Genomic DNA, 72089 nt, shown 5'->3' on the forward strand with positions numbered 1-72089 from the left:
TGCCAACGCCTCCAGGCTGTGTTATTTATCCAATATATGGTTTACTGATGCTTCAGCCACATCCAGGCTGTGCCATTCATCCAATAAATGGTTTACTGATGCTTTAGCTCTCTCCAGTCTGTGTCATTCAGCATCTACATGGTTTAGCAATGCTGCTGGGCCTAGGACATTACCTATATATGTTTATGGTAGCACGAGTTACCATACATCTTCAATGGAAATTTCAAAATTCATCTTTTATTCTTAGAAATTGTGAGGCCCTATTGTCTCCTCCTCTGCCGCCAACTCCTGGCTGTGCCCTTCAGACACTATATGGTCTCCTCATATAGTGTCTCCACTATATGAGTACCTGTGTACTCATGCTGCTTCCAGCTCTAGTCTGTGTCATTCAGCAACTACATGCTTTAGTGCTGCTGCTGGGCCTAGGACATTACCTATATATGTTTATGGTAGCACTAGATACCATAATCTTCAATGGAAATTTCAAAATTCATCTTTTATTCTTAGAAATTGTGAGGCCTTATTGTCTCCTCCTCTGCCGCCAACTCCTGGCTGTGCCCTTCAGACACTATATGGTCTCCTCATGCTTCAGCTAGCTCCAGGCTATGCCATTCAGCCACTATATGGTCTCCTCATGCTTTAGCTACCTTCAGGCTGTGCCAATGAGACACTATATGGTCTCCTCATGCTTCAGCCAACTCCAGACTGTGTCATTCAGCCACTATATGGTCTCCTCATGCTTTAGCCACCTCCAGGCTGTGTCATTCAAACTGATGCTGCTGGGCCTGGGACTAAAAATATTTAATGGTAGCACTAGCTACCATAAATCTTCAATTTAAATTTCAAAATTCATCTTTTAATCTTAGGGATTGTGAAGCCCTAGTGTCTACTCATGCTGCTGCCAGCTCCAGGCTGTGTCATTCAGCAACTATATGGTTTCCTCATACTGATGCCACCTCCAGGTTCTGTCATTGTGCTGCCTTCTGACATGTGACTCCTGGTTAGATTTTGTCCTTTGTATCCACACACTGGGGCCCGGGACACTAAAACTTGAGAGTTAAAATTTCAATTTCAAAATCTTAAATTTCAATTTCAAAATATTCAATTGCAAACTCCTGGCTGTGCCATTCAGACACTATATGGTCTCCTCATGCTTCAGTCAACTCGAGGCTGTGTCATTCAGCAAATATATGGTTTACTGATGCTGCTGGGCCTGGGCCTAAAATTTTTTATGGTAGCACTAGCTACCATAAATCTTCAATTTAAATTTCAAAATTCATCTTTTAATCTTAGGGATTGTGAAGCCCTAGTGTCTACTCATGCTGCTGCCAACTTCAGGCTGTGTCATTCAGCAACTATATGGTCTCCTCATGCTGCCAACACCTCCACGCTGTGTCATTCACCACTATATGCTCTCCTCATGCTTCTGCCACATCCAAGCTGTGTCATTCAGCCACTACATGGTCTCCTCATGCTGCCAACACCTCCACGCTGTTTCATTTAGGCACAATATGGTCTCCTCATGTTCAGCCAACACCTCATCGCTGTGTCATTCAGTCACTATATGGTCTCCTCATAACGATGCCACCTCCAGACTATCATTGTGCTGCTCTGCGGCAGTCATACCATAAGCGAATAACAGTATTATTGCACTACCCCAGCACACTCCATATGTGTGTTAGAACAGTGCAAAGTGTTCTACACCCCTATTGAGGCTATCTGTAGTCCAGAAATAGCAGTTTTTAATGTAGATTCACAGCGAATAAATTCGGATTGAAACACATTTTTTCAAAAAATTTGGCGAATCGGCTTACTCAAACTTCTCAAAAGTTCGCTCATCTCTAATGTGTGATTATGTGGTGATTGTGTACATAAGTATGTCCATGTGTCATGAACGTTCATATATGTGTCTATGTAAGTGGCCCAAGTACATAATGAATGCATGTAAGTTGGTATGGCTGTAACTAAGGTGTGGCGAGTTAGGCACTGGCCTCAGATGCAGCTGTGAAGAGGTGCAACTAGAATTTAACTGGCTTCCTAACATTGTAAAATGAGATAACAAACACATTCTTCTGCATTGTATTCACATTAAATGAAATGCCAGTTTAAATACAGCGGATTAAAAGAGCAGGATAAGGTAAACTCCCCAGTCGATGTCACCGATTTAACCCAGGAAGAAGTACAGTGACGTCTAAAAAACGCCAAATTGACAAATCACCAGGTCCAGATGGCATTCATCCCCACATTTCAAGGGAGTTATGTAATGCAATAGGCAGACTTCTACTTCTAATATTTAAAGGGGTACTCCGGTGAAAACCCTTTTTCTTTTAAATCAACTGGTGGCAGAAAGTTAAACATATTTGTAAATTACTTCTATTAAAAATCTTTATCCTTCCAGTACTCATTAGTTGCTGAATGCTATAGAGGAAATTCGTTTCTTTTTGGAACACTGATGACATCACAAGCACAGTGCTCTCTGCCGGCATCTCTGTCCATTTTAGCAACCATGCATAGCAGATGTATGCTAAGGGCAGCATGATGGCTTGTAGTGCTGGGGACTTAGGTTCAAATCCCACTAAGGACAACAATAAATAAATAAAGCAATATTATTATTATTATAGTAACGTCAGCAGAGAGAACTGTGCTTGTGATGTCATCAGAGAGCCTTCCAAAAAGAAAAGAATTCCCTCTGTAGTATTCAGAAGCTAATAAGTACAGGAAGGATTAAGATTTTTTAATAGAAGTAATTTACAAATATTTATGTGGTAGAAACAGAGTCCGGCACTGCTATGGTGGAAGCTGGCTGATTGTAGGCGCAGGTGTGGAAGCAAACCAAACAATACCGGGGGTGCTCAATCTAAGTAGCACTTCTTATTGGTCTGAAGAAATGTGGAAGCACCACACAGCTGTTGCCATCACGCTATGAGCTCCAGCGTTACTGCCGCTAACACCTGCTCGACACTGCACCTCCCTGCACAAATTTACGGATGAATTGAAATAAAGAAACCGTTAGCACAACATACCTGGGTGAGTGCCGTCTTCATTTCTATACCTATTATTTACAAATATGTTTAACCAGTTGATTTAAATGAAAAAAGGTTTTCACCGGAGTGACCCTTTAAGAACTATATAGTGACAGGGTCTGTTCTCCAGGACTGCTGAATGGCAAATGAGGTGCCAATATTCAAAAAGGGTCAGAAAAGTGACACTAGGAATTAGAGACCTGTTTGTTTAACCATTGCTGCAGCTTACACTGACAGGCAACTTTCACCTGTATGCACGTGTGGGCATGCAGGTAACAGCATTGCTCGTTCGCCTCGGGATCCAGTGTCCTGGATTCCCATTAGCGAGCAAGCCTAGGCCAGACCCTCGGCAATGTGTGTCAGAAACTAGGCTATAGCCTTCTAAGCCCATCCCTAGCGACGCAACTGATGTCAAGTAATTAAAATAAAAGTATGACTTTATATGAGCTTGGGTTTATGAGGGTTCCATCCTGTCAATCAAACCTGATCAACTTTTATTAGGAGGTAAGCTCATGACTGCACCGGGGTGAATCCCTAGTTCTGGGTTGGACTCCTTTTTGCCATTAGAACTGCCTTCATTCTTTGTAGCATTCTTCCTACAAGGAATATAGAAATAAGAGTAAGTAGCTTCATCTTGAGATCCATCTGCATGAAGATGGCTGCTGATTTTTTTTTTTCCATAATTTCCTCCATAATTTAGCTATATACAGCACATCGTTGAATAACTCCAGGGCCGGATTAAGAGCATCATGGGCCTGGTGCTGAGAATTATGGGCCTTTTTATGAAATGTATCACTCCTATCCTTATATAGTGATCCAGACACTGATGGTGGAACGGTATAACTCATATCCTTATATAGTAGCTCCCAACATTAGGTGCAGTACAGTTCCCCCACATTAGGTGCAGTATAGCTCTCCACATTAGGTGCAGTACAGTTCCCCCACATTAGGTGCAGTATAGCTCTCCACATTAGGTGCAGTATAGTTCCCCCACATTAGGTGCAGTATAGCTCCCCACATTAGGTGAAGTATAGCTCCCCACATTAGTTGCAGAATGGCTCCCCACATTAGGTGCAGTATAGCTCCCCTAATTATGTGCAAAATTGTTCCCCCACATTAGGTACAGTATAGTTCCCCCCATTAGGTGCAGTATAGCTCCCCACATTAGGTGCAGTATAGTCCCCCACATTAGGTGCAGTATACTTCCCCTGACATTAGGTGCAGTATAGTTCCCCACATTAGGTGCAGTATAGTTCCCCACATTAGGTGCAGTATAGTTCTCCACATTAGGTGCAGTATAGTTCTCCACATTAGGTGCAGTATAGTTCCCCCACATTAGGTGCAGTATAGTTCCCCCACATTAGGTGCAGTATAGTTCCCCCATATTAGGTGTGTATAGTTCCTCCATATTAGGTGCAGTATAGCTCCCACATTTGGTCCAGTATAGTCCCCCACATTAGGTGCAGTATAGCTCCCCACATTAGTTGCAGTATAGCTCCCACATTATGTGCAGTATAGCTCCCCACATTAGGTGCAGTAAAGTCCCCCACATTAGGTACAGTATAGCTCCCCACATTAGGTGCAGTATATTCCCCCACATTTGGTGCAGTATAGCTCCCCACATTAGGTTAAGTATAGCTCCCCACATTAGGTGCAGTATAGCTCCCCACATTAGGTTCAGAATAGCTCCCCACATTAGGTGCAGTATAGTCCCCCACATTAGGTGCAGTATAGCTCCTCACATTAGGTGCAGTATAGCTCCTCACATTAGGTGCAGTATTGTCTCCCACATTAGGTGCAGTATTGTCCTCCACATTAGGTGCAGTATAGCTCTCCACATTAGGTTCAGAATAGCTCCCCACTTTAGGTGCAGTATAGTCCCCCACATTAGGTGCAGTATAGCTCCTCACATTAGGTTCAGAATAGCTCCCCAATTAGGTGCAGTGTAGTCCCCCACATTAGGTGCAGTATAGCTCCCCACATTAGGTGCAGTATAGTTCCCCCACATTAGGTGCAGTATAGCTCCCCACATTAGGTGCAGTATAGCTCCCCACATTAGGTGCAGTATAGTTCCCCTTCATTCTTTGTAGCATTCTTCCTACAAGGAATATAGAAATAAGAGTAAGTAGCTTCATCTTGAGATCCATCTGCATGAAGATGGCTGCTGATTTTTTTTTTTCCATAATTTCCTCCATAATTTAGCTGCTCTCAATGCAAAAATTTTATAGCAAAAAATTAACTATATACAGCACATCGTTGAATAACTCCAGGGCCGGATTAAGAGCATCATGGGCCTGGTGCTGAGAATTATGGGCCTTTTTATGAAATGTATCACTCCTATCCTTATATAGTGATCCAGACACTGATGGTGGAACGGTATAACTCATATCCTTATATAGTAGCTCCCAACATTAGGTGCAGTATAGTTCCCCCACATTAGGTGCAGTATAGCTCTCCACATTAGGTGCAGTACAGTTCCCCCACATTAGGTGCAGTATAGCTCTCCACATTAGGTGCAGTATAGCTCCCCACATTAGGTGAAGTATAGCTCCCCACATTAGTTGCAGAATGGCTCCCCACATTAGGTGCAGTATAGCTCCCCTAATTATGTGCAAAATTGTTCCCCCACATTAGGTACAGTATAGTTCCCCCCATTAGGTGCAGTATAGCTCCCCACATTAGGTGCAGTATAGTCCCCCACATTAGGTGCAGTATACTTCCCCTGACATTAGGTGAAGTATAGTTCCCCACATTAGGTGCAGTATAGTTCCCCACATTAGGTGCAGTATAGTTCCCCACATTAGGTGCAGTATAGTTCTCCACATTAGGTGCAGTATAGTTCTCCACATTAGGTGCAGTATAGTTCCCCCACATTAGGTGCAGTATAGTTCCCCTACATTAGGTGCAGTATAGTTCCCCCATATTAGGTGTGTATAGTTCCTCCATATTAGGTGCAGTATAGCTCCCACATTAGGTCCAGTATAGTCCCCCACATTAGGTGCAGTATAGCTCCCCACATTAGTTGCAGTATAGCTCCCCACATTATGTGCAGTATAGCTCCCCACATTAGGTGCAGTAAAGTCCCCCACATTAGGTACAGTATAGCTCCCCACATTAGGTGCAGTATATTCCCCCACATTTGGTGCAGTATAGCTCCCCACATTAGGTTAAGTATAGCTCCCCACATTAGGTGCAGTATAGCTCCCCACATTAGGTTCAGAATAGCTCCCCACATTAGGTGCAGTATAGTCCCCCACATTAGGTGCAGTATAGCTCCTCACATTAGGTGCAGTATAGCTCCTCACATTAGGTGCAGTATTGTCTCCCACATTAGGTGCAGTATTGTCCTCCACATTAGGTGCAGTATAGCTCTCCACATTAGGTTCAGAATAGCTCCCCACTTTAGGTGCAGTATAGTCCCCCACATTAGGTGCAGTATAGCTCCTCACATTAGGTTCAGAATAGCTCCCCAATTAGGTGCAGTATAGTCCCCCACATTAGGTGCAGTATAGCTCCCCACATCAGGTGCAGTATAGTTCCCCCACATTAGGTGCAGTATAGCTCCCCACATTAGGTGCAGTATAGCTCCCCACATTAGGTGCAGTATAGTTACCCCACATTAGGTGCAGTATAGCTTCCCACATTAGGTGCAGTATTGTCCCCCACATTAGGTGCAGTATAGCTCCCCACATTAGGTTCAGAATAGCTCCCCACATAAGGTGCATTATAGTCCCCCACATTAGGTGCAGTATAACTACCAACATTAGGTGCAGTATAGCTCCCCACATTAGGTGCAGTATAGTTCCCCACATTAGGTGCAGTATAGTCCTCCACATCAGTTGCAGCATAGTCCCCCACATTACGTGCATTATAGCTCCCCACATTAGGTGCAGTACAGTTCCCCCACATTAGGTGCAGCATAGTTCCCCATATTAGGTGCAGTACATTTCCCCCACATTAGGTGCAGTATAGCTCCCCACATTAGATGCAGTATAGCTCCCCACATTAGGCGCAGTATAGTTCTTCACATTAGGTGCAGTATAGTTCCCCACATTAGGTGCAGTATAGTTCTCAACATTAGGTGCAGTATAGTTCCCCCATATTAGGTGCAGTATAGTTCTCCACATTAGGTGCAGTATAGTTCCCCACATTAGGTCCAGTATAGTTTCCCCCACATTAGGTGCAGTATAGTTCCCCCACATTAGGTGCAGTACAGTTTCTCCACATTAGGTGCAGTATAACTCCCCACATTAGGTGCAGTATAGCTCCCCACATAAGTTGCAGTATAGTCCCCCACATTAGGTGCAGTATAGCTCCCCACATTAGGTGCAGTATAGCTCTCCACATTAGGTTCAGTATAGCTCCCCACATTAGGTGCAGTAAAGTCCCCCCTATTAGGTGCAGTATTTCTCCCCACATTAGGTGCAGTATAGTCCCCCACATTAGTTGCAGTATAGCTCCCCACATAATGTGCAGTATAGCTCCCCACATTAGGTGCAGTATAGCTCCCCACTTTAGGTGCAGTATAGTCCCTCACATTAGGTGCAGTATAGCTCCCCACATTAGGTGCAGTATAGTTCCCCCACATTAGGTACAGTATAGCTCCCCACATTAGGTGCAGTATAGTCCCCCCACATTAGGTGCAGTATAGTTCTCCACATTAGGTGCAGTATAGCTCCCCACATTAGGTGCAGTATTGTCCCCCACATTAGGTGCAGTATAGCTCCCCATATTAGGTGCAGAATAGCTCCCCACATTAGGTGCAGTATTGCTCCCCACATTAGGTGCAGTATAGTTCCCCACATTAGGTGCAGTATAGTTCCCCCACATTAGGTGCAGTATAGCTTCCCCACATTAGGTGCAGTATAGCTCCCCCACATTAGATGCAGTATAGCTTCCCCACATTAGGTGCAATATAGTCACCCACATTAGATGCAGCATAGTCCCCCACATTAGGTGCAGTATAACTCCCCACATTAGGTGCAGTGCAGTTCCCCCACATTAGGTGCAGTATTTCTCCCCACATTAGGTGCAGCATAGTCCCCCACATTAGGTGCAGTATAGCTCCCTACATTAGGTGCAGTACAGTTCCCAGTATTAGGTGCAGTATTTCTCCCCACATTAGGTGCAGCATAGTCCCCCACATTAGGTGCAGTATAGCTCCCCACATTAGGTGCAGTACAGTTCCCCCACATTAGGTGCAATATAGCTTCCCCACATTAGGTGCAGTATAGTCACCTACATTAGTTGCAGCATAGTCCCCCACATTAGGTGCAGTATAACTCCCCACATTAGGTGCAGTACAGTTCCCCCACATTAGGTGCAGTATAGCTTCCCCACATTAGGTGCAGTATAGCTCCCCCACATTAGATGCAGTATAGTTCTCCACATTAGGAGCAGTATAGTTCCCCACATTAGGTGCAGTACAGTTCCCCCACATTAGGTGCAGTATAGCTTCCCACATTAGGTGCAGTATAGCTCCCCACATTAGGCGCAGTATAGTCCCCCACATTAGGTGCAGTATAGCTCACCACATTAGGTGCAGCACAGTTCCCCCACATTAGGTGCAGTATAGTCCTCCACATTAGGTGCAATATAGTTACCCCACATTAGGTGCAGTATAGCTCCCATCTTTAGGTGCAGTATAGTTCCCCACATTAGGAGCAGTACAGTTCCCCCTTAGACATACAGCCTCCAGCCATATACAGTGTATGGCTGGAGGCTGTATGCCTGTGTACTGACCCACTTAAGTGTTCCGACTACCACTCCTCTGTTCTGGGGTCACAATCTACTGCTATGGCCTACAGGCCATAGCAGTAGGTCGTGGGATCGGAAGAGTGGTGTTCAGAACACTAAAGATGGCGTACAACATAGAGATAACTTACCATGCACGCACGCGTCCTCCTCCTTACTGCTCTGCTCCACTCTGCTGTTGCCATGGGCGCACGCACGGGATGTCAGTGATGTCCCTGTGTGCGCTACCTCCCGGCAGTTCCTGCATTTTTTAAGTTAACGCGGGGGCCATCGTAGAGAGGTAACCGCCGAGACATCCTCGTGTCCCGAAAAGATCTTTTGGGCAACAGGGATGTCCACAATGTGACAGGGGCCCCCTGCGGTGGTCAGGGTCAGAGCAAGGCCCCAACCAAAGCGAGGATTGGTAGAGCCGCCTCTGGCTCCGACTGTCGGCTGCCGCGGCCCGTGAGAGTACAGAGTTGCGAGAGTAGAGAGGATTTAAACTCTGTTCTCTCACGGTCTTGCAGCACGGGCTGCACCGCTCCTCTGCGGCCTTTTTGGCGACCGGCTGGGCCTATTTTACTGTAAGGGCCGGAAGCTGCAGCTTCATCAGCCCCTATGTAAATCCAACCCTGAATAACTCTATAAATGTATTGCATTTCTTGACTTAAAGGGGTTACCCAGGAAAAAAAAAATGTATATATCAACTGGCTCCAGAAAGTGAACAGATTTGTAAATTACTTCTATTAAAAAATCTTAATCCTTTCAGTACTTAGCAGCTGCTGAAGTTGAGTTGTTCTTTTCTGTCTAAGTGCTCTCTGATGACACTTGTCTCGGGAACTGTCTAGAGTAGAAGCAAATCCCCATAGCAAACCTCTTCTACTCTGTGCAGTTCCCAAGACAAGCAGAAATGTCAGCAGAGAGCACTGTTGCCAGAAAGAAGAGTAATTTACAAATCTGTTTAACTATCTGGAGCTAGTTGATAATCTTACTTGAAAATAATTGATTTGTAGATATCCTTTCATTGTATTTCTTTCTTTAACGGACTAAGCATCAGGAAAACCCTGTTTAAAACAGAGGAGTTTAGTTATTTTCCTCCCTGTTCTCTGGATGTTTGCTCAATGTGCCTTTGGCCAGTGCTACAATATGTTATTCAGCTCAGTTATTCAGTCCAGGTCCTGTGCGCAAAAAATATGTGATTATTTGCCACTTTTTGCTGCGCTTGCCTATGGGCGTACCTTCACAAAAAATAGGGTGTGGCTTTGGTGGAAGGGGGCATGGTTGCCCACGCTTGGAAAATGTATTATAGTTTAAATCCTAAATTTCAAGGAGGGTGACCAGGCTAGCCTGTATTTATGCAGATCCATGCCCAGCTTCATAAATTGAGCAAACCTTTGCGCTGGCGAGGGACTCATTTAGACCCAAGTGTGAGATGCAGATGTTGATGAATGCCCCTTTTAAGTTGATGCATTGGAAAGGAAACCTAAGTTTTGTTGCACATATTATTGCATGTGTTGCATGCCCAAAGTACTTTCTCGAGTACTTTCTGATCTGGAAAAATCTACACCAGCATCTTTATAAGCAGGCTTGTTGGAGAAAGCAGGTGTTTTAGCTAACAATATTGAACAATGTCCAGAAACATTTTTCCACATCTAAAAATATTTCTTACATGGCAAAAGTGTACATGCGTTTAAAGTGGTACTCCGCCCCTAGACATCTTATCTCCTATCCAAAGGATAGGGGATAAGATGTCTGATCGCAGGGGTCCCACCGCTGGTACCCCTGCGATCTTGGCTGCGGCACCCCAGACGTCTGTCACATCCCCTCCTATAGACTTGCATTGAGGGGGCGTGGCCGTGACATCACAAGCGGGATGTGGCAACAATGTCACAAGCCTCCAGCGCGGCACCCGCCGCTCTAAACTAACGTCGGGTGCAGCAGGGAGATCACGGGCCCCCATGATCAGACATCTTATCCCCTGTCCTTTGGATAAGGGATATGATGTCTAGGGGCTGAGTACCCCTTTAAATATGTGCTATAAATTCCTACTGGTTGCAAATTCCCAGCTTTCACATTTTCTATACACTTTGAAGGTAGAGCTTGTACGTTACGTCTGTAGTGAAGTCTATGGGAGTTATGGAATTGTCAACACCAATTATACCAATAGGTGAAGCTCCTAGACCTGAGACCTGTACCTGTCAGGTAAATGTATATGAAAAAATCCTTACTTAAATACTGTGTAAGATAAACAACAATAAAAAGAAAAATGGTTTAAATAACAAATCATTTGTTTCATGGAAGTGAAATGCTTCTGACAAAATTCCTTTTAAACTCTCTGTTGGGTATAAGACAAGTTCAGGTCTGTAAAGTAGCCTATTGCCTTCACATTTCTTCCACACAGCCGAGTACCTTCAATTAGCTGGAAATGTCTACGGCTGGCACTTTTTTCATCATCACCTACTGAGGTTTATAGCCAATGCAAAATGAAATGAACTGCTTTAGAAAAAAAAGAAAGTTTGTTCAAACATAAATTTTTCAGCGCCCATTCGCTCTGTCAACTTCAGTAAATTTGACTTGGTTCACTGGAGCAGTAAATACGTTTCACCTCCATCACAGGTATGACCTCTGATGAACATCTGAATGTTTTCCCTTCATTTACTCTCTTAAGCCCATTTCCAAGTTTTGACAATATCTAATTGGGAGTGTAACATTTATAAAGTTGTAAGAAATGTTACATTCTACAACGCCATGGTTAGTTATCACAGCAGGTATTTTTACATAAAGCCTTTTAGACAAAAGCATATATATTATAATTATTATGTAAGATTTATGATCATGACAGGAATGAAATAAAGTCTAATGAATAAAAGTAGTTTTACAGTACCGTATTTATTGTAAAAAGTGTTCCTGCAACAACAAGGGATAATTTTATGTAAGTGCTCTTTACAGTTTTATATGGGAAAACAGATACGCAAAGCAGCTCCCTGATGCCACCTTTTGGAGGTAGCTTTCCCTTCATGTCAGTATTTGACTCTGTAAAGGAGCTTTAGAACATGACTGGGGATTTAAGCCAAGCTGGGCAACACTTCAGAAGGGGAGATAATACAACTGTAGACAGCTGTCTTAAAGTTAATGCCTGTACTTACAATGGGTTTTAACTCCTGATACAGCTGTCTACAGATGGGTAGTCTCTCCTTCTGAGAAGTTTTTCTCAAGGAGGAACTTTACCCCTTTGGTCCCACACCGATTAGTCTCTCTGCAGCCATCCAGAACCCTGCTCTGTACTGAAGAGGGGTTATAACCTCAAAACACGTGCCTGGGTAAAGCCTGGGTAATTCAGTCACCTAAAACATTTTTCTTCAGGTGGGTAGTCCTTCTGAAGAGATTTTTTAGCTTATCATACATCTCCATTCATGCTTTAAGACTCCTAATCAGAGTAAAACACTGTCTTGAAGGGAAAGCTGTCTCCAAAATGAGTGTCAGAGAGCTGCTATGCATTTCCTTCTTACTATATTTTCACTGAAGCATGAATGGATTATAACCTTCCACACATCTTTGTGATGCTTTTCTCAAGGAGAAAAGTTACCCCTTTGGTCCCAGTTTTATATTTAGTATGGTAAAGAGCTGCTACTGTAACTTTTGTACTCACGACTGTGGAATTATATACCATACAGTATAATCCAGACAGGGAATTTCAACATTGAAACATGACATCCATTAGTGATATAGTTCTTCTTCCCAACTACAAGAAAATATATCAACTGTAAGATTCTGGTTGGTGTACATTGCACCAGAATAGTTACTACCGAGAATGTGTCCAGGCCTGCACATAGACAAAATAGTCAAGAAAGTGTTCCTACCTGTTAGATTTCTTTACTCCTACCCAGGGATCGTGGTTCTCTTTTACCAGTTGTTGATATAACAGTGGGCCCTAGTTCACAGCTACAACTGAATAATAAAACAATCACAAACAGGTGTATATGTCATAGGGGCACGTGCATTATTTGAGAGGAGCCAGGCCTAGTCAACCTACCCCATACCTGCTCCACTAGAGGACATTGTGGGATCTGAGATAGTGAATTACTTCATCCATGAGGCATTATCTATAAAGCACATAATCAAAATGGCACCATTCATCAACCATGTATCAGGGAACACTATTTGCAAATTATTTATTTTTAAGATGACCAGTTTATTGTATTATTGTATTATCATGGTGATCTGGGTCAAATAGAGAAGAAAATGAAATAGAAAGAGAAGACATTGCATCTATCAATCTTGAATTTACTGTGGCAGTTTATTTGACATATATTCCAATAGGGTTTATTTAGTGGAGCTCTACAACACTGACTTCTCTGCTAAACCCTGAGTCTCACAGAGAGACTGACTCTCTCTGGGATCACGGGGTATAAAACCCCCATATCTTTGAACCTACCAACTAGTGTATATTGTAAAACATTATATTTATTAATATGAATTAACATTGGTTCCATGAATAGTTAAAACCACAAATCACAGTCCATCAATATAACTTGCACTCAGGCAAGAGTCTTGATAATACAGTAGGTTTCTGTAGTACGCACTAAAGAAGTGGACTGAGATACTGATGGTTAAAATGATAACAGTTCACCTCTTTTACATGTTTCATGGCATCATCCAAGTCATCAGGGGTATAGAGGAAAATATGTAATGTTTTACAATATACCATAGTAGGAAGGTTCAAAGATAAAGGGGTTTATATCCCCTAATCCTGGAGAGAGTCAGTTTCTCTGTGAGAGTCAGGGTTTGGTATAGAAGTTAATTTACCCCATTCCTATCCTGGGGCGCTGGTGTGTTTATTCTACAACACTGACAACCCCTTTGTCAAATGGGGAAACTGTTACTAAGAATTTGGATATAACCTCTTCTTCTATCTATCAACCCTCTCTACCCCCCCACCCCTACCCTCACCTCACACACACATACACACACACACACACACAATAAAAATCACGTATAATACATTCTTACATCATTTAAGACACATTTTATTTTTCAACAATTAGGTGCTAAAAAAGCAATTTCCAATATTACCCACATATATATCATTTATCTGTTTGGTGCATACCCAGGCATTATAAAATGAAAATCTTTACAATTTTGAATTCTTTTTTCCTATTCACCTAAGACATTCTATGCTGAATAATAAACCCTCAAACAAAGCAGACGATAATCCTTGAACTCCTTTAACATTTGTATAAATGCTTTTTTGTAACAACAGTTCCATATCTTTACGAATATATTATGCTTACTAGTACTTTTAAATTATTCACAGATTTAGCGGTCCAAGGAGGATGTTCTTTTCTCAAAAGAATTACCAATAGACAATAACATTAATCACAGGATTGCCATAGGAGACTAGAGAGCATTATTTCTCCTTGGAATCAGTCCACACCACAGCAGATTACCTTAAAAAGATATGAACATTCATTTTTACATGAACACATTGGCACAGCTATATAGGTGTTTATATGCCAGTTCTATGGACCTATGAAGCCAATGTGCATTTGGGGAAGGCTTCAGAGTTGCGCCAAGCTGAATTCATTAATGAATATTTTTCTTTATTTTTTATTTGGGACCACCTGTATCAGATGCCTCAGCAGGATGTGCAACTTTTGATAAGTATGGTGCATTCTGAATGTATGGTCTACAGCCAGAATGATTTGCCTGAAAACCTGCATGCGTTTCTCCTACAGCAATCTCTGATTCACTATGTACAACCCTTCCTCCTACCTGCTGCTATTCCTATCATTAAGAAAATAAATTATGTAAATCAATGCAAATTGGTCCTAACAATGGATCAATGGTAAATGTACATCCTGGTGGCATGGTACTTTGTGCACCAGGATGTACATTTACATCCTACAGTGCATTCTGTCTATAAAGCAAGCACAGGCACTGCGCTCGCCTTATGGAAGGGGAGTAAAAGCTGCTATCAGCAGCCAAGACTCATGGCTAATGACGGACATCAATCATGCTGATGTCCATCATTTAACCCTTTAGATGTCACAATCAGTGTCGATCACTGCATGTAAAAGTTGAAAGGACAGCTTTCAGTGGGAGTGCGATTGAGGAGGTCCGATGAGATACGATGAGCACTCGAGGTCTCTAGTTTTCCTCCGTTCCAGCTATAGGTGCCCCTCTAATACAGACTGATTATAATAGGCCCCTAAAAAGTTTAAAAAAAATAGTCCCCTAATAAAAAATTTTAATTACCCCTTCCCTTTTTCCATTTTACAAATAAAAAAAAACATGAAAAAAAAAACATGTTTGGTATTGCTTTTTAGAGAATTGTCTGAAATAATTTAATAGAAGGTTTATGATCCAGCATGGGGAACAGCATAAATGTAAAAAAATACAAAACTCCAGAATTTCTGATCTTTGGTCACATCTAGAGATGAGCGTATTTTTCAAAAGTTTGGTTCTGCCGGTTCGCCAAATTCTGCCAAAAAGTTCTAGTTCTGACTGAACTGGTTCTGTTCCAACCTATACTTTCACAATAGCTCACTGTCTTAGAGCCCTAAATTATGTATTACACTTAGGATTATATTAATGTAGCTCTGAGCTGATTAGCCAAGGTTACCAATATCCCGCATCGGCAAGACGAAGCGGCAACTTAACACACGAGTACACGAACATCTCTACTCCATCAGGTCAGGAAAAGGTGCCCCTCGATTAATGGAGAGGAGGTAATGGGGATCTCACTGCGTCTTATAAAGAGAAGTCTGTAAGATGGCTAACCACGGTCTACAGATCACCCCAAACCTCTCAGCCCTGCCCAAGGAATCCGCCATCAACTCCTCCATCCGGCAGAGAAAAAGTACCCCTGAGTACCAGTCAGATAACTTCGGGGCATGTGTAGACTTCCAGCGCCTAGGAATCGCTGTATGGGCCGTCATCAGGAGGAAATGAGCTAGAATCCTCAGGGGGAGTCTTATGGGAAAGGAGAAGGATAGTCAGGAGCAACATTTTAGGGTCATTTGGGTATGATACCCCAGTGATGGTCTCGATACGGGAGATCATCACTGTCCAGCAAGGAGCGAGCAGAGAGCAGGACCACCAGATTTGGAACATCGTGCCCCTTGCCTCCCCACAGTGCCAGCAGAGGTCAGGTACAGAAAGGAACATTGTGTACAGAACTACAGGAACTCTGTACCACCTGGAGAGAAGTTTAAAGTTGGTTTCTTGAGCTTTACATGATATCGGGAGTTCATGGCACATAGTAAAGGCCCTGGACCAGTCAGACGGGGTAAAGGAGGTCTGCAATTCTGCTTCCCAAGCCGCAACATATGAAGGACACTGCCTTGGAAGGTGGGGAGGATGAGGAGCAGATCTTCTCAAAGGGAAGCAGCGGTCTGTCCAATTTTAGATGAGTCTGTTCTGTCCTAACAAAGTCAGCTAGTTGTAGATAATGCATGTGCCTCATTGGAGTGCGAGTGTGTTCTGGAACTAAGTGGTCATAGGGGCAGATGAGTGTACCCTCCAGAAATCACATGATCGGAAGGATAGGTGTCCCGGAGACCCCAAGGAAGGAAGATTTAGTGAGTTCCAGGGGGGTTGCCCAAGTCCGGCGTCAGTGGGCCTTCTGGAGAGAAGAGCTGTGTTCTAGACAAATAGCATTGAATGGTAGTTATCAGTTCCCGGGATACCCATGGCAGTTGGCCCACCTGCCTTGTTGACACAGTCCCCCTGGGCAACCAGGGGACTGATGTGATTTCTATCTCCGTGTTAGCGGTCTCTATGTCCACCCAGCGTTTCACGGAGCGGCAGTGGAAAAAGTCCAAAAACCGCATCAGGGAAGCTGCAAGTAGGCCCTACAGTCAACTACTGGTAGGCCACCTGCTTGTTTCCGCCTAATAAGAATTTGTTTGGAGGTTCTCGACGGCCGTCCCGCCCAGATAGAGGAACAGAATGCACTATCCGTTTTTGTTTTTTTAAAAAGGAGAGGGGAAGTGTAAGGGGTACTGCTTGGAAAAGGTAGAGTAAACACGGGAGTATGTTCATTTTCAATATTTTCGCCCTACCCAACCAGGAGAATGTCCCCATCTTCCATTTAGACAAGTCCCTCTCCAGAGAGGCAAGCAAGGGTAGAAAATTAAGCGTGTAACCCTCCTGGAGGTCTGCAGGGACATGGACACCCAAGTATTTGAGGGACTTAGAGGCCCAACGGAATGGATAGGTTCTCTTTAGCAACCTCAAATCAGTCTCTGGTAATGAGATAGTCAGGGCCATGCTGTTGGACATGTTAATTTTGTGGTTGCTGAAGTAGGAGTATGTTTGTAAGGCCTGAGTAATCGTGGGTAGGGATCTTTGAGGGAAGGAAACAAATAGGAGAAGGTTGTCCGCGAAAGCCGAACATAGGTGTCCATTCTCTCCCACTTGGAGGCCTGTAACAGCCGGGTCCCTCCTTAAAGCATTTAAAAGATGTTCCATACACAGTACATAGAGTAGAGGGGAAAGTGGACACCCCTGTCTTGTACTGTTGCGGATCGGGAAGGGCGAAGAGAGAGAAGCACTAACGGCTGATTCCGGGCTATGGCCAGGTGTACCAACAAAAAAGCACGGACTCTGTTATCTTGGGCTTTACGCAAGTGAATGAAGCCAGATTGATCAGGGTGAATCAGAGGTCCAAGGACCGCTGCTAGATGATTCGCTATTAATTTAGCAAACAACTTTGTGTCAAAGTTAAGGAGTGAGATGGGGCAGTAGCTAAGGCATTGGTTAGTGTCATGACCTTCCTTCAGAATGATGGTGAAATGTGCTTTGAGGAAGGTGGGGGGAAACCCCCTGTTGGGGCAATACTGTTGATGGCACTGCATAAGAGAGGGGTGAGTCCACTTTTAATTGTTTTAAAAAATTTCCCTGTGTATCCGGGCCCGGGCTTTTACCTGATGGCAGGTTAGAAATCCCTCCCTAAATCTCCTCCACTGTGAACGGGGCCTCTCGGTCCGCATTAATCTCCTCCGAGAGGGTGGGAAGAGCTGTATTCTGAATATATTCTGTAAATGAGAATGGTGGGTTCGAGTGTGGCTCAGTACTAGAGGGTGGCGGAAGATTATGGAGATCAGTATAGTATCGTTCGAAGGCCTGTAAGATGTCTTTTGTTAAAAAGCTCTGGCCGCCTCCAGGGGTGGGGATGGACAGGATGTATAGTGTCGCTCTTTTGTCCCTAAGTGCCCTGGCTAGAAACTTCTCTGGTTTGTTTCCCCATTCATAGATGGAGCGGGAGCAGCTCTGTTTAAACCTCCTATATGTGTCGTTCAAGAGGGTGGTGATATCATGGCGCACCTTGATCAGGTCTCAAGTGTGTTTGTGAAGAGACTCCAGAGCAGTAAACGTCTCAAGGAGACTCTTCAGTTTAGCAGCCTTGGCTTTTTTCAGGCGTGAACCATGCTTTACCAGCACCCCCCTCAGTACACATTTGAGTGCTTCCTATTGTGTTGATGGAGGTGTGTTGTCAGCAGCGTGATCAGTGCAAAAGTGTTCTATCGTGGATTTCAGATCGGACACACACAGTGGGTCCAGCAGCATGGATTCGTTAAGGCGCCACATGAATTGGGGAGGGTTCAAAGAGGGGAAGGCTAGCAAGCAAAATACAGAGGCATGATCAGAGAGGTGTATGTTCCCTATGGAGGAGTGGGAATGTCGTGGGAGGTAGTAGTGAGGAAGAAAAACGTAGTCTATTCTGCTGTATGTCTCATGAGGGCTGGAGAAGTATGTGTAGTCTCTATCGGATGGATGAAGGAGACACCAGACACCACAGAGTTGGAGGGAGTGGAGGAGGCGTCGGAGTACACCAAGCTGGCGAAATGAGATGGAGGAGCGTTGAGTGGAGGTGTCTAGGAATGGTTGCAGTGGGACATTGAAGTCTACCCCAAGGATTAACATGCCCCTTGTGAAGGAGGATAAAGTCTCTAGAGCTCGGGTCAAGAACATGACCTGAGAAGAGTTGGGGGCGTATATAGTCGCTACCGTCATCACCTGGCCAAGGATCTCTGGGTTAGAGCAATGGAACCAGGTGGGGTAGTAGCGGCTAAGTCTATCAGGTACATGTCCTGTTTTGAAATGTGTCTCTTGGAGACAGAGGATGCCTATCTTACGCCTGTGCATATGATAAAGCACCTGGGCTCTCTTTTCAGGGACATTGAACCCTTGTACATTCAAGGTGGCTAAATGAACGTCAGTAATACTCACAGAGCACTGGGGACAAAGGCGACAGCAGGGGCACAGAACACTCTATTCACTTGGTGACCAGGGGGTCTCTATACCTGAATGGAGACAAAAAATAAAATAAAGAAAAAGGGGAGGACACAGGTCAGTGTGGGGTGGAGGAAAGAAGGGAGGGAGAGAGTAACGAAAAAAGAAAAACAAACAAAACAAGGAACAATGGAAACCACAAAACAAAAAAGCAAGAAAACTTGCAAAGATACGCTAGGTCCAGAAAGTACGTCTTCTAAGTAGGTGTGTTTGTCCCACACTTGCCCTAATGGGAGGGTGAACAGTAAGGGAGATGCTAACAGGTACTATACAAGTAGTCAACACTGGCTAGACGAGGAGTATAACTATCAAAGTGGACACTAAGCACCATCCACTGCCGTGGCTAGGAGGACTCCGATCTCCATAGGGGACCGGTAGGGTGAGTACAATATGGTAGGGGAAGGTAGAGAATGACAACTACTAAGTAGTATGGGAGGGAGACTATGGGTCAGGAACAGGTAGAAGAGGAGCAACATCGTGCCCCAGGGCTCAACATCAGTGCAGCTGGAATTTAGGCATTCTCATCAATGCTCCACCATTGAGCCATTCGAGCGTTGGCGTGGTCTTCTTTGACGTTGAGGCATCGGCCAGTCAGGATGAGGTCATCTAGCGGCAAGCCTGTGCGGCATCTCAGAGGACTGCAAAGGCAAGTATGGATCTTGAAGAAAGGCGGTCCAATCTGGGAGTGACATAGGTGGTAGATTGAGGGCCTCCAGAAAACAGGGTAAGTCTCCAGGTGACTTAAGGGTGATCGTAGAGTCATCTGAGGTCACATGGAGCACAAAGGGGAACCCCCATCAGTAGGAAATATGTCAGTCCTGAAGAATGCGGAGCAAAGGCCGGAGAAGGGCTCTCTGGCGGGGAGTGCGTCTAGACAGGTCCAGGTATATCTAAATGGTGGCGCCGTCAAAGTCTAGATCTCCAGTTTGATGCACTTTTTTGCACTGTTTGCTCCTTCAAAGTATACCGATGCATACGGCAGAAAACATCCCTTGGGTGTACGGGATATGAATTAGGGGCTCTCAGGGCCTGATGAGCTCGATCTATCTCAATAGGTGAATCAGGCGGTCTGCCCAAGATCATGTTGAATATCCCTGTGACAGTGGGGAGCCGGTCCTGAGAACAAGTCACCTCAGGCAGCCCCCAGAGATGTACATTGTTTCGGTGGCTCCTGTTCTCTATATCGTCAAGGTGATCCGCCAGAGCCAGGTGCGTGCGTGTATGAGTATCAATGGTCGTCTGCATATCTCTGATGGTCGCCATAACTGAAGTCTGAAAGTGCTCCAGAGCCCCCACTCGGTCTCCCAGGACTGATACTTCATGTTGAACGGGTTGGAGGTCCTGGCGAACGTCAAGTCCACAGCCAAAGCCAACACATCCTATTTCGTCGGGAGGAGGGCCAGTAATGCTTGGAGCTGAGGGCCACAGCTTGGGCCGGAGGAGAGAGAATGGAGATAAGTGGGTCCAGAGTTTGAATGGATGCTCCCCCTGAACTAGGCAGCCGACCAGAGAAATCACAAATGCTGTCAGGTGAAGCAGGCATGCCCCCACTAGATGTCTCACAGATGTCTCCCAGGGGTAGGGTCTGGGAGTGGAAGCCCGGGAACAGAGAGCGGGCACTTGATAGCTACTCCTACTGGTGTGTCAGGCTTCATAGCAGCCTCCTCTCCAGTTAATTCTCCATCTGAAGAGGATAGGAGCAGACCCGGAGAAGCAGGGGGACTTCTGAATATGGAAGTGACACTCTGGGTGGGAGAGAGGGCCCTCCCAGTGTTAGGTGAGGGTGATGGACAGTTCTTCCCCCCAGGTGTCAGGGGTCTTGGGGCTGCACCTTCCTGATTACAATCCCCCATACCTGAAGGCTGGCACAAACTGGTCACCTCCTGCTCCATCCGTCCCTCCTGGAGAGCAGAGGAGGAGAGCAAAGGCTGGCGCAGCCGAGCCAGCAGTGTAGCGTCTGCAGTATAGTCCCGGTCTCCTAAGGGGGAAGCAGGCGAGTGCACAGGCGCGCATGCCGAGGAGTAGAGGGCCGTGGATGTAGGTGCGGCGGTGGCTGGCAGAGCCGAGCCCGCAGCAGGGGACTTCCGCCGTGGCAAATGGAGCAGTGCTGGCAGGTGGTCCTCAGTTGCAGCGCTGCAGGAGGGGAGGAGGCAGAAGCAGTCCCAGCGTGAGCCCGCGCCATCTTGGATTGCCCCGTCATAACCGTCGGCTCCTCGGTCATCCCTTGCAGGGGGCTGAAAAAGTTTGAAATCGGGGTGGGTGGTGGCTGGGATGATCCCAGGGGCTTGCGGCATCTGCACGATCTCCTAGAGCCCATGTAGAGTGAGTATTTCCCCTATACTTTGGCCGTGGTAGCGGAGCTCAGAGGTCGTGCGTCCTGTCTCTTCACATGGCAAGTCACGCCCCCTTAGTTTCTTATTAACCATTTCTTCTGTAGTTCCCATTATTTCCTCTATCACCATCCATCGTAATTCGCTAACCTGATTTCCGAATTCAGCTACAGTACATGATCGCCTGACTTTTTGACCCTTGGAATGTATCGTGACCATCCATTTTTTGCTGATTCTGATACTATGTGACCTCCAGGTATGGACCCAGCTAGTTAGACCTTTTGACAATTCACATGCACAAGTTCTCGAATTCTAGTATTAACCTTGAAACATGCACAAGCCACAACTTATACTCTATAGGGACTTGCTGTAGGTTCTTAGCGCATCAAAGCAAAGCTAATAATGCTTTTGCCCTAAATATATGATGGTTAAGTTTTATAAAAATAGATAGACATATGAGAAAGACATACAAATTTGTGTGAAACGTCAAAATAAAAAGAGAGAAAAAAGTCAAACAATGTTTCGGTAGAGTCCTGAGTCTGCTTCCCAGAAGCATTTGTGACGTACACAAATCCAATTCAGATTCCCCAACCTTTGTCAAATATTTTAGGGCTCACAGCGGCCCGACGAAACACCTAGGGGCGTGATACGGTCCGTGGCCCTGATGTCTGAGCTCCCCCCAGATCCACCTGCCGCCTACCTGCCTGGATCGAAATTACCTATGAAGCCATAGATCCTCGGTGAACTGTCTGCAACTTCTGACGGTGAGCGCTCCGCTTTGACTTTTCTTTTGTGACATATATTTTAGGGCTACATTATGTGTTTTATGCCTCTCACGGGGCTGAGTTGGAAGGAGTTTCCACCTCCTTCTTGATCAGCCAACAGAAAGAGTACTGCAATACTCCCATCGTAAACATAAGACATTACACTGACCAAAGTCCTTTTTAATTTATATTATCATGTCAAGATGAACATTTCAACAGGAAACATGATGGGTTTAATGTTTGCACTTAATGTACTTTTTGATCAAAATGTGCCCCCCATTCCACCATGCATAGGTGACCTAACCTCGGATGGGACCCTATCACGCTAGAAAGGCAGGTAGGCATGCTAGAAGTGGAGCATACTGCTTGATCTATAGGTAACACTGGGGCATGTCCCTACTGTATAGTAAGCCTTATATCCGTACGTTAGATTCTGGTGATTAGTGTTGAGCGGCTTAGGCCATATTCAAATTCGCAATTTTTCGCGAATATATGGATGAATATTCTTCATATATTAGCAAAATTTGCATATTCGCAATATTCGCGGCCTTTTTTTTACTATGTGCCATAAAATTTGCATGTGCATTCACCATTAAATTTGCATGCACATGCGCAAGATCGCGTGATAAAAGAGCTAAAAGAAGGGAGGGATCAATATGCGTGGAAATTCGCATATGCGAATATTTGTAATTGCGAATATTTAGCGCTATATTCGCAATATTCGTGAATTCGCGAATATATGCGATATTCGTGATAAATATTCGCATTGCGAATATTCACGCCCAACACTACTGGTAATGACATAACTATGGCTCCTAAGAGAAACCATAAAAAAACGAACTTTTGAAATAAATCATATTTACTAAATGCAGCCATTTGTGACATGGGGCCAACATTTTTACAAAACAATTAACCCAGGACTGTGAGGCAGTGCATTGTTTACAGTTGAGTGTTATTTGGGGTACAAATAAAAGGCACAGGAAATATTGGCTATCTGGCTTTTATTAGACAGACTGGATATATCCTTTGGTTATACAGCCCATTAAGCAATGTTTATTTTTAAAAAGTTATATAAAGCCTATTTTCACTACACTACTATACCTAACCATTTCAGAAATATTTACTATGTAACATTAAATAAGGTTCTATGTGTCAGTAGGGTACATAACCTCATTCATTCAATTTGAATTTTTGTAGTTTATAATGGTCATATAAAAGGTTGTTGAAAGATATACAATGATACTTTAAAGGTCAAGGTATAGACTATTTAGCCAGTCTATGCCTAACACTTTAATGATAAACATGTGATACAAAAAAAATAAAAATAATGCCGGCATCAAACAACATCATAGGAGAATTCCGCTGTTTCCATTTCTCAGGAGGATAGAAAATGTCATAGCATTTCAATTTCCCATATAGTATTAAAAAGCTACCTGTATAGAATAGAAAATGTTTTCATTAATTCCCTTTCATTTCTACATTGTTAATGTTGATTCAGTTATAGTACAGTATAAACAAAATATTTCACAAGGTATACTTTTGCAAGGTCCTTGAAATGTTTATCAGATTGTTGACCTTGACAGCCATACACATTGCTAAAGGGATTTTTATAGAGATCTGGCACCACTTTTATGATCCCAAGATTAGGGGCGCCAAATGTATGGAGCTCAGCACTAGCGGATCCTATCTCCTTTGCTACTGGGTGGTGTGTGTTACAATGTTATCAAGGGGGGAAGGGGCCGAGGGTAATTGTCATGGAATAGATGTGGTAGTGGAAATACATACTATGGGGGAAATGTCTTATGTGTCAGATTTTGGCAAAGCTCTGCCCTTTTTGGTCTGCTGGATTTACAAAGAAGTGTACGCCTCTTAAAAAATCTTGCAGCTCCATGGCTTTTGTTGTGCCCGAGGCACAAAAATACACCTTCTACTGAGGTGGTATATGTTTCTGCGACATTAAGTGCCACATGTTGGCCCTAAAGTCGCATGGAGGAAGGGTGCACCCCCTGGCACACCCCTCCCATGTGAGGCCAAGCTTGCTTCCAGCCTCCTTTATGCCTCCTTCATACCTTCTGCCTAAGCGGTGTAAATGCTATAAAGTCGCATGGTTTATGTGCAGAAAAAATTAGCAAACATCGCCATTTCTATGCAAAAATTAGCAACTTTAGACAAATTTGCCTGTTGACACATTGAATTAATGTCCCCCTATGCCCTTATGTTCTTGGTGACAAAACTCTTTAAATAACGGTGGAGCAATTTTGACTTTTACCTTATGTACATCGCTTCACCTTTTACTTGCCCACCCTTGTTCTTGCCAAATGTCAAAGCCCTTTTTTCTGCAGTTACCTTAAAATATGAGTCAAGTTAATGCAGCTGAGCTGAATGTACAGTACAAAAAGTGTCAAGGCTACTTCCCCCCTTTAATGTGGGCTCATGGTGTTAGGCCACATTCACACAATGGAATTTCCCAGCATAATCTGTTAGAAAAATTAAGCTCGAAAATTCAGTTGCGGCAGAGTCCCATTGCTTACAAGGGGATTCTGCTGCACCATGCACATGGTGAAATTTCCTCAGTGGAAACAAATTCTGAAGAAATCCCGATTCCATCCTCTGCAGAAAGAATTGACATGTCAATTCTTTTTGCGAAATTCGCTTGGAAATGCACTACCGTCTATTGAGACGGTGCAATTCTGAGCTGTCCTAATGCCGGCCCACTATTTTTAAAATGTCTGCCCTGTTTTCCAGGCAGACATTCCACAAATATTCCACCCTGTGAATGTAGCCTGTGACTCCAACCATTAAAACATTGATGGCCTGTTCTAAGCATTTCCCCCAAAATCTCTTTTTTAAAGTGACATCTCTTTACAGGAAAATGCATAAACAAAATCCATTCATATATATGATAGTAAATTGTTACGACAAAATAGAACAGAATAATGTTAGATGGTTAGTAGAAGTCCACAGTTCCTGCTGTTAACAATCAAATACAAATAAATATTCTTAAAAATCAAACCTGACTTTGTTGCAGCTGAGCTCCTCACTGTCTATCTTTGCTAGAGTCATTCCTCCGGGAATAAATATGTGACCTACTTGTAGCAGTATGTCTATAAATTTGTTTTCCATATAGAAGATGTTGCAAGTTTATGACAGTTTGAGTGGCTGTGAACTAAATGCTGAAGGATACTGAATGAAGTCTGACAGTTGTAATATGTTATTGTGAACAACTGCTGTATACCTAAAAACTTTTTCTTTTACATGTGTCATGTTGTATATATATATATATATATATATATATATATATATATATGTATATATATATTTAAAAAAAATGCTCATCATTCTTTTCGGAATTTCTCTTTGTTTTAAACCTGTGCTTTGCAATTAATATTTGGTTAATGAATTAGACAGTAAATGTAGAAGAAAACAAACGTGATAATGTTGAGCCTTGTAGAACAATAACATTGTTGAATATAATTTGTTCTGGAATTTACCACAAACAGTAACTAACACTTGGCATACAGTAACTATGATAAAACGAAAACTAATCAGTTCAAAACTGAGCAATGGCACTGGGTGGTCTCCCCGACTTCTCCCCACCGGATTCGGCTTGATTGACAGGTCTCCTTCTATACACAAACACAGAAAGACTTATCAAACTGGGCCAAACAGGAGCAACCCAGTTGGGACCGCCCAGATGGCACTTTAGGTTTCTGCACTATAGCCAAGATTTACAATTTCATATATAGAATTTTGGCGCATTTTGGGCCAAAAATTATTTGTTATATGTTTTTAATGCTTTTTCGGCACTCTCTTGTTGTGTCAGAGAAAGGGGGCGTGTTCTTGGCAAGCAGTTGGACTAAACTTGGACTAGATACTCTAAGAATGCAACTGATTTATCAAACATAACCAAAAATAAGGGCTTAAATACTACAATTTAGCTAGGGCAAGGTATCCCTTAAACTAAATATTAAACCTACATAATGACACCAAAGAGCAACTTTGTAACAAAAATAACAACTTTATTGAATATTACATACACATAAAATTACTTAAAATAGCAGCAAACAGACAGACTGTACAAATAGGCTCACAGGGACAGTCCCATAATATTAGGCATAGGGCAACAGAAAACATTTATATATCTCACTCACTTGTGAGCAGTGTATTGCACATCTGTATCCATCAAGCCATGCAATATGGCATATGTGAACCAATCCAATGTGACGACAGTGCTCACCAGAGATAGTAACTTGAAATTCCTTGTCAAAAAAACATATCTGGACTATAGGAAAGGGAAAGGAAAAGGACAAGTGGTGCAGTTGACTAAGAGAGATGGAGAGAGGATGATGGACTAAGGAGGAGGGAACAGAGCGCCAAACACAAAAGGAGGGGAGCTACCACCCACACACTGTGTCCACACTGAACCCCTCTCCACTGCACAAGCAAAAAATATTACCGTCACCAAATCTCCATCAATGTCAACACACACCAATAACCTTACCCACTGAACCTGGAGTCACCCCAATGCCGTTTTGCTAATCACGCTTCCAAAATATTACCGTCACCAAATCTCCATCAATGTCAACACACACCAATAACCTTACCCACTGAACCTGGAGTCACCCCAACGTCGTTTTGCTAATCACGCTCCCTGTGGAAGCGTGATTAGCGAAACGGCGTTGGGGTGACTCCAGGTTCAGTGGGTAAGGTTATTGGTGTGTGTTAACATTGATGGAGATTTGGTGACGGTAATATTTTTTGCTTGTGCAGTGGAGAGGGTTTCAGTGTGGACACAGTGTGTGGGTGGTAGCTCCCCTCCTTTTGTGTTTGGCGCTCTGTTCCTTGCTCCTTAGTCCATCATCCTCTCTCCATCTCTCTTAGTCAACTGCATCACTTGTCCTTTTCCTTTCCCTTTCCTATAGTCCAGATATGTTTTTTTGGCAAGGTTTTTCATGTTACTATCTCTGGTGAGCACTGTGGTCACATTGGATTGGTTCACATATGCCATATTGCATGGCTTGATGGATACAGATGTGCAATACACTGCTCACAAGTGAGGGAGATATATAAATTTTTTCTGTTGCCATATACCTAATATTATGGGACTGTCCCTGTGAGCCTATTTGTACAGTCTGACTGTTTGCTGCTATTTTAAGTGACTTTATGTGTATGTAATATTCAATAAAGTTGTTATTTTTGTTACAAAGTGACTCTTTGGTGTAATTATGTAGATTTAATGATTTATCAAACAGCCTGGGCCACTGTTATAAGTCTGGCACATTCTAATGCCAATCTAAGTTTACCTGCTTTAGTAACTTTGGCCTCTGTTTTTTGTGAAACATTGCAATGTTTCAGAGTAACACGTAGCTTTAACTGTACTGTATTGTAATGGTGTAGCTTGTCATTCTTCACGTTGTTTTGGAACCATAATTCTCCTGAATCCTTTTAGCCCTCCTTTTAAGCTTAGGAGTATTCCCTCATGCAGTGTTTTATGGTTCTGCACAGAAAAAATCTACAGTGGAAATATGACATTTTGGTCCAGACAATTCAACAGGTTTCATCAATTCAACATCCTAGTTTTATTTGAACTCTCTTCAATTCTTTGACATGTTTTTAATTGCCATGTGGCTTATTTACATTCAAGGTATATAGACCTATAGAGAATTTGCCCAAGAATTCAAAATTATAGGTGTATTGCAGTCTTCCACATATCGGTTAGGAAGCATAATCCAAGCATTTGACATGTCAGAGAAGAGTCTAGAGTATACAGCTAAAAGGCAGTTATAGAAAGACTGAACCTACACTTGAAAAATATTGCTGTAATTGGATTTAATTGCAGTCATGGATGCCAATAAACCCCATTAAATTGGACTAATCATAGTCCTGCATTTCTTATAATATTGATGATAATAACACTTATTGGTCCTCCCTCCAAGCCTACGTTCCGCCGCAATCCTGGTTCTACAGTACATGATCTGCTTTGTGCATGGGGGTATTCCCAAGTTCCCTATGCACAGTGATGTCTTCCCAGGATCTTCCTATTAACTCCTTCTCCCCTATGCTTAGCCTCCTCTGTTGCAGGATGGAGCTCCACTCTGCAGAAGATCAGCGCAGGGAAGGAGTTCTGTAGATTGCAACAAGCAGGTCATTTAAATGTAAGTAAAAACTGGGACTGCAGTGGAACAGAGGCATGCAGCGTGGACCGGTAAGTATCATTGTCATCAGTCTCACCCGCACTACAAGCCTGTACAACAGGTTAGTGCGAGTGATACTGATGACAGAAAAGGCGTTTTCCCCGCTAAGCAAAGTTGGTAAAATCAGATGTGTATCCCATACAGATATGTAATGGAGGACAAATCATATTTTTCTTGCTTGAATACATTGTACAGATTAATAAACAATATGCAGTTAAACAGGGCATGTGTGAATGTCTAAGTGTATGCCCTAAGATGGGGAAAAACAATTAAAGGCACATGGGGGTTTAGTAAACTTATATTTCTCAAATAGGGCATTTTCAGAAATACTTGTACATTGGAAATATGTTTTATTTTAATGCATACATAGTAACATAGTTCATAGGGTTGAAAAAAGAGTCCATCACGTTCAACCTATATCCCTAATAAGTCTCCACTGAGTTGAGTTGATTCCCGACTCCAAATATGATCCGTGGATCAACGTTCTGTCCCTAACAATCTAGCATACATAACCAACAATGTTATTACTCTCCAAAAATCCAGACCCCTTTTTAACTCTTTTACAGAGTTCCCCATGACCACCTCCTCTGGAAGAGAATTCTATAGTCTCACTGCTCTTACAGTAAAGAACCCCCATCTGTGCTGGTGTAGAAACCTTCTTTCCTCAAGATGTAGAGGATGTCCCCTTGTTATGGATACAGTCCTGAGCATAAATTGATCATGGGAGGGATCGCTGTACCGTCCCCTGATATATATATACATAGTTATTAGGTCGCCCCTAAGCCTTCTTTTTTTCTAAACTAAATAACCCAAATTCTGTTAATCTTTCTGGGTACGGTAGTCCTCCCATTCCCCGTATTACCCTTGTTGCCTGTCTTTGAACCTTCTCCAGCTTCACTATATCTTTTTTGTACACTGGTGCCCAGTACTGTACAGAGTATTCCATGTGTGGTCTGACTAGTGATTTGTACAGTGGTAGAATTATTCCCTTGTCGTGGGCATCTATGCTCCTATTGATGCACCCCATGATTTTATTTGCCTTGGCAGCAGCTGCCCGACACTGGTCGCTACAGCTAAATTTAGTGTTAAAGGGGTACTCTGGGGAAAAACTTTTTTTTTGTAATCAACTCGTGCCAGAAAGAAACCAGAAAGATAAACAGATTTGTAAATTACTTATATTAAAAAATCTTAATCCTTCCTGTACTTATTAGCTGCTAAATACTACAGCGGTAATTATTTTCTTTTTCAAACACAGAGCTGTCTGCTGACATCACAAGCACTGTGCTCTCTGCTGACATCTCTGTCCATTTTAGGAACTGACCAGAATAGCATATGTTTGTTATGGGGATTTCCTTTTACTCTGGACATTTCCTAAAATGGATATAGATGTCAGCAGAGAGAACTGTGCTCATGATGTCAGCAGACAGCTCTGTGTTTCAAACGGAAAAGAATTTCCACTGTAGTATTCAGCAGCTAATAAGTACAGGAAGGATTAAGATTTTTTAATAGAAGTAATTTACTAATCTATTTAACTTTCTGGCACCAGTTGATTTAAAAAAAAAAGTTTTTTCACCGGAGTACCACTTTAAGTAAGACCCCTAAGTCCTTTTCCACGTCAGTTGCCCCAAGTGTGCTCCCATTTAATACATAATCCCAGCCCAGATTTTTCTTCACCCATGTGCATTATCTTACATTTATCAGTGTTGAACCTCATCTGCCACTTCCCAGCCCAAACCTCCAACCTATCCAAGTCCATTTGTAACAGTGCACAGTCCTCTATTGTGTTGACCACTTTGTAGAGTTTAGTATCATCTGAAAAGAGTGCTACTTTACTATTCAACCCCTCTACAAGGTCATTAAGTAATATATTAAATAGAATAGGACCAAAGACTGACCCCTGTGGTACCCCACTCATAACAGTCACACAATCAGAATAAGTACCATTAAAGGAGAACTCCAGACCATAAAAATTGTCCCCCATAGTGCCGGCAGTAAAAAAAATAAAGATGTACATACCTTCCTCCGCTCCCCCGGGGCTTCTGGTAACCGTCTCCGGTCTCCGCACCAACCACTTTCTGGTTGCCGGTGGTCGGATGAATCAGCCAATCACCAGCCGCAGCGTAGTCCGACTCGGCCAGCGATAGGCTGAGCAGCAGTGTGACGTTTTCGGCCCCGGCCGCAGGTGCCGGTGTATTGAAGAATTTTGTGCCATGAAGCGTTTTCACACTGCCACTCAGCCTATCGCCGGCCGAGTCGGACTGCGCTGCGGCTGGTGATTGGCTGATTCATCCGACCACCGGCAACCAGGAAGTTGATTGCAGGGGAGACCAGAGCCGGTTACCGGAGGCCACGGGGGAGCGGAGGAAGGTATGTACATCTTTATTTTTTTACTGCCGGCACTATGGGGGACAATTGTTATGGTCTGGAGTTCTCCTTCAATAACCACCCTCTGTTTCCTATCACTGAGCCAGTTACTTACCCACTTACACACATTCTCTCCCCAGCCCAATCCTTCTCATTTTGTGTACCAATCTTTTATGTGGCACCATATCAAATGCTTTGGAAAAATCCAGATATACGACATCCAGTGATTCCCCCTGGTCCAGTCTGGAGCTCACCTCCTCAGAAAGGCTGATCAGGTTAGTTTGACAGGACAGATCATACATTAATTTTTATCAAGATACTCCAAAATAGCATCTCTCAAAACAATTTACATACAACGGAGGTTAAACTAACAGGCCTATAATTCCCGAGGTCACCTTTTGACCCCTTTTTAAATATTGGCACCACATTTGCTATGCGCCAGTCCTGGGGAACAGTCCCTGTCACTATAGATTCCTTGAATATTAAAAATAGGGGTCTGTTTATCACATTACTTAATTCCTTTAGAACACGGGGGTGAATGCCATCTGGACCTGGTGATTTGTCTATTTAGATTTTTTGTATGCTGCACTGTACTTCTTCCTTGTTTAGACAGGTGACCTGTACTGGGGAGTTTACCTTATCTCACTGTATTTCACCTGACATTTCATTTTCCTCAGTGAATACAGTGGAGAATAATTTGTTTAACATATTTGCTTTTTCCTGATCCCCATCTATAATTTCTTCCTCATAATTTTTTAAAGGGCCTCCACTTTCATTTTTGACCTTTTTGCTATTTATATAGTTAAAGAACATTTTGGGATTAGTTTTACTCTCTTTGGCAACTAGTCTTTCTGTCTCTATTTATGCAGCTTTCATCAGTTTTTTTTTTTTACATACTTTACATATTTTTCTCTATAGCTTTTTAATGCTTCTTCACTGCCGTCCTGTTTTAGTAGTTTAAAGGAGTTCTCCGGTGCTTAGACATCTTATCCCCTATCCAAAGGATAGGGGATAAGATACCTGATCACGGGAGTCGATCCCCCTAATAATAGAGTTCCCCATTACCAGTACCTTTCTGGCCTGCCCTGCACTCCTCCTTCCTTCTTTTCTGGAGCAGACACAACCCTGGTGGTCAGAGGCAGTATCTTGCTGAAGTACTGCTAGCTCTAAAAGGGCATCCCCCTCATCTGCAAACCGGGCACACTTGTTGGGGTGTGCCAGTTCAGGACTAGCCTCCCTTACACTTTTCCCTCTACCCCGTTTTCTACCTGTAACCTAGCTAGCTGTCTGACTGTCCTGCACCTCTGTCCAACTATACTCCCCCTCCTCTACCCCAGAGAGTGCTTGCTCTGTGAGCAGGAGCCTCCTCTCCAAGTTGTCAATGCATCTTAGTTTTACCAGTTGCTCCTTTAGATCCAGGATCTGGGCTTCCAAATAAACAACTCACACACATCTCACGCAGTAGTATGCACCCTCAAACTGCTCTTCAAGGATTGCATACATCACGCAAGATGTACACCAGACTGCATTTTCCAACATGGAGGCTGTAAAGGCAGGGATTAAGTGAATCCGCTGAGCCTGTGTGGATGATGGTGTGGGCCGTACCAGGGAGCAGAGTCTAAGGTGCCATTGGTTTTTACCAGAGTCTGCTGCAAAGCGGGATGGACTTGCGGCGGCAGGTGGCACCCAGGTCGCTACCCCTGATATGCCAAGGTGAAGCATGGCACGGGAAGGATAAGGTAAACTCGTAGTCGGGGACAGGCAGGAGGGTCAGGACAGGCGGCACTAGAGCGTGGTCAGGAAATGTGGCCAGGTGGTCTGGTACACAGTAAGGCAGAACACAAGTATGAAATGCTTCCTCTAAGGCTGTGGGGTACAAAGATCCAGCAGGGGTCAAGAGGAAGTGCAGGGTTAAATCAGGACCAGACAAGCAGCAATCAATGGTGCGCTGGCCCTTTAGATCACAGGAAGACAGTTTGTACATGCCCTAGGAGGCGGGGAAACACGTGCTGGCGGCCAGGGACAGTGGAAGTGTGCTTCCCGCGATGCAAACCGCAGCAGAGCCAGGACGGACGGCAGCGCTATCTGACGGCAGCGCTACTCGTAACAGAGGCCATCTAGTTATGGGGATTTCACAGATTAACAGCCAAAAACTCACAGTAAATATTCAAATTAAATTCTCAGTCCTACAGTGTAAGGAAAGTAACACTCACAGCGATCTCAAACTCCTGCTTTCAAACTCTTGTTTTAAAACTCTCTTTCAGCTGCTTCTCTTTCAAAGTAACACCCAGACAGAGCACACTCAGAATTGAGTCCCAAACTAAGATTTTAAGCACCTGTGACAAATCTACCCCTCCCCCTAGAAGCAGAGTAGAGAAAAAACAAGTGAAAAGGCTGTTTAAAATCAGTGATCCCTCTATGTGCAAATGTAAGTACTCACACAAGTCACTCCAGCTCCACAGATTCACTCCGCTTAGCAGATATCTCGTGTTTTACAACTCTCTTTCAGCTTCCTCTCTTCCAAAGCAACGCTGAGACAGAGCACATTTAGACCAATATTATCTTGGAAGCAAAACTCCTTTAACATGCAACAAAATGTGCAGAAAAGCTGTGTGTGACAATATTCTTAGAATCCCCATGTATGCTACTACTGACACACTGAAGCTGAAATGTTATATTTTTTTTTTTTGTAATTTTTCAGTCATTCCTGTAGATTTCAGGATTATTAATTGGAATGACAAATATACATTTTTGCCCATGCAACATGAATTAATGTAACGTATTTCATGCCTCTCATTAACAAAAGTAAGTTACAGTGCTGGTGGTGTTGTGCCATTATTATTAATGACTCTTGTTAAATGTCAGACAACAAATATATATACATATACAGCAATGATTTATAAAAAAAATTAGATAAAAGCTCTTGAAAAAAAAAAAATACTGCAATTTCAATTGTGTGCAATGAGTTGTGAAATAAGGAATGTTTCCCACCTGCATTGCAATATTACCTTATACATCACATGCTGTCAACTGAGCATCACTAAATATTGCAAAAGCCTGCTGCGGTGTACAGGTAGTTACTTTTTATCAGTTGATTAGATTGGGGCTACATAATATGAAAACTGAGTGTGCATGAATCCTCAAGCTGTGACATAAACCTTGTTTTATCACCAAACCCTGGAGAATCTGGAGAAAATAAACTGCAGAAAAAGTTCAACTAGAATAAAAGAAAAGAGAAAACTTAAAACTCTGGACACTCATTTATTTACAAGGTTAGATAAAGTTAGTGCCATTGAGATGATTCATGCTAGATTTTTAAATACTGCTGTGGGGAATGATGTCCTTTTGGTCCTTAACTGTGTGCGATGTCGGGCAATAAGGCCAGGATTGCCAACAATGTTACGATTCATTAACAATGTATATTAATATGAAATAAGAAAACAATATGCAGGGTCAACAAAGCCAAATCTACTTCTAATCAAGGCCTAAATTGTGCTTTTTATTTCAGGTGATTTATCAGAATAAGCTGCCCTGTGTGTTTACATGAGGAGCAGCACTCTTTCTGCCCATTATATAACTTATATATGGCATTCTCCAGCAGATTTCATATATATACTTTTCAGTTGTCCTAAAGCTTGTAGGCAAAGCCTGATGGCTCTAGTGTATCTCAAGCACTGCACACACAGCTGAAGAGGGGATCTATCTCTATACACACCCTAAACCGCAGCAGTCACAGCATTAACAGCCTAAACTGTGTATACAGCCCTGGGGTGAAATCTGCTACTTACGAAGTTGTCTGTACTGTCTCTGTCTCTCTGTAGCTTGTGTGTGTGTTCCTTTTTTATCTCCCTTGTCTCCCTCATAGACTTGTATTCATTTTCATTTGATCCCGTGACAAACTGAATAGACACCGGAAACTAAGCTGTTTTTCAAACTGGAAGATTTTAGCAGCAGGTTGCCTTTTGTTTAATAATATATATTACTGTCGTACTTATTGTAGGCGCCAAAAATGAATCACTATGTATAATAGCATAATAGAATGATGTGTCCGCCATGTTGTTTGTTCTAAATAGACCACAGTGTATTTTAAAGTTTCATCTCTACAAGTGCCAGTCTGGGAGAAGAATACTTGTTGTCTCTTTAGATATTTATGGCTGTTTAGATAAGACAGATAAGAGGGCTAATTAGCCAGTCTTGTGAATGTTATTCTTACTCACAATTAATTACCCATTTGACCAGACACAGAGATTCACACATCTATGTGAAAGAGACCTCCATTGTATTCTTATCTCTCCAATAAATTTGGATTTCTAGGTGGGCTCCAAGATGTCTATGAGAATCCAGGTTTTAATTACTTATATATGTCAAAAATAAGTGTGGAATGTGGGTTTGAGACCAGTTATTGACAGTTAACCATTAATGGTAATGATGCTAATTGATTATGCAATAGCACCCCCTAGCGTAAGGGTAATTGACATTACACCGACAGGAAAGGCATTATGGTTATTATAGTGATGTCATAGTCATTACCATATGTATACACCCAACCTACATTCATTGGGGAATTCCAATTAAGGAGGGTGTGTCTAACTGATTAAAAAAGTCTGATAAACCAGATTTTAGGGACTGTAGAGATAACACAAAGACACAAAGGAAGAGAGACAAGGTTAAAAGAAAGACATAAAGACAAAGAACTCTCTCCCACACACAGTAAAGAGGTCCAACAAGGTGGAAAAGCAATGTGAGATCCCAGTAAGTCGGGCTGATCGCAGGGTACCAGACCAATGGCTATCCATGACAATGAGATGGACCGTTCAGTGTTCCTAAGAGCAGAAACAAGATTCTTACATAGACTTGGTAAGAGACACAAAAAATGGTATTCCATTTAATTAAGACCAATTTGGATAAAGTGGCTGGAATTATACCATTTAGATTGGTGAATAAATTAAGTAAATAAAATAATTAATTATCTCCATCTTGAGATGATAGTTTTAGGATATTGTGAGACTTCATTCTAACCGCAGAAGAATCAAGACTCATAATCTATCAAAGCATTAAATAATTGCCTAGATATTGATAGAATTCCTACTTGTCAAACTAAGTATATTTGTCACACAGAAAACTTGTATATATCATTGTGTTTATAACCAATAAATCTGCATACTTTTATTATACCTGTGTATTATTGTATATTGCAAAACTATGCAACAGAGTAGAAAAAGTAGTAATCTTTAGCTCACATCCCACTGGTCTTGCACGGATCCTCAGCCTGGCCTGGCTTAATACACATAGCAAAGAAAGAGGAAAGTCGATCCAGCAATTCCGCTAAAACATCGGTTTATTGGTTATTCAGCAGCATAAAATATTCCACATGGATAGCATTCACCACACACCACCTGGCCAGTGATTCACAGCAAAATGGACGCGTTTCGAGCGCATGCACGCTCTTGATCACCCTGGTACATTCTTAAGCGTTAATGTCATCCTGTCATAAAAAGAACTTGTTGATAGCTGAGGAAATAGTTGGACTCAGTTGTGAATTGTATTGACTGGCTTTGTTTATAATTCACCAGGTCATAATTTTGATATTTTTAATAATTTTCAAACTTTTAAATTTGTCATAATTAATAATTTTTTTATTACCATAATTGAGTTATTACTGCATGGCATAACATTTATTATATTTGCTTTTACTTTAAATCTATGCAAATATTTTGTCACCAAAGAACTAAGGCAAGCAACGAGCAACTTTTAATAAGAAGTACTGTGCAGTGGAAAATGTATAAAACACCAAAAAAAAAAGAAGCACTGGCCACAGATATAAAATCACACAGATACTAAACTTTATTGAACATATACAAAAAACATACACTTGTTAAGACTTACTTAAAATACACTGATCAAAAAAAAATAAAGGGAACACTAAGAGAACACATCCTAGATCTGAATTAATGAACTAATTGTATGAAATACTTTCATTTTTACATAGTTGAATGTGCTGACAACAAAATCACACAAAAATGATTAATGGAAATAAAATTTATGAACCCATGGAGGTCTGGATATGGAGTCACACTCAAAATCAAAGTGATAAACCATACTACAGGCTGATCCAACTTTGATGTAATGCCCGTATGACCTCTCTACAATGCCTGAGCATGCTCCTGATGAGGTGGCGGATGTTCTCCTGAGGGATGTCCTCCCAGACCTGGATTAAAGCACCCGCCAACTCCTGGACAGTCTGTGGTGCAACGTGGCGTTTGTGGATGGAGCGAAACATGATGACTCAGATGTGCTCAATCCGATTCAGGTCTGGGGAACGGGTGGGCCAGTCCATAGCATCAATGCCTTCCTCTTGCAGGAACTGCTGACACACTCCAGCCAAATGAGGTCTAGCATTGTCTTGCATTTGACGGAACTCCGGGCCAACCGCACCAGCATATGGTCTCACAAGGGGTCCGAGGATCTCAGTACCTAATAAGAATCAGGCTACCTCTGGCAAGCACATGGAGGGTGGCCCCCCCAAAGAAATGCCACCCCACACCATTACTGACCCACTGACAAACTGGTCATGCTGGAGGATGTTGCAGGCAGCAGAATTTGCCAATCTTGGTGTTCTCTGGCAAATGCCAAACATCCTGCACGATGTTGGGCTGTAAGCACAAACCCCACCCTGCGGACACCTGACTCTCAAACCACCCTCTTGGAGTCTGTTTCTGACCGTTTGAGTGGACACATGCACATTTTTTGCCAGCTGGAGGTCATTTTGCAGGGCTCTGGCAGTGCTCCTCCTTGCACAAAGGCAGAGGTAGTGGCCCTGCTGCTTGGTTTTTGCCCTCCTACGGCCTCCTCCATGTCTCCTGATGTACAGGCCTGTCTCCTAGTAGCGCCTCCATGCTCTGGACACCACTCTGACAGACACAGCAAACCTTGCCACAGCTCGCATTGATGTGCCATCCTGGCCATCCACCACTGAGCAGCCCGCAGGGGGCCTGTCACATTCGGGATATCCCTGTGTCCAGAAAGATCTTTTTGGGACACAAGGATGTCCCGGTTACCTTTATGCTCCCCTGCGTTAACTTTAAAAACGCAGGGGCCACCGGGAGGTAGCGCACGCAGGGACGTCCCATGCGTGTGCACATAGGAACAGAGAAGCAGAGCATCGGAGCATCGAGGAGGACGCGCGCGTGCGTGTGGTAAGTTACCTGCATGTCATCTTCAGTGCTGTGACCACAGCTCCTCCAGTCCTGGGACCTACTGGTATGACCTATAGGCCATAGCAGTAGATTGTGACCCCTGACCAGAGGAGCGGTGGACGGAGCACCGAAGTGGGGCAGTACACAGGCATACAGCCTCCAGTCATACACTGTACATGACTGAAGACTCTATCTCTGTTGGGGAGCTGTACTGCACCTAATGTGGGGGGACCTATACTGCCAACCTAATGTGGGGGAACTACAACCTAATGTGGGGAGCTACACTGCCAACCAAATGTGGGGAACTACAACCTAATGTGGGGGACTTATACTGCCACCCTAATGTGGGGGAACTGTGCTGCCAATCTAATGTGGGGGAACTACAACCTAATGTGGGGGAACTATACTGCACCTAATGTGGGGGAACTTTACTGCACCTAATGTGAGGGAACTATACTACACCTAATGTGGGGGGACTATACTGCACCTAATGTGGGGAGAACTATACTGCACCTAATGTGGGGGGGACTATACTGCACCTAATGTGGGGGAACTATACTGCACCTAATGTGGGGGAACTATACTGCACCTAATGTGGGGGAACAATTATGCACCTAATGTGGAGGAACTATACTGCACCTAATGTGGGGGAACTATACTGCACGTAATGTGGGGGAACTATACTGCACATAAGGTGGGGGAACTGTACTGCACATAATGTGGGGAACTACACTGCCAACCTAATGTGGGGAAACTACACTGCCAACCGAATATGGGGGAACTACACTGCCAACCGAATGTGGGGGAACTACAACCTAATGTGGGGGGACTTATACTGCCAGCCTAATGTGGGGGAACTGTGCTGCCAATCTTATGTGTGGGAACTACAGCCTAATGTGGGGAACTATACTGCACTTAATGTGGGGGAACTATACTGCACCTAATGTGGGAGAATTATACTGCACCTAATGTGGGGGGAACAATACTGCATCTAATGTGGGGGAACTATACTGCACCTTATGTGGGGGAAATACAACCTAATGTGGGGAACTATACTGCACCTAATGTGGGGAAACTATACTGCACCTAATGTGGGAGAACTATACTGCATAAAAGGTGGGGGAACTATAATGCACGTAATGTGGGGAACTATACTGCCAACCTAATGTGGGGGAACTACAACCTAATGTTGGGGAATTACACTGCCAACTGAATGTGGGGGAACTACAACCTAATGTGGGGAGATTTATACTGCCAGCCTAATGTGGGGGAACTGTGCTGCCAATCTAATGTGGGGGAACTACAACCTAATGTGGGGGAACTATATTGCACCTAATGTGGGGAAACTATACTGCACCTAATGTGGGGGAACTATACTGTACCTAATGGGGGGAACTACAAACTAATTTGGGGTAACTACAGCCTAATGTGGGGGAACTATACTGACAACCTAATGTGGGGGAACTATATTGACAACCTAATGTGGGGGGGGGAAGTATACTGACAACCTATTGTAACTGGACCTATATTGCCAGCCTAATGTGGGGGGAACTATACTGCCAACCTAATGTGGGGGAACTACAACATAATGTAGGGGAATTATGCTTCCAACCTAAAGTGGGGGAACTATACTGCCAACCTAATGGGGGGGGGGGGAACTATACTGCCAACCTAATGGGGGGGGGACTACAACATAATGTAGGGGAATTATACTGCCAACCTAAAGTGGGGGAACTATACTGCCAACCTAATGTGGGGGAACTATACTGCCAACCTAATGTGGGGGAACTATACTGCCAACCTAATGTGGGGGAGCTATATAAAAATATAAAATTGTACTATTCTGATCCCTATAACTCTTTTATTTTTCTGTATATGGGGATGTATGAGGGTCATTAGAGATACATTCCCAAAAGTGGGAAAATTACACTGTAGCAAGTATATTTTTGTCTCATTACAAGTGGGAAAAATGACAAGAAAAATAGGCAGGGTCTGATTATATTAGCAAGTATTGCGGTTCATGCTTGTACAACTTTTGCACAAAATATATAAGGATATATATTGTTGTGCTTGTGTTGATATCTAGAGATGATTTTTTTTAAATTAGATTCGGCCGATCCGACAAATTTTCCAAAAAGATAAAATGCATAAGGAGTAGGCTGTGTTAGTGAAATAATAAGTTATTTGGTATAACATGTAGATTACATGCATCGCTATTAGAATCACTGACGTAGAGGGTCGGGAGACCATATGACGTCACAATTGAAGAGATTAACCCCTTAAGGACTTAGCCCTTTTTCACCTCAAGGACTCAGCCGTTTTTTGCAATTCTGACCACTGTCACTTTAAACATTAATAACTCTGGAATGCTTTTAGTTATCATTCTGATTCCGAGATTGTTTTTTCGTGACATATTCTACTTTAACATAGTGGTAACATTTTATGGTAACTTGCATCCTTTCTTGGGGAAAAAACCCAAAATTTGATGAAAAAAATGAAAATTTTGCATTTTTCTAACTTTGAAGCTCTCTGCTTGTAAGGAAAATGGATATTCAAAATAATTTTTTTTTTGGTTCACATATACAATATGTCTACTTTATGTTAGCATCATAAAATTTATGAGTTTTTACTTTTGGAAGACACCAGAGGGCTTCAAAGTTCAGCAGCAATTTTCCAAATTTTCACAAAATGTTCATACTCAATGGGGGAGATTTATCAAAGGATTTAGACTGTTTTTTCCTGTCTAAATTTGTCGCACAGAAAGTCGCAGTCTAAATATGTGCGACTTTTCTGCGACTTTTGCTGTAGAGGATTTTTTGAACATGATGCATGCAAGTCTATTTTAGACGGAAATGCATTGGAAAATGCATTGGTGCTGAATTTATCAAGTGCGACTTTTGTGCGACAAGTCGCATCTGCCCAAAATACGCTGAAATGTCAGACCATGTTGGAGCAAGTCTAAATGCAGTTTAAGCTGTAGACCCTGAAGTCTGAGCACAGAATTTATCAAGGGCTGTGAGACATTTGATAAATTAGGAGCACAATAGACAGGAGACTACCACATACGCTGGTCTATAAGCATACCCAGAATAGACTAGATTAGTAAATGTCCCCCATTATTTTTAAAGGACCAGTTCAGTTTTGAAGTGGATTTGAAGGGTCTTCATATTAGAAATACCCCACAAATGACCCCACAAAATGACATTCAGTCGGTGTTTTAACCCTTTAGGTGTTTCACAGGAATAACAGCAAAGTGAAGGAGTAAATTCAAAATCTTCATTTATTACAAAATCTTCATTATTTGTAGCCAAATTTCTCTCGAGTAAGCACATACCTCATATGTCTATGTAAAGTGTTCGGCGGGCGCAGTAGAGGGCTCAGAAGGGAAGGAGCGACAATGGGATTTTGGAGAGAACATTTTTCTGAAATGGTTTTTGGGGGGCATGTCACCTTTAGGAAGCCCCTAGGTTGTCAAAACAGCAAAAAAAAAAAACTTGGCATACTATTTTGGAAACTAGACCCCTCGGGGAATGTAACATGGGATAAAGTGAGCCTTAATACCCCACAGGTGTTTCATGACTTTCACAAATGTAAAAAAAAAAATGCTTGTTTTCCCAAAAATTTTAAATTTTTAAAAAGGGTAATAGCAGAAAATACCCCCCAAAATTTGAATCCCAATTTCTCCCGATTCAGAAAACACCCCATATGGGGGTGAAAAGTGTTCTGCTGGCGCACTACAGGTCTCAGAAGAGGAGTAGTCTCATTTGGCTTTTTGGAAGCAAATTTTGCTCTGGGGGCATGCCGCATTTAGGAAGCCCCTATGGTGCCAGGACAGCAAAAAAAAAAAAAACACTTGGCATACTATTTTGGAAACTAGACCCCTCGGGGAACGTGAACCTTTATACCCCACAGGTGTTTCACGACTTTTGCATATGTAAAAAAAAATTATTTTTTTACCTAAAATGCTTGTTTTCAAAAATATTTTACATTTTTAAAAAGGGTAATAGCAGAAAATACCCCCCAAAATTTGTAACACAATTTCTCCCGAGTACGGCGATACCGCATATGTGGCCCTAAACTGTTGCCTTGAAATACGACAGGGCTCCAAAGTGAGAGCGCCATGCCCATTTGAGGCGTAAATTAGGGACTTGCTAGCGGTGGGGACCAGAATTCCCACTGGTGTATGGATACGCCCTGCGTCCTTAAGGAATCGGAATGCCGTTGGATAAGTGGGCGCAAAAAGCTTGAAGCGGCTGCTGTGAAAAAGCTTGTATTTGTATCTTAAAAGTGAGCTACCACCTGTCCCAGCCCCTGCCTCTCAGTGGCCCAGACTGTGAAAGTTCCAATGTTTCATTTAATAAGTTATGGTTCATTGTTATCGCTCCAACCTGTTTCATTGGATTCTTGTGGTAATTCCACAGGTAATATATGACATCGACGACCATAGCGCCCCAGTCTCGAAAAGATTACAAGATTTTTTTTAATTTAAATTTAAGAACTTGATTAGATTTACAAGTTTAATGTTCCGGGTGCTCGAAGTGTTTACTTTGAACTAATACTGTATGACCACAAAACCCAATCTAATAAGGAGTCACATGGCGGCACAATGACAGAGCCTAGAGGTGGCAGCAGCCCGACAAGACCATAGGGCCTCACAATAGAAAAGATTAAAGATATTTTGTAAAATTTCAGTTGAAGATTTTAGATAGATTAACATTTTAAAGTTTAATTTAAGGTGCCAACAGCATGAGGAGGCCATATGGTGGCACAATGACACAGCCTGAAGGTGGCAGCAGCATGAGGAGACCACAATGTGGCAGAATGACACAGCCTGGAATTGGCGGTAACAAGAGGAGACTATGTAGTGGCAGAACGACCCAGCCTGGAGGTGGCAGCAGCCTGACGAGATCATAGGGCCTAATAATCGAAAAGATTAAAGGTATTTTTTTTAAAATTTTAATTGAACATTCCAAATAGATTAACATAAAAAAAATGTAATTAATGTGCCAGCAGCATCAGACCACATGGCCACGTTGTGTCTGGGTCCACTGTCTCATCTTCCTCATCACCCTTTAGCTCCACAGCCTGCTCCATAGCCTCCTGTCCTGTCAGATGACTATAAAAACCATCCATTTCACAAAACCTTGCCTGTTATCCACTGTCCCCCTCCCCCTTCTCCAGTTCAGCTCCCACAGGGCTCATGTGGCCTCGATATGTAGGCGCCACATCTCCAGTGCCCTGACCAGCCATTGTTTCCAACATGTGTTGTAGGATATGAATCAGTGGAATTATGTCAATTATCCCGTAATCCTGAAGTCTGACTAATAATATGGCCTCCTCAAAGGGCCTGAGAAAATGACAGGTGTCACGTATGAGCTGCAACTGGTTGACATTGAAGGTACACAGGGGGTTCCCCCTATCCGCTTGGATCATCAAGAAATCGGTGATGGCTTTTCTCTGTTTGTATTGTCGATCCAACATATGGAGGGTGGAATTCCAATGTGTGGAAACGTCACAAATCCGATTATGATGGGGGATACCATTCTGACGCTGCAGCTCAAGGTGAGCGTGCTTTGCGGTGTACAAGTGGCTGAAGTGCATGCAATGCTTTCTTCTCATTGTTAGGATGTCTTGCAGATGGGGGTAACCTTCAGGAATTGCTTGTCAACCAGATTGAACACGTGTGCCATGAAGGGCGCATGGCTCAGGCTTCCTTGAAGCAGCGCAGACAAGATGTTCTTTAAGTTGTCGGTCACCATGATTCCCATTTCCAGTTTTGTTGAGTAAACCATGATTCAATTTCTTGATGAATGACTATTAGCAGTTTCTACCCTGTGTGATTCTGTTCGCCAAGGCAAACCATGTGAAGAACAACGTGACAATGCCATGTCCTGCACACATGGTATGCTGGAGGGGCATTTTTATTAAAATGATTAATTAAAATGGATTAAAATAAATAAAATAGATAAAATTAATTTATTACAATTAATTCAATTTACTTATTATTTAAAAATGTTATGTAATGTGCCAGCAGCATGAAGATCAAACAGGTAGCTTCAAAGAGGAATACCGGTCTTGATATGGCGCTGGACACAAATGATGCACACGAATGGATAAAAGCAGGTAGTTTATTCTCCCATCATGCAACGCGTTTCACTGCAATAGCAGCTTCATCAGGCATCATTTTTTGATATGGCGCTGGACACAAATGATGCACATGAATGGATAAAAGCAGGTAGTTTATTCTCCCATCATGCAACGCGTTTCCCTGCAATAGCAGCTTCATCAGGCATAGTTAGAGACACATGAACCATGATTTTATATGGGAATTTGGAATGGTGTGTCAGGGGGCTGGTCCCCGGCAAATCAATCCAAAACAACAAGAGAGTTACACTTCACAGGTGAATCAATTAAAAATGACTTTCTGTAACAATAAAAATTGCAATATATATATATATATATATATATATATATATATATATATATATATATATGCAACATGATACACATAAAATGCTGCTAGGAAGATAAAAATAATTATTTCTCATTTTCCCTTCTTCGTATTGTGTAGTAGGCAGTAAATATATTAAAATATCATTACTGTGGAACTGTAGAGCTGGAGAGGGTGCAGAGACGTGCTACTAAACTAATATGGGGCATGGAACATCTTAGCTATGAGGAGCGATTAAAAGAGGTTACAATCGTTTAGTCTTGAGAAGAGACGTTTAAGGGGGGATATGATAAACGTATATAAGTATATAAATGGCCCATACAAAAAATACGGAGAAAAACTGTTCCAGGTTAAACCCCCCCGAAGGACGAGGGGGCACTCCCTCCGTCTGGAGAAGAAAAGGTTTAGTCTAAAGGGGCAACACGCCTTCTTTACCGTAAGGACTGTGAATTTATGGAACGGTCTACCTCAGGAACTGGTCACAGCAAGAACAATTAACAGCTTTAAGACAGGGTTAGATACATTCCTGGAACAAAATAACATTAATGCTTATGCAGAATTATAAAACTACATCCCTTCCCCTTATCCCCTTACACCCTTCCCTTCAATTCCCTGGTTGGACTTGATGGACGTATATCTTTTTTCAACCATACTAACTATGTAACTATTATATGTATATTGTGTCTGAACAGAGACATTTCTGAAAAGAAAGAGAGATCCAAAAAATTAAAAAAATAGAGAATAAAGGCACAGAGTAGGCAGGAATAAAAAATACAAATGAGCATAAAAGAAATAGAATAATTTTTTTTATATATGAGTAATAACATGGTCTGAACGAGACCAGAGCGAACCCAGCATATTAGCGTGCGTTCTCTATGGTCTCATTCAGACCATGCAGCATTAGCGTGGACAAGGTGAAAATCCAAAAGGACTCACGATTGATCAGATGTTGGAACCGATTTGGTCTGTCTGGGGGGACAGGCTCTAAAATAACTAGATGTAGAGAGGATACATCCCTATTATGCGCAGAAGTAAAGTGGCGTGAAACGCTATGTAGTGTGAACTTATTTTTAATGTTCGAACGGTGCTTAGACATGAGACAGCGAACTGTCTGAATTATGCGACCGACATATTGTAGGTCGCAACTACAAGATAATAAATAAATTGCATATTGAGAATTGCAACTTAAATTCTGATTAATATTAAATATTTTTTTAGTATGAAAGACGTGAAATTATTGCTAAATGAATCCATCATATTACAACATAAGCAGCGAACCTTGTTGCAAGGCCAGCAGCCTATAGTTAACCCATTGTTGGGTGTATCGGTGAATAATGTGTCATTTTTGAATCTATTGGGGGCTAGCAAATTTTGCTAATTTTTGGATCTTCTGTATGTGATGCCTGGTTTGGTGGGGACTATGTCCTTGAGTATTGGGTCGTTACTGATAATGTGCCAATTTTGTTTAAAAATTATGTATGAGCGAAGCAGCTCTATTGTAATGTGTAACAAAATTAAATTTAAATGGATTTTTATCCCTTTTCTGTTAGGCATTTTGTTGTGGATTGAAAGAAATGAGGTCAGTTTGTTTTTTATTTTTCACTTTGTGGTAAGCTTGTGTAAGTAAATATGCAGGATAACCTTTGGAAAGAAAACAATTTTTTTAAATTTGAGATTGTATGGAAAAATCTTTATCATTGGTACAGTTTTTGCGGATTCTGAGGTATTGTCCATATGGGACTCCGCGGAGCCAGTTAGGGTAATGAGCACTAGTATATTCAAGAAAACTATTTACGTTCACAGATTTGAAATGCGTTTTTGTGTGAATATGACCCGTATTATTAACAATTTCTAAGTCTAAAAAATGAATAATGGAGGGGGGGAAATTAAGGGTGAACTCTAACCCCCAAGTGTTTTGATTGAGGGATCGAACAAACTCCTCTGCTTGATGTTCTGTACCTGTCCAAAGAAAGAATAAATCATCTATATAGCGCCTGAAAAATAAAATATAAGGTGAATAGATCATAGACTGTGATATGTGGACGGCTTCAAATGCCCCCATAAATAAATTTGCATAACTGATGAAGCAGCTATTGCAGTGAAACGCGTTGCATGATGGGAGAATAAACTACCTGCTTTTATTCATTCGTGTGCATCATTTGTGTCCAGCGCCATATCAAGACCGGTGTTCCTCTTTGAAGCTACCTGTTTGATCTCTATACCTGACCGGCCGGCTGCGGACACTACCACTACATGTGCTCACCATTGTTGTGTATGTGGAAACTTAACCTCTATAGGTGAGCATTCAATTTATATCTTATACGCCTCACAGGTTTATCTTTTAATGCACCATGGAGCGCTGTACCCTATTTTGTCTGTTTTAGCAGCATGAAGAGACCACATGTCGGCACAATGACACACAGCCTGGAGGTGGCACCCACATGAGGAGACCAAAATGTGGTAGAATGACCAAGCCTGGAGGTGGCAGCACCAAGAGGAGACCATATGGTTACAAAATGACACAGCCTGAAGGTGGCGGCAGCTTTACCAGACGGAAAGGGCCTCACAATTGAAAAGATTTAAGATATTTTTTTAATTGCATGTGGCCATGTTAATGTCCTCCGGATACATGATGAAAAACTGCTGCACTGCAGAGTAGCTGACTTTCTCCCCAACAGTCCGCACTGACTGACTGCTACTCCAGGGACCCCTGTTCCACTACCAGCACGTTTGGTTCCAGACTTCCCACCATGCTCACTGACAACCATGCTACCACCTTGCTGGCTCTGCTGCTGCCTCACGGGCAACCTGCAACTCTCTTCTTCTGATGATGATGAAGCCCCTTCTGTACCAGGCTCTCAAGTGTGATCGGTTTCATCATCATCGAATTGTGTCTGCACGTCACTGATGTCCTCCTAAGGGTCCTCAACAGTGTGTGCTTCAGAAGCATGAACGCTCCCAACACCACCAACCACATGACTCTCCTCATCACTACTTGCCTGCCTAGCGAAGGAAGCGGGGGATGTCTCCTACACTTCTTGGCTGGGCAGTAGCTGCTGACTGTCCTCTAGTAGATCATCCCATCTAAAACGTGGAGCTGAACCCACAGCACAGGATACTTCTATGCAGGAGGGAACATCATAGGACAGAGGCAATTGGAGGACAGGGGCTGCTCCCGGGCCATGTCAACTGAGGGTTGTGTCTGAGGAATCCACCAACTGTTGACAGGAGGTGTCAGATGTCACCTGTGATGAAGTGGATGACCAAGTTAACCAGTCAATGACAGCAGATGGGTTGCTGGTCGAGACACGACTGCTAGCTGATACCAGGAGTTCAGGCCTCTCTCTGCGACCCCTGCTGACACTCGCCCCTGTAACTAGGCCCTTAGAACTTTAACAGGAACAAAATGGTACACCACGTAGATGTACTCATGAGGGGAGTACAATGTGCTCCACTACGCTTAAAACAGTATTTGTCTAGAACAGCAGCAGGTGTGTACTTTTGCCTGGCCTTTCACAGTAACTAGGCCCTTAGGACTTTAACAGAATCAAAATGGTACACCACTTAGATGTATGTATGGGGTGTGCACTTATGAAGGGAGTACAATGTGCTCCACTACGCTTAAAACAATATTTGTCTAGAAAAGCAACATGTGTGTACTTTTCGCTGGCCTTTCACTTAAGACATTACCCGGAATAAAATGGTAAACCACCTAGAGGACAATACTCTCTGCTACTCAACCAGTATTAGGTACTAATAGCAGGTGATTATGGCTTTTAGTGCTCACCCTAATTGGCTGGCTGCTATTAGCTTTTCAGTTGTTGTACACACCAGTGCTGCAGCACACAGTCGCTGTGTACTACACCCAAAATTGCATTTTCTCTCTCAATCTCTTTCCCCTCCCTTTCAGTGCTTCTGGGCTTGAGGTGAATCACTTCTGTAATACACCCACAATTGCACTTTCTCTCTCAATCTTTCTCCCTTCCCTATGAGTGCTTCTATGCTGGATTTGGGCTTAAAGTTAATCGCTGCTGTAATACACCCACAATTGCACTTTCTCTCTCAATCTCCCTCCCTTCCCTATCAGTGGTTCTGGGCTGGATTTGGGCTTGAGGTGAATTGCTGCATTAAAATGCTTTTCTGTGCAACAAACACTGCTCTCTGTCCCTCTCTCTGTAATAGAACACTGATGTGAGTGGCCGCAAGATGGCTGTCGATTAAATAAGGTTGTGACATCACAGGGGTGGCTGGTTGCTGCATGCTGCATGTGATTCAAGGTCATGCAACCTACCCTTGTTCCTGCCTTCCCAGTATCCCTTGCCCCATGTCCTGACGTGTGGAGCTGCCATCTTAGATGCCCTGGAGCCTGGGCCGCACTAAATGGAGTTTAATGAAGCGATTTGACTCGCAGCGAAATTCAGATTTGTTGTGAAGTGAATTTTTCCTGAAATTCATAACGAATTCGGATTTGTCAGATTCCATTCGCTCATCTCTATTGCTATCTATGCAATTGTTTATTATTATTTGAGTTATAAAGGGATTGATATTTTTTTTAATAGATGGCATATTTAGTCATTCTATCCATGTACATTCCTTAGGGCTGTACAGATATTGTCAGCACTAGCATCAGTCTCTGGGCTGACATTTTAAATGGCAAATTAACCGTCAACACATGTTTTGAGTAATTTAGAATACCCCAGATGAACCCCAGCAATCCTGACAATGTTTAAAGGGCTTTTTCCTAGGATTTGCTCAGGGCGTGAGTAGTTAAAAAAACAGCAGCACACACCTATCCTCCTCGTGCCTGTCCTTTCCAGATTTGGGGACATGATATCACAGGCCTGTGAGTGTCCACCGCAGAATAAAGATCACTGCAGCAGTGTCCACCATGCTGAATAATGATCAGACAAAGGCTACCTACCAGGAGACCCAATACCAAATGCGAGTTTGAACTTGCATCGTCAGGGTTTTGAGACATCTTTCAAGTGAACACAATGAAACCTGGGCTTGGGATCTCTAATAGGTAGCCTTTCTCTGGTCTTTATTTTACATTGTGCCACAATTGGTAAACATATCTGGGCATTTGGTACATTTTTATTTGTTACTCATAAGGTCTTAAGACTGCTTAATATACATTTTTACTATTTCTATACCCTGTTCTACAAAGTACAGTGCATGATTAATTTAACTAGTTTAAATCAGCTTTTTATACCTACTAAGGGAGATTAGCTCTGTAGAACCAGTCAAATAGCTGCCAAATAGCATTCAGAGATAAGGGCATTGTAGAACTTCTACTGTCTTTTTTTTCAGTAACAAAAAGTTTTTAGCTTTAGGCCAAAACTATACAAAATAAATTCTCCTTGTCAAGCGCCAACTACACAAAATTTTCCCTCTCCATACAGGTGGCTTGCTACCAGCCACCCAACAAAACAATCACCAACAAATTTTTACTCACTGAAGGTAAATGCCCCCTTTCAGGACTTTAACTCTCATAACAAGTTTCTCACAGCTTATAAGTGCAAACTTGGTAACAACTTTTGTAAGCACAGTATTGATAGGCCTCATTTTGCTGACTTGAGACCTACCTGAAAATCTGGACTGGCCCTCAAAGTGTAATAAAAGTTCCCACTACCAAGCCTGCCTTTCATCCCATAGAAAGCTAAATCTTACCAGGAATGTTTTAGGAATGTAAGACACAGAGAGAAACACAGCCGCACATCCATCATTTGTAATTTGATCTACATGCTTCTCAGCATAATTTCAAAAACTAACAGGTTGTTAGTATACATTTTGATCAAAAAGTACATGCCCACTCGCCACGTCAAGGCAACCTCGTTAGAGTGGGTCCCTAACCTGACACTGGCATAGCCCCCTGAGGCTACCACTGCCTCCGAGACCTCATGCCCAATGGGGGGAGTGACCCAGTGGCCAGGCAGCCCCACTACTGCCCGACCAAGCCCCTGGCTCTGGGCCACTCCACCCCACAGACAAAGCATCACAGAAACAATGGCTGCCACAGAGAACCACACCAGTATGAAACCTACAATGTGCTCACTGCCAGAGGGCTGGGAGAATGGTAGGAGGAAACCCTTATGCAGTTTCCTGCTAAATAAAAACGCCTGGGCCAAATGGGTGGAGTGGAGTGCAGGCTATGGAAGAAGGGAGAGACTACAAATGTACAACACAGAGAGAAACACAGCCGCACATCCATCATTTGTATTTGATCTACTTGCTTCTCAGCATAATTTCAAAAAATAACAGGTTGTTAGTATACATTTTGATCAAAAAGTACATGCCCACTCGCCATGTCAAGGCCACCTCGTTAGAGTGGGTCCCTAACCTGACACTGGCGTAGCCCCTGCCGGTGACCACTGCCTCTGAGACCCCATGCCCAATGGGGGTTGCGACCCAGTGGCCAGGCAGCCCCACTACTGCCCGACCAAGCCCCTGGCTCTGGGCCACTCCACCCCACAGACAAAGCATCACAGAAACAATGGCCGCCACAGAGAACCACACCAGTATGAAACCTACCATGTGCTCACTGCCAGAGGGCTGGGAGAATGGTAGGAGGAAACCCTTATGCAGTTTCCTGCTAATTAAAAATGCCTGGGCCAAATGGGTGGAGTGGAGTGCAGGCTATGGAAGAAGGGAGAGACTACAAATGTACAACACAGAGAGAAACACAGCCGCACATCCACCATTTGTAATTTGATCTACTTGTTTCTCAGCATAATTTCAAAAATTAACAGGTTGTTAGTATACATTTTGATCAAAAAGTACATGCCCAATCGCCACGTCAAGGCCACCTCGATAGAGTGGGTCCCTAACCTGACACTGGCGTAGCCCCCGGCGGCGACCACTGCCTCCGAGACCCCATGCCCAACGGGGGGAGCGACCCAGTGGCCAGGCAGCCCCACTACTGCCCGACCAAGCCCCTGGCTCTGGGCCACTCCATCCCACAGACAAAGCATCACAGAGAACCACACCAGTATGAAATCTACCATGTGCTCACTGCCAGAGGGCTGGGAGAATGGTAGGAGGAAACCCTTATGCAGTTTCCTGCTAATTAAAACGCCTGGGCCAAATGGGTGGAGTGGAGTGCAGGCTATGGAAGAAGGGGCATGGTGAGTGGGCATGTACTTTTTGATCAAAATGTATACTAACAACCTGTTAGTTTTTGAAATTATGCTGAGAAGCAAGTAGATCAAATTACAAATGGTGGATGTGCGGCTGTGTTTTTCTCTTTGTGTTGTACAAATGTTTTAGGAATGTTTTAACTATTTCCTGGATTCCTCACATGCCACCCAACTTTAGCTGAATGGGATAAAAATAAATAAATAAAGTGTTTAGATATGACAATTAGAGGTGAGTGAATCGAAGCTCATTACGAATTTCACAAAATATTCAATTCACAATGAATGTGAATATCGCTGCGATTCTATTGCGCAAATCGATTCAATAAACTCCTGAGGTCCAGGCTCCAGGGCATCTAAAATGGCGAATTAACATGTCAGTACATGGGGCAAGGAATGCTGGGAAGGCAGGAAGGTAAGGTGGGAAGGGAAGTAGGCGGGATGACCCTGAATCACATGCAGGATGCAGTCCATCAGCAGCCAGTCACCCCTGTGTCACCCCTATATATTAGGCAGCCATTTTGTGGCTCATCATATCATTCATTACACTGCATACAGATAGGATGGACATCGCTGTGTGTGTGTTACACAGAAGAGCTCATTTCAGCAGCGTTTCACATCCTAGTCACATCAGCGTTCTGGTGGACAGAGAGCAGTGTTTTATTCACTGAAAAGAATTTTTACTGTAGCCATTTACCTCCCATTCACTTTCTTCAGCATTGTATTACAGAGAGGGGCAGATAGCTGTGTGTTGCCTCATACATTTCTTACAAGCTGCATCAAATTCATAAACCTTAGCAGAGGAGGCAGGAAAAAAATGTAATCACAATTCTGTGTCTTTGTCCCACAACAAATCGTCTGCTGGATATACTAGTCTGTAGACGGTATAATACACAGCATTCCATTCCTAATAGTCTTTGACAGAGTGCACATTTGTGTTTAGTACACAGCTTTTTTGTGCTGCAGGACTGTTGTGTACTGCTGGTGTTGTGCAAAAATATGTTATTTTAAGCGTACTGTACCACATTTTTCTGCCCTCATAATTGCACACCACATACATACATCTAAGTAGTGTACTTTTTTGTACCTGTTAATCTGTCAAGGGCCTAGATACTGTGAAAGTCCAGGCAAAAGTAGTCACCAGCTGGTGTTTTACTAAAATACGTTTGGTTAAGCATACTGTACCGCATTTTTCGGCCCTCATAAGTGCATACCACATACGTACATTTCAGTAGTGTACTATTTTGTACCTGTTAATCTGTCTTGGGCCTAAATCCTGTGAAAGTCCAGGCAAAAGCAATCACCGGCTGGTGTTTTACTAAAATATTTTTTTTTAGCATACTGTACCGCATTTTTCTGCCCTCATAAGTGCATACCACATACCTACATCTAAGTGGTGTACTATTTTGTGTCTGTTAATCTGCCAAGGGCCTACATACTTTGAAAGGACAGCCAATAGTAATCACCGTCCGGTGTTTTACTTAAATACTTTTTGAAGCGTACAGTAGTGCATATCACATACCTACATCTAAGTAGTGTACTATTTTGTACCTGTTATATATATATATATATATATATATATATATATATATATATATTTATATATATTTTATTGAAATTTTCCTTTAAGTATATTACAAATTATACAATCCAACATTCAAACCTACCCATTAGGGGGAAGGGATAAGGAAGGAATACAATGGCCCTCATTTATCATTGGAAACCCGACAGTTTTTGTCTGTTTTTTTTTTTTTTTTGCGCAAGATGTCTGCAACAAGGCGCAGACATCATGCGACAAACTGCGACAAGCCTTTCCTACGAACCCGACTCAGGGATTTTTCAGGCCGAAAAAGGGGCGTTTCCAAAACCAAGGTTTCCAACTGATTTATTAAGAAACCTGACCAGACTTAAAGGGTTCCAGTGTCCTTTTTTTTCCCACTGCTTCAAGCAGTGGGAAAAAAAAGTACACTGAAACCCTGAAAGTCTGGTCTGTTTCTTAATAAATCAGTTGGAAACCTTGGTTTTGTTAGGGAAACGCCCCTTTTTAGGCTTCTAAACTCCTCGATACATGCTCTTATGTAAATAGTCATTATGCATTGTTTTCTAAACTAAAAAAAAATATTATTTATTTCTTCTGACAGGAAATTTGCTAATAATGCGAGAATTTGAAAGCTGAGACAAAAAAACCTGCCTGCGACAAAAAAAAACTGATGGTCGGGTTGAAACAAAAAAAACAAACCCAACCCTACATTTTTGATAAATCAGGGCCAATAACTCATTCTCTCAGTTTACTTAACCTTACTCAACATACCCTCCTCAAAGTCCAAATTTGTGTACATTCACGCCTCATCTTGCACCCTTCCTCTGTCCAATCCTCTCGTTTCCAGCTATTTTGTTCCTACATCTAGCATGAAAAGCTGCGCTATAAAACACTCTAGACTCCTCTTATCTCTCTTATTTTCTCCATCCAGTTGTCCCATAACCTTCGTTTGGAGTCTCGTGAAATTGAGCTGTCCACTTTATCCAATCTTAGTCTTTCCATTGTAGATGCATGACTCAAAGAATTTAAAATCTCTGTTATGTTAGGGACATTTGGAGACTTCCAGTTTTTAGCTATTGCCATACGTGCAGCGGATAGTAAATGAAAACTTATAGTCCTTTCTTTATATTGAAGTTCTTCCAAACCTATGTTTAAAAGGGCTATCCCGGGGCCCCATCCTGATTGTTTCCATAATATTCTATTTAATAGAATACTTATTGTTGTAACAATTGGCAATTCCACCAAATATGTATAAGTGTCCCCCGCTCCTGCATGCACCTCCAGCAGATGCCCCTATTCTCATTCTGCCAGGCGATTTGGAGTAAGGTACCAACGATACATAAGTTTACGGGAACTTTCCAAATGTGATACGCAGTGTGACAAGCTTAACAGCAGAGAGTATAGTTTAGACCAGCATTCAGAGGAGATCTGCATAGCCAAATTGTTTTCCCATTTTACCTGGAACTTAAATCTCTGGTTCTGTAGAGTGGGTTGACTTACTGAATATGCTGTAGAAATAGCACCCCTACCTCCTTTATAAAGAAAAAAATACTTCTCGAACTGTGTTTTAGGTTTTTGAGATACTGTTCTATGTTGCCCCAAAAGATGACGGATCTGCAGATATTTATAAAAATCGCGTAGGGGTATGTTATATTTCTTGGAAATTCATAATAGGTGGCCCTTATTGCTTATTTGTCCAAATGTAATAATTCGCTTTTTAATCCATAGGGAAAGATCTCTATCTGGTAATAAATTATCTATGGATGCTATTGAAATACTATCATACACGGTATAATTTACTATATTACTGGATAGGGCATACTGCCAGATCTCCATACTTGCTTTAGCTGTTGGGCTTATTGTCGGTATTAGTTTTTTATGAATCATGATTTGACATAGGACTGTGTTTAGAGATATTGAACTGGTTAGATATGCTTCTATTCCTATCGATTTTGCTGAGATGTCATTATGCCACCATCTTTGTAATTGAGTCAGATGAGCTGACCGGTAGTAACTCCTGAGGTCCGGGCATCCCAGTCCCCCCTGTTTAATACTTCTGTATAATATTTCCGAAGATACTCTAACCATACTGTTTTTCCAAATGTATTTTAAAAGAATGGTTTGGAGTTTTTTAATGGAAACCAGGGGGATCCTGAGGGGAAGATTTTGGAACAGATATAATATTTTGGGTAATAAAACCATCTTAACCACCCCTATTCGTCCTACCCAAGAAATAGGCAGTTTAGAAAAGGTTTTTATATCTGCTTGTAATTTAGAGCATAATAGCTCTATATTTGTAGTTACTGATTGTCTCTGGGAAGTTGTCAGTTTAATACCTAGATATGTAAGTGAATCTTCTGACTATGTAAATGGAAACTTGGTTATTAATTCCGCTTTTGTGATCGTATCTAAAGACATCGGGAGAACTTTTGATATTTAATTTGTAGTAACTTATTTGGGAAAACTGGTCTAGTATAGACATTAGGGGGGGGGGGGGGGGGGTCAGTGAATGCCCAGGTTCCGAAATTGACAGGATAATATTATCTGCAAAAAGTCATATTTTATGGATACTAGGGCCCACTTTTATACCCTTAATCTCTTGACATTCTTGTATTTTTTGTGCCAGGGGTTCTATTATCAAAACAAAAAGGAGAGGCGACAAGAGACATCCTTGCCGGGTACCGTTTGACATATTAAAGGGTCTAGATTTAAACCCCCCAATACTCACCCCAGCGTAGGGGCCAGAGTATAGGGCCATAATCGCTGAGATAACTTTGGTTGGTATCTTAAATTCCCCCCGAATCCATTCCATGTACCCCCAGTGTACCTGATCGAATGCCTTCTCCGCATTCAAAGATAGGAGCAGAGAAGGCATCCAATCGGCCACTGCTTTTGCAATGACGTTTAAGAAACGCCTAGTTCCATCCAGGGATTGCCTTCTCTGGACAAAGCCCACTTGATCTGGATCTATTATGTCCTGGAGTACCTTATTTAACCTGTTTGCTAGTAGTTTGGCAAATACTTTAATGTCACTATTAATAATGATATCAGTCTAAATTGTGATGACTGAGTTGGATTTTTTCCGGGCTTAGGTATGGTTATAATGGTTGCTTCCAGCATTTTTCTATTTATATTACCAGTGTTAAATATGTAATTAAATAAATCTACTACGTGTGGGAGTAACGTTTTTATATGTGTTTAATAGAATTCATTAATTATACCGCCTGGGCCTGGCGCTTTAGTAGCCTTTAGTTGATGCACACATTTTTCCACCTCCACCGCTGTGAAGGGGAAGGTCAGGGTGTTACTCCTCTCCTCGGACAGCGCTGGAAGAGATACTTTTTTTAAGAAGGTGTTTATTGTTTATATTGATGGCTGAATTACCTCCTTGTTATCTTTTAAATTATACAGTTCTTGATAATAGCTTGCAAAACCGTTTGCTATGCCCTGGGGGTCCTGTGCTCTCTCTCCCGACGGCAAATCCAAGTAAGGTATTTTATTCTGAGAATTCCTTAATTTTAGTTGTCGTGCAAGGAGGGAGACGGTTTATTACTCATCCAATGAAAGTTTAATTTCATACCTTTAATAGCTAGATAAAATTTATACAGATCTAAGTTGTGAAGTTCGGCGTTAATGGCAGATATAGATGACGCTGTCTTTGAGGTGTAATTTATTTTATTCTGCCTATGCAGAGCTGATAGTGTTTCCTGGAGTTCTATTTTTCTGTATGGGGTTTGTTTCTTATGGTGTGTGTGGTCTGTGCTATAATTTGCCCTCGTAACAAAGCCTTGAAGGTGCACCATATTGTTGATTCTGATGATACTGATCCTTTATTGATCTCAAAGTAGGATGAAATCAAAGGGGTTAAGCGCTCCTTTAGCTCTAGGTTTTTAAAAATATGAGGGTTAGCCCGCCAATGATGTTGTACCGGTGTGCCAAAGGAGGCCTACATACTGTGAAAGGACAGCCAAAAGTAATCACCAGCTGGTGTTTTACTCCAATACGTTTATTAAGCGTACTGTAGCACATTTTTCTGCCCTCATAAGTGCATACCACATACGTACTTCTAAGTAGTGTACTAATTTGTGCCTGTTAATCTGTCAAGGGCCTAGATACTGTGAAAGTCCAGGCAAAAGTAATCACCGTCTGGTGTTTTACTAAAATACTTTTTTTTAAGCATACTGTACCGCATTTTTCTACACTCATAAGTGCATACCACATACGTACATCTAAGTAGTGTACTATTTGTTACCTGCTAATCTGTCGTGGGCCTACATACTGTGAAAGTCCAGGAAAAAGTAATCACCAGCTGGTGTTTTACAAAAACACGTATTTTTAAGCATACTGTAACGCATTTTTCTTCCCTCATAAGTGCATACCACATACGTACTTCTAAGTAGTGTACTAATTTGTGCCTGTTAATCTGTCAAGGGCCTAGACACTGTGAAAGTCCAGGCAAAAGTAATCACCGGCTGGTGTTTTATTAAAATACATTTTTTTAAGTGTACTGTACCGCATTTTTCTGCCCTCATAAGTGCATACCACATACGTACATCTAAGTAGTGCACTAATTTGTACCTGTTAATCTGTCAAGGGCATACATAATGTGAAAGTCCAGGCAAAAGTACTCACTGGCTTGTGTAGTACTCAGGTACTCTTTAAGTGTACTGTAGCGCATTTTTCTGCCCTCATAATGGCATACCACATACCTACATCTAAGTAGTGTACTATTTTGTACCTGTTAATCTGTCAAGGGCCTATATACTGTGAAAGGACAGCTAATAGTACACTGTAAAAATGATTAATATACAATATACCTTATGCAAGGGTATACAAGATGGCTGACAAAAGTCAAACCTAAAATGGATGCCATGACCTTTAGTAAAGTTAAGCTATAGTTGAATACTATAGATAGAATTGCTGAGGTATGCATAACTATACTATTCTAAGAATAGTGAAGGGTAGTAATGTCCAATTAGTATGTAAGTTAAGCATGACATAATGTATACACCCTTAAGTTAAAGATATACTCAATCCAACCAACTAGGAGGAGATATATAGAGACAAGTATATTTATGGATATAAGGCGTAGTACAACCACGCCCACATATGTAAAGAACACACATAAGTATGGTATATAAGAAGACTGCGTCAATAGGGGGCAGCATGATCATTAAAGCATCGTTATGGAAGCATCATTAAGGCATCATCATTAAGGAAGCCTCATCCATGGAGGACGAGGAGGACATCATGAAGCAAGAACATTGAAGTAAGCCAAGCTAAGAGGAAGGAGGCGGAGCCAGACCAGTCTGATGAAGGAGGAAGCCATCTTAGATGAACTTTCCATGATGGATCCAGTCCACACAACCCTCAGTTGGTGAGATTGTTCTAAGAACATGCCTACATTTCCTATGGTTATTAATGTAATATTTAAGCAAGAACTGTTATTTACATAAGATTTACTCTATATTCTGTTTGCCATGTTTGTCTATGAGCCTAAAATAAATGTATGATTGTTTACCTAATTTGACGTAAGCTGAGTAATTTATTCCTCTCCAATGGTGACTGTGTCAAATGAAATTTGACCAGTATAAGAATGTAACATACACACCTGCTGCTGTTCCAGAAAAATACTGTTTTAAGCGTAGTGAAGCGTATTGTACTCCCCTGATATATGCAATAAGTATGTCAGGCAGAGTAGTGCCAGGACGTGCACAGTGGAGTGTCAGAGGCCTAAATTCATCAGGCGCAGGCAGAGGTCACAGCAGAGTAGGGGCATGGGGCAGCCGGAGTCGCAGCGAGAGGTCTGAGTGCCCGGTGTCAGCTAGCAGTTGTGTCTCGACTAGCAACCCAGCAGCCGTGATTGATCCTCCACTTCATCCCAAGTGACATCCGAACCCCCAGTCAACAGTCGGTGGATTCCTCAGACTCAACCCTCAGTTGGCATGGCCCTCATGCTGCTGCTGCCACCTCAAGGCTCTGTCATTGTGCTGCTCTATGGTCTCCTCATGCTAATGCTACCACCTCCAGGCTCTATCATTGTGCCGCCATATGGTCTCCTCATGCTGATGCTGCCACCTCCCGGCTCTCTCATTTTGCTGCTCTATGGTCTCCTCATGCTAATGCTACCTCCTCTACGTTCTGTTATTGTGCCACCATATGGTCTCCTCATGCTGATGCTACCACCTCCAGGCACTGTCATTGTGCCACCATATGGTCTCCTCATGTTGATGCTGCCACCTCCAGGCTCTCTAATTGTGCTGCTCTATGGTGTCTCCTCATGCTGATGCCACAACCTCCAGGCTCTCTCATTGTGCTACCATGGATACTGCCAAACATAAATAAGGTGCTGGTCCCCAGTTTCAGAAATTCCTCTTCATTTGGGTCCCTTTCAGGACTGCTGATGTTGCTGCTGCCACCTACGGGCTGTCTCATTCAGCCAATATATGGTATCCCCATGCTTCAGCCACCTCCAGGCTGTGCCATTAAGCCAATCTATGGTCTCCTCATGCTTCAGCCAACTCCACGCTGTGCCATTCAGCCACTATATGGTCTCTTCATGCAGATGCTACCACTATACTGTCATTGTGCAGCCATGGGACATTTGACTCCTTTATCCTTTACTCCTTAAATTTGGTCCTTTGCACCCACACGCTGGGGGCCCGGGACACTAAAACTTGGGAGTTAAAATCTCAATTTCAAAATCCTCAATTTCAAAATCTTAAATTTCAATGGTCTCCTCATGCTTCTGCCAACTTCAGGCTGTGCCATTCAGACACAATATGGTCTCCTCATGCTGCAGCCAACTCCAGGTTGCGCCATTCAGCCACTATATGATCTCTTCATGATTCAGCCACCTCCAGGCTGTGTCATTCAGCCAATATATGGTTTATTGATGCTGCTGGGCCTGGGCCTAAACATTTTTATAGTAGCACTAGCTACCATAGATCTTTAAATTATAGATTATTTAAATTACAAAATTCATCTTCTAATCTTAGGGATTGTGAAGTCCTAGTGACTACTCATGCTGCTGCCAGCTCCAGGCTGTGTCATTCAGCAACTATATTGTCTCCTCATGCTGCCAACACTTCCACGCTGTGTCATTTAGCCACTATATGGTCTCCTCATGCTTCAGTCACCTCCAGATTGTTCCATTCAGACACTATATGGTCTCCTCATGCTTCAGACACCTCGAGGTTGTGCCATTCAGACACTATATGGTCTCCTCATGCTTCAGCCAACTCCAGGATGTGCCATTCAGACACTATATGGTCTCTTCATGCTGCCACAAACTCCAGGCATTCATTCAGATACTCTATGGTCTTCTCATACTGATGCCACCTCCAGACTGACATGTGACTCCTTGTTAAATTTGGTCCTTTGTAACCACACGCCGGGGTCCGAGACACTAAAACTTGGGATTTAAAATTTCTATTTCAAAATCCTCAATTTCAATTTCAATATCTTAAATTTGTATTTAAAAATCTTAAACTTCAATGGTCTCCTCATGCTTCTGCCAACTCCAGGCTGTGCCATTTAGACAATATATGGTCTCCTAATGCTTCAGTCACCTCCAGGCTGTGCCTTTCTGCCAATATATGGCTTACTGATGCTGCTGTGCCTACCATAAATCTTCAATTGAAATTTCAAAATTCATCTTTTAACCTGTTGAGGATGGAGGGCGTATGGGTACAACCTCATGTCCCGGTACTTAAGGGCGGATGGCGTACCTGTACACTCTCCATATTTCTGATCACCGCCACTCGCCGGGTTGTGATCGAACCAGGATGACTGCTGATATCTATCAGCAGGCATCCCATGACATTGCTAGGGAGGTCCTGAAACCCCCTTAACGGTGATCGCCGTGAGTCGCCGGTCAATTCTCACGGGTGAATCACGGCTTTTCCGGGCTGATCGGGTCTCTGGTGACCCCATTGCCCGGAAAATAAGAATGATCGGGGCTGTCAGAGACAGCCCCGATCATCCTAAAGGATAGGAGCAAGGTGACAGGAATGCCACCTCCTCCTCCTATCCCCTGCCATTGGTCAGTCAGGACTGACTGACCAATGGCAGGAGGGGGGCAGGGTGGGGTTTAAAGTCTAGATCTCCCGCTCTGCCCTCCCATAGAAGTCCAGACAGAACAGGGGGGTGCTGGAAAGTGGTGCGGGGGTCTTATCCGGCAGGCAGTGGCGGAAGGCAGTTCAAGAGCAGCGGCGGCAGGTACAGGAAGAGCTGTGGCGGAGGAAGAGACTGCGGGCGACAGTGAAGATCCTCTTTGGTGAGTGATCTTCGCTGTGGCCTGATAGAAGTCACAAAACTAAAAATCCCAACATGCCCAGACAGCCTTTGACTGTCTAGGCATGCTGGGAGTTGTAGTTTTGCAACATTTGGAGGGCCACTGATTGGTGACCACTGTGCAGTGGTCTCCAAACTGTAGTTTCCAGATGTTGCAAAATAACAACTCTCAGCATGCCCAGTCAGTCCAGGCATGCTGAGAGTTGTAGTTCTGTAACATCTGGCCCTTCAGATGTTGAAAAGCTACAACTCCAAGCATGCCTGGAAAGTCTTGGCATGCTGGGAGTTGTAGTTTTGCAACATCTGGAGGGGCACAGTTTGGAAACCACTATACAGTGGTTTTCAAACTGTAGACCTCCAGATGATGCAAAACTACAATTCCCAGCATGCTCAAACAGTCAAGCATGTTGGGCGTTGTAGTACTGGAACATCTGGCCCTTCAGATGTTGCTGAACTATAACTCCCAACATGTCCGGACTGTCTGGGCATGCTGGGCGTTGTAGTTTTGCAACATCTGAAGGGCTACAGTTTGGAGACCACTACTTAGCGGTCTCTAAACTTCCCCAGTTGTTGCATAACTACAACTCTTAGTATGCCTTACAGCTGTCAGTGCAGGCTGGGAGTTGCAGTTTTGCAACAGCTGTAGGCACACTGGTTGGGAATCACTGAGCTAGAGTCTGTTTCCTAACTCAGTGATTCCAACCCGTGTGCCTCCAGCTGTTGCATGTACGGTCTGTCAGTGCATTCTGGAAGTTGTGGTTTTGCAACCCCTGAAGGTTTGGGGTGCCCCCCCCCCATGTGAATGTACAGGGTACATTCACACAAGCTGGTTTAAAGTGAGTTTCCTTCTACTAGTTTGAGCTGCAGAAAATCTTCCGCTGCAGCCCAAACTCCCAGCGGAGAACTCACTGTGAACCCCCGCCCCTGTGAATGTACCATAAAAACACTAGTGTTGAGCGGCATAGGCCATATTCGAATTTGCAATATTTCGCGAATATATGGACTAATATTCGTCATATATTCGCTAAATTCTCATATTCGTAATATTCGCAGGTTTTTTCGCATATGCGAAAATTGGCATACACATACATTTGCATATGCGAAAATTCGAATGTGCGGAAATTCTCACGCCAATCTCACACAGTAGTATTAGAGCCTTCTTAACACCACACAAGCTGGAAGCAGAGAGGGTTGATCACTGTGATGTGTACTGTGGAAAAAAACGAATATTCGTAATTGCGAATATATAGTGCTATATTCGCGAATATTCGCAAAATTTGCGAATATGCAATATTCGCGAATACAATTCGCATTGCAAATATTCGCGAGCAACACTAAAAAACACTACACTGCACTACACTAACACAAAATAAAAAATAAAACGCTACATATACATATACCCTTACACGTCCCCTCCCCCCCCCCCAATTTTTTTTTTTATCTTCTCATACGTCAGTGTTTCCTAAACGGAGCCTCCAGCTGTTGCAAAACAACATCTCCCAGTATTGCCGGACAGCCAACGACTGTCCTGGCAGGCTGGGAGTTTTGTAACAGCTGAAGACACTCAAGCGCCATCCTTGTATCCGGGTCCACCCCTATTGCAAATTCCTAATTTAGTCCTCAAATGAGCATGGAGCTCTCTCATTTCGGAGCCCTGTCGTATTTCAAGGCAACAGTTTAGGGTCACTTATGGGGTATGTGACAAATTGAGTTACAAATTTTGGGGGGCTTTTTCTCATTTTACCCCTTATGAAAAGGAAAATGTAAAAAAATGTACACTAACATGCTGGTGTTGCCAAATACTTTCACAAGAGGTAAAAGGAGAAAAAGACCCACAAAATTTGTAATGCAATTCCTTCTGAGTACGGAAATACCCCATATGTGGACATAAAGTGCTCTGCAGACATACAACAGGGCTCAGGAGTGAAAGAGCGCCATGTACATTTGAGGTCCAAATTGGTGATTTGCACAGAGGTGGCTGATAGTTACAGCATTTCTGACAAACACAAAAAAAAACTACACCCCTCAAGGAACTTAACAAGGGGTATAGTGAGCCTTAACACCCCACAGGTTTTTGACAAACTTTCGTTAAAGTTGGATGTGAAAATTTGTTTTTTTTTCCCTGAAATGCTGGTGTTACCCCAAATTTTTCATTTTCACAAGGGGTAATAGGAAAAAATAATTGCAACCCCATTTCTTCTGAGTAAGGAAATACCCCATATGTGGATATTAAGTGCTCTGCGGGCAAACTACAATGCTCAAAAGAGAAAGAACACCATTGGGCTTTTGGAGAGAGAATTAGGCTGGAATTGAAGGCCATGTGTGTTTACAAAGCCCCCATGGTGCCAGAACAGTGGACCCCCCCCCCACATGTGACCCCATTTTGGAAAGTACACCCTCAGGGAATGTAACAAGGGGTACAGTGAGCATTTGTACCCCACTGGTGTCTGACAAATTTTTTGAACAGTCATCCGTAAAAATGAAAAATTTTATTTTTCATTTGCACAGCCCACTGCTCCAATGATCTGTCAAATGCCAGTGGGGTTTAAATGCTCATTGCACCCCTTATTACATTCTGTGAGGGGTTTAGTTTCCAAAGTGGGGTCACATGTGGGGGGTCCACTGTTCTGGCACCTAGGGGGCTTTGTAAATGCTCATGGCCCCCGACTTCTATTCCAACCAAATTCTCTCACCAAAAGCCCAATGGTGCTTCTTCTGTTCTGAGCATTGGGGTTACAAATTTTTGGGGACTTTTTCTCCTATTACCCCTTGCGAAAATGAAATATTGGGGGGACACCAGCATTTTATTGAACATTTTTTTTATTTTTACATCCCACTTTAACAAAAGTTCATCAATCACCTGTGGGGTGTTAAGGCTCACTTTACCCCTTGGTACGTTCCTTGAGGGGTATAGTTTCCAAAATAGAGTGCCATGTGTTTTTTGTTTTTTTCTGGCATTATGGGGGCTTCCTAAATCTGACATGCCCCACAAAAACCATTTCAGCAAAATTCGCTCTCCAAAAGCCCAATGTCGCTCCTTCCCTTCTAAGCCCTCTAGTGCACCCGCAGATCACTTTACATCCAGATATGAAGTATTTCCTTACTCACGATAAATGGGGTTACAAATTTTCTCCTATTACCCTTGTGAAAATGAAAAGTTTGGGGTAACACCAGCATTTTAGTGTTATAAATCTTTTTTCATTTTCATGTCCCACTTTAACGAAAGTTCGTCAATTACCTGTGGGGTATAAAGACTCAATTTACTCCTTGTTACGTTCCTTGAGAGTTGCAGTTTCCAAAATAGACTGCCATGTGTTTTTTTTTTACTGTTCTGGCATCATGGGGGCTTCCTAAATTTGACATGCCCCACAAAAACCATTTCAGCAAAATTCGCTCTCCAAAATGCCAGTAACGCTCCTTCCCTTCTGAGCCCTCTAGTGCACCCACAGAACCCTTTACATCCCCATATGAGGTATCTCCTTACTCGAGAGAAAATGAATTACAAGTTTTGGGGGGCCTTTTTACCTTTTAACCTTTGTAAAAATGAAAAATGGGGCTACAATACCATGTTAGTGTAAAAAATGAAGATTTTGATTTTTCTCCTCCATGTTGCTGCTATTCCTGTGAAACACCTACAGGGTGAAAAAACTTTTTGAATGTAATTTTGAATACTTTGAAGACTCTCATATTTACTTCAAAATGTAACTGGTCCCTGAAAAATTCAGATTTTGAAATTTTCGTGAAAAATTGGAAAATTGCTGCTATACTTTGAAGCCCTCTGATGTCTTCAAAAAGAATCAACATGTGAATCAACATGAATCAACATGTAATTTATTTGACATGTCCCCTTTCCTTACAAGCAGAGTGCTTCAAAGTTAGAAAAATGCTAAATTTTCTATTTTTTTCTGAAATTTTTACATTTTTCACCATGAAATGATGCAAGTATCGACAACAAATTCCCACTAACATATAGTAGAATATGTCATGAAAAAACAAAGGAATTAAATTTATAAGTAAAAGCATCCCAAAGTTATAATGCATAAATGCTCCCGTCCCTAGGGTCATAATGGGCTCCACCCCAAGGGGTTAATCTTAGGGATTGTGAAGCCCTAGTGTCTACTCATGCTGCTGCAAACTCCAAGCTGTGCCATTCAGACACTATAAGGTCTCCTCATGCTTCGGCCAACTCCAGGCTGTGTCATTCAGCCAATATATGGTTTACTGATGCTGCTGGGCCTGGGCCTGGATCAAATATTTTTTATGGTAGCACTAGCTACCATAAATCTTCAATATAAATTTCAAAATTCATCTTTTAATCTTAGGGATTGGGAAGCCCTAGTGTCTACTCACGCTCCTGCCAATTCCAGGCTGTGCCACTCAGACACTATATGGTCTCCTCCAGGCTGTATCATTCAGCCAATATATGGTTTACTGATTCTGCTGGGCCTGGCCTAAACATTTTTTATGGTAATACTAGCTACCATAAATCTTCAATTTAAATTTCAAAATTCAACTTTTAATCTTAGGGATTGTGAAGCCCTAGTGTCTACTCATGCTGCTGCCAACTCCAGACTGTGTCATTCAGCCACTATACGGTCTCTCATGCTTCAGCCACACCCAAGCTGTGTCATTCAGTCACTATATGGTCTCCTCATGCTGGCAACACCTCCACGCTGTGTCATTTAGCCACTATATGGTCTCCTCATACTGATGCCACCTCCAGGCTCTGCCATTGTGGTGTCATTGTGTTATTCTAAAAGGGATGCCTGTAATCTGCATGTCATTCTGAATAACAGTATTATTTCACTACCACACTCCATATGCCTGTTAGAACAAAGCAAAATGTTCTAAACCCCTATTGAGGCTCTCTCTAGTCCAAAAATAGCCGTTTTTAATATAGATTCACCATGAATAAATTCTGATTAATCCAATTTATTTTGAAAAATTTGGCGAATCGGCCGAATCTAATTTTTCACGAGTTCACTCTTCTCTAATGACAAGTAATTTTGGGAAATATAATGATCCCCAACAATCATTCCTGTCACTCTCTTAAACTACTTGGGGGTTCCCCTATGGAATTGCTACGCTGTGCTCTTTTTTATACACTTTTTAATCATGTTGTTAAGCCATAAATAAAGATATATTATTTCGTGAATAGTTGGTGGCCCTGTATACTTTATTGGGGCCCTGTTCATTATATGCACATTAATAGTTTGTACAATTCTTTACTTTGGTGTGCGTGAAAAAGCAATGACCAACATTTATATAATAACAGAAAAAAATAACATTCACCCACATGGTGTTCTCATCTTCTCTAAAATGTTTATATCTATATGCATATAAGCAATATTTTCCTTTTATTATTAAAATGTTGGTCTCAGTAGGTTAAGCAAACTTTCTTGCAAACATTGCATTCCTAAGGCTGTTAACACATTCCCAGAATGCCTTTCAAATTCACTTTAGAAGTGTGCATAATTTTTTTGCTACTTAGAGTGGATTTCAGCCTGATATTTTTTTTGGTGGGCTCATAGCGCATTTTTAGCTCACAGTAGAGTAGTCATCATCTATTATTTACAAGCAGAAGGCAGTTTATCAATCTTAACATGGATGGTAACTAAAAAAATAACAATGAGCTGTTTTCCTGCAGTTTCTTAAGTAAATATACTGAACAGATAAAATATACTGACCAGATATACTGAGTAGAATTAATGCAGGATTTAGGAGATATTGCGTAGCAATCCATTACATAGATAGAGCGCATAGAGCAGGGGTAGGCAACCTTTGGTAGTGCTGTGCCCACATTTTTTGCAAAGTCGCTTGGCGTGCTGGCAATATGGGTGTGGCTTGTTATGGGTGTGGCTTGCTGTGGGTGGGGTTTGTGGCGTGTGGCTTTTCACAGCGTGTTTTTTTTTCCGGAATTGTCCCTATGTATTGTTCTTGCTGTAAGGACCTTACAGTGAGAAAAAACATTTTAACTCAAACCTGTGTAATACAGACCCCGGAATCAGTCCACACCACAATACAGACCCCAGAATCACCACCCGCCATAATACAGAGCCCATAATCAGACTCCACTATAATACAGACCCCAGAATCACCGCCCGCCATAATACAGACTCCATACTCAGTCCCCATCATAAGACAGACCCCAGAATCAGACCCCACCATGATTCAGACCCCAGAATCCCCACCCACCATAATACAGACCCCAGAATCAGACCCCACCATAATACAAACCCCAGAATCACCACCTGCCATAATACAGACCCCAGAATCAGACCCCACCACAATACAGACCCCAGAATCAGACTCCCCCATAATACAGATACCAGAATCAGACCCCATCATAATAGAGACCCCAGAATCACCACCACAATACAAACCCCAGAATCAGACCCCACCATAATGCAGACCCCAGAATAAGACCCCACCATAATACAGACCCCAGAATCCCCACCCACCATAATACAGACCCCGGAATCAGACCCCACCATAATTCAGACCCCAGAATAAAACTCCACCATAATACAGACCCCAGAATCAGACTCTACCATGATACAGACCCCAGAATCAGACCTCACCATGATACAGACCCCAGAATCAGACCCCACCATAATACAGACCCCAGAATCAGACCCCACCATAATACAGACCCCACAATCACCACCCACCATAATTCAGACCCCACAATCACCACCCACCATAATACAAATCCCAGAATCAGACCCCGCCATAATACATACCTCAGTCATGTTGCGCAATAATATCTATTCAGTTACATTAACTGACTCCCAATTCACATCTTTTACGGTCGGCGTCATCCTCTTTCCCTCTGTTCTCCTTCTGGCTCAGACCACCATGACGACTTCTTCCAGCCAAAACCCATCACTGCAGCATCTGCAGGACAAACATCTCAGTTTCTGTATTTTTCCAGTGCACTCCCCAGAAGTGCAGAATTCGGTGGAATTTATTCCATTCCAAACAGTGTTACAAAGCAGGCTACGTTTCAGTGACCTGTCTTTGCCTTTGTCAAGCATGAGAGGCGACGAAACATAGCCTGCTCTGTAATACTGTTTGGAATGGAATAAACTCCACCGAATTCTGCACCTTATACTTTAGTGAGCTGCGATTTTCCTTGGATATAAGTAGGTAGGTAGCTATGCAAGTAGGTAAGTTCACAGGTAGGTAGCAAGGTAGGTAAATGGGTATCTATGCATGTATGTAGGTAGATACTTAGGTTGCTTAGTAGGTGAGTAGCTATGTAGGTAGGTAGCCAGGGAGCTTAGTAGGTGGGTATGTAACCAGAATTAATAAGGTAGGTAGCAAGGCAGGTAACTGTGTAGGTAGCCAGTGCTCCTTCACATCCAAATCATCATCCCCTCCCTTTCAACTGCACTCCCTCCCCCCATTACCTGCATCCCCCTCCCCATCACCTGCACCCCCTCTCCTGCACTCCCCTCCCCATCACCTGCACCCCTCTTCCCCAGTCACTTGCACCACCACTCCCATCACTTTCACCCCCCCCTCAACATAATCACTTGCACCCCCCCTCATCATCATCACTTGCATCCCTCCCTCATTATCATCAATTGCACCCCCATCATCATCATTTGCACTCCCCCCTCATCACTTGCACTCCCCCCTCATCATCATCATCACTTGCACTTCCCCCCTCACCATCATCATCACTTGCACTCCCCCTCATCATCACTTGCACCTCCCCCCTCATCATCATCTCTTGCCTCCCCCATCATCATCATCACTTGCACTCCCTCCCTCATCATAATCACTTGCACCCACCTTATCACCATCATCACTTGCACTCCCCCCCTCATCATCATCATCACTTACCTGCCCCCATCATCATCATCATCACTTGCACTCCCCCACCCCCTCATCATCATCATCACTTGCACTCCCCCCCTCATCATCATCATCATCACTTGCATTTCCTTCTATCCCCTCCCGTCACCTTCCCTCTCCTTGCTGCTGATGCCAGGATGAATAAAAAAACTAACTTTTACTCACCTATTTCCCATGCAGGGATCTCCTGGGAAGGACAGGCTGGCTGCATTCTTCTCCTGCTACAGTGCAGGCGCCGATGGGTGACGTCATTGGCATCTGCGCTGCATGCGGACAGAGGTCACAGGTCTCCTCTCCATGAATATGCAGGTCCTGTGGCTCATGCTGAGAGGAGGCTTTAGTTTAAAGCGATGCTCGCTCGCCTGGGGATCCAGGCCAAGTGTCCTGAACCCCCATTAGCGGAGTGCGTGCCAGGGGTTGCCGACCCCTGGCATAGAGTATAAGGTGCATTCTGCTCTACTTTGTAAGCTGTATACTGCTAAATGCATTACAGTTAGGGATGAGTGAATCGAATCTGATGAATGCCTCCCATTGCCTCTGTCCTATGCTGTTCCTTCCCCCACAGAAGTATCTTATGTTGTGGGTTCAGCTCCACTATTTAGTGAGGACGATCTACTAGAGGACAGTCAGCAGCTATTGCTCAGCCAAGAAGTGGAGAAGACATCCGTAGCTTCCTCCGCTAGACGAGAACGCAGCGATGAGGAGAGTGGCAAGGGAGGTTGAGTTGCAAGCATTCAGGCTCCTGAAGCAGACACTGTTGAGGAACCTGGCGAGGACATCAGTGACGTGCAGACACAACTCAATAAAGATGAAGCCGATCGCATTTGGGAGCCGGATGCAGAAGGGGCTTCATCATCATCAGGAGAAGAGGGCTGCTGGTTGTCCGGAAGCAGCTGAGCCAGCAAGGTGGTATATGGTTGGCAGTCAGCATGGTGGCAGAAAAGGAAAGTCTGGAGCCAAACGTACCCAGGTTAGACCACCTGCTTTGCGGCAGCCTACCTTCCCGGGAGGTAGTGGAACAGGGGTTCCTGGAGTCGACGGCAGCAGCAGTCAATTAGTGCAGACTGTTGGTGGGAAAATCAGCTACTCGGCGGTATGTCAGTTTTTCATGTTAACATGGCCACATGCAAGATGTGTCGGCAGAAGGTGAAGCGTGGCAAGGGTCCCAATGTTGGCACCACGGCCTTGCATTAATGTATGCAGTGTCACCATAAAATGGCCTCGGAGAACCGTGGCTCCGATGTGGTGTTTCAGCCTGCTGCATCACCCAATGGCTCGCCGCTCCTTCTTTCAGCCAGTCAAAGCTCCACCACCTCATCCGAAGGGAGCTGTGTGTCATACCCATCTTCTGTCACTCCAGATGCTCCAGCTCCACCTACTTCGAGTCAGTCATTCCGCCAACAATCCATCGGCAAAGCCATGTTCAAGAGACAACAGTATGCGGCCACTCATCCAACGGCGCTGAGCTGAATGTGCTCCTGTCCAAGTTGATGGTGCTGTATTCCTCCCTTTTCAAGTGGTCGACTCTGCACCTTTCAGAGAACTGGTGGCTTGTGCCGAGCCGAGATGGAGATTCCCAAGCCATCATTTCTTTGCCAAAAAGGCAGTACCAGCCCTGCACAATTTTGTGGAACAGAAGGTGGGCCAGTCCTCTGCATGGAAAAGTCTCAGTTCCTTTCCAGCATACCATGTGTGCAGGGCACGACGGTGTAACGCTGTTCTTCACATGGTTTGCCTTGGCCAACGGAGTCACACAGGGGAGGATCTGCTAAAAGTCATTCATCAAGAAACGAAATCATGGCTTACTCCACGAAAACTGGAAATGGGAACTATGGTGACCGACAACAGGAAGAACATCTTGTCTGCGCTGTGACAAGGAAGCCTAAGACATGCGCCCCGCATGGCACATGTGTTCAATCTGGTTGTCAAGCAGTTCCTGAAGTGTTCCCCCCCATTTGCAAGACATCCTAACAATGGAAAGGAAACTTTGCATGCACTTCAGCCAGTCGAACACTGCAAAGCACACCTTCCTTGAGCTGGAGCATCAGAATGGTATCCCCTAACATAGTCTGATTTGCAACGTTTCCATACGTTGGAATTCCACCCTCCATATGTTTGACAGACTATACGAACAGAGAAAAGCTGTCACCGATTTCTTGATGATCCAAGCGGACTTCAATGTCAACCAGTGGCAGCTCATACGTGACACCTGTCGTTTGCTCAGGCCCTTTGAGGAAGCCACATTATTAGTCAGTCGCCAGTTTTACGGGATGAACAATGTCATTCCATTGCTTCATTTACTGCAATAAGTGTTGGAAACAATAGTTGGTCAGGGCAGGTATAAAATGACAGGGACTTAAAATTAAGGGACTTTAAATTCAGGGAGTTTAACTGAAATATTCGATCATTTTTTTATTGTAAATTTTTGCAATCCCCAAATTTATTATGGCCTCCATGTTGGCAAAGGCAGTCCAGTGTGCATGTTGCACAATGTATGTAATCCTTGAACAGCAGTTTGTGGGTGCATATTGTTGTGCAAGATGTGTGCGAGTTGTTCATTTGGAAGCCCAGATCCTGGATCTAGAGGAGCAACTGGCAACACTGAGACCCATTGATTACTTGGAGAGGAGACTCCTGCTCACGGAGCAAGTACTCTCTGTGGTAGAGGTGGTGGAGGATAGTGGGAGGGAGGTGCAGGACATTCAGGCAGCTAGCTGGGTTACAGTTAGAAAACGGGGTAGAGAGAAAAGTGTCAGGGAGGCTAGTCCTGATTTGGCATACCCCAACAAGTTTGCCCAGTTGGTAGATGAGGGGGATGCCATTTTTAGCTAGCAGTACTGCAACAGGAGTCTGCCTCTGACTGCCAGGGTGGTTTCTGCTCCTGTAAGGAGGGAGGGAGGAGTACAG

The sequence above is a fragment of the Hyla sarda genome, chromosome 7 (assembly GCF_029499605.1).
Source record: "Hyla sarda isolate aHylSar1 chromosome 7, aHylSar1.hap1, whole genome shotgun sequence".
Lineage (NCBI taxonomy): Eukaryota > Metazoa > Chordata > Amphibia > Anura > Hylidae > Hyla > Hyla sarda.